General features: G+C 34.8%; 2 protein-coding genes across 2 annotated transcripts; both read right to left on the minus strand.

Annotated features, from left to right (window-relative positions):
• Positions 1–22,372: 22,372 nt before the first annotated feature.
• Positions 22,373–30,049, minus strand: LOC130047022 (cell death abnormality protein 1-like). Its single transcript, XM_056141137.1, has 5 exons — positions 29,911–30,049; positions 24,515–24,664; positions 24,093–24,207; positions 23,541–23,581; positions 22,373–23,165 (listed from the first exon to the last, which is right to left on the minus strand). Exons 1-5 carry the CDS (start codon positions 30,047–30,049, stop codon positions 22,885–22,887), a joined length of 726 nt encoding a protein of 241 aa, XP_055997112.1. The 3' UTR covers positions 22,373–22,884.
• Positions 30,050–46,357: 16,308 nt separating this feature from the next.
• LOC125682892 (cell death abnormality protein 1-like) lies at positions 46,358–63,425 on the minus strand. The gene is made up of 8 exons (XM_056141258.1): positions 63,311–63,425; positions 63,104–63,162; positions 57,068–57,208; positions 54,069–54,102; positions 53,855–53,913; positions 52,592–52,717; positions 51,499–51,613; positions 46,358–48,128 (listed from the first exon to the last, which is right to left on the minus strand). Exons 1-8 carry the CDS (start codon positions 63,412–63,414, stop codon positions 48,071–48,073), a joined length of 696 nt encoding a protein of 231 aa, XP_055997233.1. The 5' UTR covers positions 63,415–63,425; the 3' UTR covers positions 46,358–48,070.
• Between the last annotated feature and the right edge of the window lie 8,664 nt (positions 63,426–72,089).

A 72,089-nucleotide genomic window follows, 5' to 3' on the forward strand; every position in this document is an offset into this window, starting at 1 on the left:
TTTCATTTAATTGCTGTGAACTGTCACCTTCGAATGAAGTACAAAGCATTGTCATGAATTCCATGTCTTTAATTGTGAATATATGTGGGTTGAGACTGGGATATGATCAATTTGAATAGGGATGTATTACCAAAATATCTCCCCCAAAACAACCGAAATCTCCAATAAAACACCAAAAACCCCTGAGTTGAAATTGTTCGAATGCTCTGGTATTGATAATGAGTCTCTTATAAAAGTAATAGTCAAACATTCCCATCCATCTAAAAAATTAGAATGTAAGGTAACCGCATGTTTTCTGTGAAACCTATCGACTTCATCAACATCTTCGACGAGATCAGACGCATTTTCATCCTGAATAAAAACCCTATCATCAGGATGTAACTGACATTCAACTGTGTTGTTGAATGCGGGCTCGTTAATAGCAGCCTCTTCGGGATTTCTAATTTTTCTATTATATTTCACTGTAGTTTACGGTCGATGTTTATACAATAGCCACGATTGTATCCCGGCAGTTTCGTCTTCCAAACCATGTGGATTGCTGCTGGTAATTATTTAAATGTTTCTACTCTCCCCTGGAAAGGTTTCAAAATCAGTGTTGTCATGTCGATGAGATTGGTTCGGTTTCATCGTCCTATAATTTCTGCTGAAAACAGACATTGACGGTTGGGTGTGGTATACAAGAAAATTTAATTGATCGTAGTCACCAAAGCGCTTATTGGATCGTCCATATGTGTCTTGTGAATGGGATCGGGACCGAGTTACGGGTTTTCTTTTCTTAGCCCCATGTTGAAGTGATTTAGACCGTACATGTCTTCCAGATTCCACTGCTGGTGTGTTTCGTTCCGGTTCCCGTTCTGATTCACCTCGAGTATTGCCAGAATGGTCGTCTTCTGAAGGACACAAAATGATTGCAAATAATTCACTGAAATAAATTGGAGAATGAAGGTGTATCTTCATGAAAATTAAAGATAAGGAACAGTGATTAATCTCATAACTCTTAAAAGCAATACAAATGTAGATAGTTGGCCAAACACGGACCCCTGGACACACCAGAGGTGGGATCAGGTGCCTTGGAGTAGGCATCCCCTGTCGATCGGTCACACCCGCCGTGATCCTTATATCCTGATCAGGTAAACGGAGTTATCCGTATCAAAATCAGTGTGCCAAGAACAGTCTAACAATCGGTACGAAACACGTCAGACAGCGGTTGACCCAATGATAGGTAGTATTGTCAGACTGTAAAGAGTTTGCTGGTACAATTGTAATGTGAATTGGTTAGAAGAACAGCCTCTAATGAGTGAATTTATCTATGATGAATATTTGTTATCACGACCATATAATTTTCAAAATGCTGACTTTAATCGAGACTGTTGAAACCCCTTGCTTGCCTCGATTTAAAAGATTGACCATATGCTGATGACAATTGAATTATGCTGCATAAATATGGGAAGTTGACGATGGAGAAGCTGAAATCATCCCGTTTGTCATACAGCTGAGTTGTCAGTTTGCCGTTAATGTCTACTTTCAATAACATGTTTAAGTATGAAACAGAAGTGGACGACTCTTTTATTTCTAGCTCACAGGGATATATCGAATCGACATATGAATGAAAGTTATTATTGTTGATAGACAAATTGTCGTCGATATATCTAAATGTCGAATTGAAGGTCACAGCAAGAGATTTTCTCTCCTCACGTAGAAGTTTTTGAATAAATTCTGCTTCATATCAATATAAAAACAGACCAGCTAACAAAGGAGCACAATTTGTGGCCATAGGATTTCGAATATACTGTTGGAAGACCTGATCACGAAATACCACGAATATATTGTTAATGAAGATTTCTTCAACCCCCAGGGGCCATGATTTGAACAAATTTGAATCTGCATTATATCAGGAAGCTTTCATGTAAATCTCAGCTTTTCTGGCTCAGTGGTTCGTGAGAAGATTTTTAAAGATTTATCCTATATTTTTGTATGTAAAACTTTGATCCCCTATTGTGGTCCCATCCAACCCCCGGGGGCCATGATTTGAGAAAAACTTAAATCTGCACTTTGTCAGGAAGCTTTCATGAACTATCAGCTTTTGTGGCCTAGTGGTTCTTGAGAAGATTTTTAAATGACCCCACCCTATTTTTGCATTTTTATGATTATCTCCCCTTTGAAAGGGACACGGCCCTTCATTTGAAACACTTGAAAGGCTTTCACCCAAGGATGCTTTGTGGCAAGTGTGGTTGAAATTGGCCTATTGGTTCTTGCGAAGAAGATGAAAATGTGAAACGTTTACGACGACGACGACGTCGACGACGACAGACAACGGACAAATTTCCATCAGAAAAGCTCACTTGAGCCTTCTGTTCAGATGAGCTAATATGATATTGCAAACCGCACACTCAATTTTTTCTCTGTACACCTTGCTGTATACATATAATACTTTAACCAAAGGATGAGAAAATTTTGTATGCCCTTGTTTTTCTCAAGGATGCCTACTATAAAAGACTTTTTTGTAAAGACTAGTTGACAATTTGTTCTCTGTTCTAAGTAAACTTCAAAATCAGCTAGAGGTGATTGAACTACAAGTACATTCCCACATTGTATGTTCTATTGTTTCCTCCTCATTGTGACAAAAGGTACATATCTTTGAGTTCACGTTTTTTATTTTATAAAAAATATGAGTTTGTTGCTAAAATTTTATTAAGTACATGTATTCTATATTGGAACCATTGAAGTTTACTATTTTTTATTATTATGAAAAGTATTTTATGGATTATTTTCCACTCAGTATTATCTATTTCGAATAGTTCACTCCATCTTGTTTTGCCTGTTGTCACAGAGGAATTTTTGTTGAGAAGTTCATAAAAGCATTTGGAATTTCTACATTTCAGTACATTGTATATGTTTGACATAACTTTTTAAAACTTACGTTTTTAGAAGACATTTTAATCCATGTCTTTATTGCATAAATGATGCTTGCATATTCTAAAAAAATGATTTTCACAATCGGATAAGTATCACAAAAAGTTTTATAGCTAAACAAAATACAATCTTGTTCAATAATATCATTTATGTGTCTAATGTTACTGTCAAAGAGTTGTTTATTAAAAAACGTTTTCCCCACCAATATGAATCATATAATCGCTGTTATAAAATTTAGAAATTCATTTCAAAATTAAGGATTATCTCCCTCATGCATAGCTCTTATCCTTGGACGAATTTGGCTCCACTTTTTGGCACGCTGTTTTTTGGTTATATTTAGCTCTAAAACTTCATAGTTATTTCGGATTTCAAACATTTCGGTTGAGCATCATTGAAGAGACATTATTTGTCGAAATGCGCATTTGTTGCATCAAAATTGGTACCGTATAAGTTTTACATCATTATAAAATAGAGGTGTATCTGCAGTAGTATTTGATTCTGTACCAGCATTTTGTAGTTTAATTCAGGATTTGAATACATCTATCCAACAGTTGTTTTTCAAGGGTTTCAAGAGTAATTTGACATTTTCAATCGCACAAGAAATGAATGCTGTTAGTTCAAAGCCAGGTATTAAGTTATGCATTCCCCTGTTTCTAGAAATAAGTTGTCGCAACCAGAATGATTTCACTGATGCTATAAAAGATTTTAGAATAATCATCTTTAGACCCCCATCTTAATATTTCATAACAAGGACATTTGTTTTACTCTATGAGTTGAACCATTCCATACAAATGAAAAGAACATTTTTTCTAATTCTTTACAAAAAACACAAATGAGTTGGAAATAGACATAAAAATATGATTCAATAGGGGTAGAATTAATGTTTTAAAGACTGTAATCTTGCCATTGGGGTTAACCCCCCCCCCCCCATTGATTTAGAATGGATTTCATTTTTACTATTTTTGGATCATAATTTAGCTTAGGCATTTTGTGTAATTCAACATACGCATTTCAAATTAGAAAAAGACACTAGGTTCTGGTATTCACTTAAACAGACATATCTAGTAAATGATATATTCTAAAAATAGGGGTATAGCAATAGGGTATCTATGTCTGTTGAAAATGTTTAATGAAAAGGTTTTACCTTCCCTGGTACCTTTCATCGTTCTATTCCATCTCCGTTTCCTCTACATTTGAATTTTCAAGAAAAGTATACTAACATGCACATATAGTCAAGTCAAGTAATGTATATCATCGAAAGAATATCTTATTCGGCACCAGAAGTACATTTTATAAACATTGTTTATGGGCCATATGTGGAATGCTAAATCAGCATAGTAAAATATCCCGTTATATTGATGTCTCTTAATTCACGTTTTAGATTCCCGTTTAAACGTGTCTCGTTTTCATTTTCATAAATCTCTGTGTCAATCAGACAGACAAGAATCAAGGATAGGTGCGCAACTAAGGCATGCGCTTTACATTACACTTTCAAAATGTGATATGTTATTACGTATGTACATTCTACTCTGTGATTTAATCCCGTTGCGTTTCTATCGTTATTTTACCCCTTTCTTGTACACACATGCTGTAAGCTGGATATGTTTTCTTTTTATCACAACGATGGGGCAATGCATTATGATCAGCTAAATCCGTTTTACTTCTTTCATCCGTCAAAGTATTTGTGGATTTGTTGGTTTGAGAGAAGAATGGATTTTAAAGTAATCAATTGATTTTGATCAGTTACGAATGAATTAAAGTTATATCATTTTATTATAGCTCAGAATGTTTTTGCTATATAAATGTTAGATGAATAAATCTGTTATTTCTTCTGGATAACGCTAGCTGTGCAATAGTTTCTGAACAATCTCAACCTTGGGAAATAGTCTCGAAACTATTTACCGGATGCTATATTTTCCCGCGTTTTTTTTTTCTGTGACGTTAAAGTCTGATAACTCTAATTATTTATCACTCGGATCACCTCGGTCGATTCCATCTAGGCTGACGTCGATCGTAAGATTATTTCACTTCGGTATGTCTGACACAAGTAAAGTCTACTTCGGTATAATAAAACACCTATTTACTGACTATTCGGCTCGGGAAATAGTTGTTGTCTTGGGGGACAATGAACTTGCTATTGTCCGAATAGCCAGTAAATAGGTATATATTAATTTGTTTGATGAACTCAACGTAATGTTTTCCTAGTCTTAGTTATTGGAACTATTTTCCGTTGATTTTCATTGGTCTGTTTGTCCGTTGATTTAGAACAGAATCAATTGAATTGTAACGGACCGTTGAGTAACGCTGATATATTTGTGGTGTCAGAAGTGGGATAGCCAAGTAGCGCTATCCCGTTACACAGTCATAGAATGTACGAACGTATTATATTAAACAAGAATGTTGAAAGCAATACGAGCAGTAACTGACGGCAAATAAATATATTTTTAAAAAAATCATAGAATCAGGGTGAATCTGAAATAATAAACCAGTCAAGTTAGCAGAAAATATCGATTCATGAATCATTGTCATCCTATCAGTAATTTCGACTAGTAATAGCCGATGTGCATTGACCCCGGAGGTCACCAGTTCGGAAGAAAGGAAGAGAAGCACTCAGCATGTGTCAGATTTGTAAAACATGTAATAGAAAATTCAATATCAAACATGAGTGACACATTTGCGTAATCATTATCTTCTTACATTAAGAGTACTTCTTGCCATTCATCAAACGATGCAATATTTTAAAACAAAAGAAACGTGTAGTTACTCGTGTCAGTTTCCGTCTTTATTTATGACCTCGGCCTCAACAACCCGATTGTTTTCGGCACTCATCGTTCTAATGCCCTTGTATGCAAGGTGAAGTTAACGAACAGTGATCAATCTCATAACTCCTACAAGCAATACAAAATAGATAGTTGGGCAAACACGGACCCCTGGACACACCTGAGGTGGGATCAGGTGCCTAGGAGGAGTAAGCATCCCCTGTTGACCGGTCACAATGTTGAGCCCCAATGGAGATTTATACGAAACGCTCACTGTATGCATGCTCTTAAACAATATCCCATTGTTCAATTGTTGAACTGTTCTTGAAATCTTGGGGACTATATTAGGTATACCGATAGTTGATATTTATTCGATAATTGAATAGTTGAAAATACCGTCAGTTACAGCTTCTATTGCTTTGAAACCCCTGTTACATTTCGGTTAAGCATCAATGAAGAGACATTATTTGTCGAAATGCGCATCTGGTGTATCAAAATTGGTACCGTATAAAGTTTACATTATGACCCCTGGATCGAGGCCTCTGCTGGTGGACTGTTAGTCCCCGAGGGTCTCTACATCCCAATAGCTAAGTACTTCGTTACTAGCTTGAAAATACGGATGCATATTTAATTGCTGTTACAAAATTTAGAAATTCATTTCAAACTTAAGGAGTATCTCCCTCATGCATAGCTCTTATCCTTGGACGAATTTGGCTCCACTTTTTTGGCACGCTGGTTTTGGCTATATTTAGCTCTAAAACTTCATAGTTATTTCGGATTTCAAACATTTCAGTTGAGCATCACTGAAGAGACATTATTTGTCGAAATGTGCATCTGGTGCATCAAAATTGGTACCGTATAAAGTTTACATATGTACATCAACTTGCTTTTCAAAGTCTGTTTCCATTTAGAATTCATCATACATAGAACAAGATATTGTGTATCGAATCAGTTGAGAGATTTAAACAACATACAATGTATTCAGGTAATAATGGAATATTGTTTCATCAATATGGAAATTTGGCGATAAGACTAAATCATCCTATGTGTCATAAAGTTGAGTTACTAGTTTGTCGTTGATATCTATTTTCAATAAGATATGCAACACTTTAATTATTGTACTTTGTTGCTATGTAATTTGTCCGTCTCCTAAAATGTAGATATGTCACAATCTTCAAAATGAAATAAAATTAGTTTAGCAAATTACGCTTTCTCCTTCATCGAAACTACACATGCATAAAACTTACCTAAACAACCATGAATTTCATGACATGATTCAGTTGGTAAGCAGTCATATTTATTTCTACGTCCATGTCCATAATATCCATTTGGTCAGTTCTTTTCACAGGTCCATCCAAATGAATCTAGACATGCTGTTTACACATATATGCTATATATTTCATATATCCTAAAAACTTCCCCTAAACTAAAGAAAAACAATTAATATGATAAAGCTCAGGTGAGTTAAAACCAAAATAGCATATCAGAGAATTCATATGAAAATGTGTTGACACCATAGAGAAGTGCTAACACAGTGAAGATGTGTTAACACTATATTGAAGCGTTACATGAAAGGCGAGGATTACAAACACTGATGCAAGGTGAAGATAACGAACAGTGATCAATCTCATAACTCCTATAAGCAATACAAAATAGATAGTTGGGCAAACACGGACCCCTGGAAACACCAGAGGTGGGATCAGGTGCTCAGGAGGAGCAAGCATCCCCTGTTGACCGGTCACACCCGGCGGGAGCCCTATATCCTGATCAGGCAAACGGAGCTATCTGCAGTCAAAATCAGTGTGCCAAGAACGGCTTAACAATCAGTATGAAACATGTCAGACAGCATTTGACAAAATGATAGGTTGTATTGACCAAGTAGAGCGTTATAACGACCACAAAACTTACGAAATGTTGACTTCAATCGAGACTGATCAACTTTTTTGTCAGTAGCTTGCCTTGAATTGAAAACTGATTATACGCAGAACAAGCTATTAAGTATCGAATCAGTTGAGAGATATAAACACCATATGCAGGTGCTAATGGAATATTGTTACATAAATATGAGAAGTTGACGATGGAGAAGCTGAAATCATTCCGTTTGTTATACAGTTGAGTTATCAGTTTGCCTTTAATGCCTACTTTCAATAAAACATCTAAGTATGAAGCAGAAGTGGACTACTCTGTGGTGATTGATTGATTGATTTGTTGTTTTCCGCCACACTCAACAATTTTTCAGTTATATGGTGGCGCCCAGTTTTTATTGGTGGAAGAGAGAACCCAGATACAATATACCTGGGAAGAGATTATGTGGTGTCTTTTAGTTCAAGCTCACAGGGATATATCGAATCGACATATGCATGAAAGTTATTATTATTAATAGACAAAACGTCGTCGATATATCAAAATGTCGAATTGAATGCCACAGCAAGATATTTTTTCTTCTCGCGTGGAAGTTTTTTAATAGATTCTGCTTCATATGAATATATAAACAGGTCAGCTAACAACGGAGCACAATTCGTGCCCATAGAAATTCCAACAGGGTGTTGGAAAACTTGATCACGAAAGACCATGAAGATATTGTCAATGAGGAACTCTAGCATATTTTTTATTTCATCTTCAGAGGACTTGTGCGTGGAATCGGCAATTTAATGTTACACGTGTAACACAAAGAACAATGTATTTAAGTTACTCAAATTTAAAAGAAAATCTTAAATAAAAATACGCATCCTTCCTTTGATACAAAGGATAATCGTTCACGTTTTAAAAACTATATCTATCTATATATATATATATATATATATATATATATATATAGTAATGTGTTAAATTGCTATACAACTTTTTAGAAAATGTTGATGACGTATCAGCCCTAACTAAAACTCAAGATGTAAGACAGCGAATTTCAGAAAATCCCCTTCTACGGGCACAATTACACATAGAATTTCAACCGCTGTAATGATAACGAATACGTACGTTCACATCTGCCTGAAACATTTCTGTAATCATAACAACATCTCAGCTTCCCTGTCAATCTTGTATATGAAAAGACATTTTATTATTAATGTGTCATGAAACCGGTATATATTATCACTATTTCTAAAATGTCTTGGTGTATCTACGTGAATGTAATTAGAATACAATTATAATATCACATGTCTTTTACAAAATATTTTACAATGCTACTTACTCATCATAACAATAACCGTGTAATGTTGTAATTGCTGCAAGGATGAAAAATCGTATTATGCACAAATAAAAATAAAATATCTTTAAAAACTTCTTCACATTCATTTTCATAGAAAAAACTGTCAAAATATTTCCCAAGTAATGTTTCCCCTTCCTTTTTACAAATATTTCCTTTCATGTAATATGAAAATAAAGTATTTTCTGATGTCAGTTCATAAATCAGTACTCTCACAAAGTACCCCCAAAGTATCTCAGCTGATGAATCTATCACTTCCTGAACGGGTGGCATTGAGCTCGATTTGTTGCAGTGTTAGATCTAAACATTCGGGTGTAACCGGTCGACAGGTGGTGCCTACTCCTCCTAGGCACATAATTCCATCCATGGTGTTTGTCCATCTCTTTATTTTGTTTTGCTTATAGGGGTTATAAGATTGATCACGTGCACTATTCGTTATCTTCACCTTTCATATAGAGTCTTTCTCTTAATTAAACAAAAAGAGACTTGTAATGAATTCCATTGCAAGCTGAACGCCACACGAGCTTGATATATTGTAATTGGCGATATTTCCCAGAGTGAGTATCAATTTTTCAGGACGTTTTTTCACGTTTACCTTAAAGGTACGTCAACAAGCGATTAGGTCCACATGTACATCATATTCGCTCAAAAACCTTATTTTTTCCCTTTGAAAGTTCAAATAGGAAGTCAAGGGAAGTACATACATGAAATCGTTTATACCAGATTGTAGACTGAAGTCTGTAATTATGAATGTTGCTCATGAAAGGTGAATATAACGAACAGTGATCAATTTCATAACCCCTATAAGCAATATAAGTAGAGTTGGACAGATACGGACTCCCAGCTATACCAGAGGCGGGATCAGGTGTCTAGGAGGAGTAAGCATCCCCAGTCGACCGGTCACAACCGCCGTGAGCTCTATATCTTGATCAGGTAAACAGAACTATCCGTAGTCAAAATCAGTATGTCAAGAACGGTCTAACAATCGGCATGAAACACGTCAGATTCAAAGACTCATCAAAGATTCAACAATATTATTGTCAACGATAAGGAATTCCAAACAAGCAGACCTGCACTCTAGTCAAAGCTTAAATAGAATGGCAAAGAATGCAACACTAATACTGCCGAATCATATAGTGTCTCAGAAGAAAATAACACAAAGGAAGTAGACTTCATCGGTATACACAGCCTAAATATCATATCAAACAAATTACGGCTAAAAAATATTGAGCTATTTTGCAAACGTTGTGAAATAGACAATCAGAAATTAAAATGGTCAGATATTGATTTCTGTTAGCTGAAAGAAAATTGCATTCAAGTCATCCCAATCTTATGTTACATGTACGGCTAAAGATTTTACAAAAATGTAATCAAAGATGTATTTAAATGCATGTCAAATAGGAACATAATGTCTTGTTTTAAAGGCCTACGTTACAGTATGTATGAATAATCAATGGTATGCTTAAAAAATATTGAACCCACGGGCAATAACTCCGTTTTCATCCAAGATGAAATATATTCCCTTTATTTGACACAGATATTTTGTATATTTTTGTAAAAAAAAAAAAAAAAAACAACAATAAAACAGTTACATAAAATTTGTATAAATACTACTATATCGTTACAACCAGTTTTTGATGATGAATTTCATGGAAAATTATAACTTTCTGACGTTGATATATGATTCAGTTCATAGTATCGCATCTCTAAATAATGCGATGACCTATATATTTTATTTGATAGTGTATGTGGAGATATCTTCAATAAAATTGCTTCATAAGAATTATAGCATGGGAAATAATTCCATGTTTAGACAAAGATGTGTCATTTCACCGTAAACTAAACACTCTAAATCATTCACGATAAAAATGCAAAGAACTCAACACTACCCATCACATGCTCTAGGTGGCTTGTACTAATCCAGAAAAGTCACCTCTTACATTTGACGACTATCATATATTTAATTTATTGTAATATGATTTTGAATCCTTTTTCGACAGTTTTTGTCCCTTCCTTCCTTAGCAACTCGTTACGGGACTCCAAGTACCCAGTGGTTTGATATAAATCCTTATTACATGGTGTGTCCAGAAGTTCGTGTTTGCCCAACTCTCTATTTGGTATTGCTTATAGGAGTTATGAGATTGAACACTGTTCATTATCTTCACATTTCCTTTATACTATTAACTTGGTAAGTTGGGAACTGTGTCTCTCCATTGCTACATCATGGGAATGCATCCTCTTTGATTGTAGAAATATTAGAGAAAAATAAAAAATAATCATGATGTGTACTGAGAAATAAGTTATTGTCAAAAACTTGCCTAAAGTGTAGTTCAAAATCAGCATTTCACAAATGTTATGGATGATATAATGATATTTACCAATACAATCTATCATTGGGTTAAATGCTGTCTGATATATTTCAAACAGATTAAATCCGTTATTTACACACTTATACGGTGGATATGACCGGTTGACAGAGGATGCTTACTCCTCATATGCATTTGGTCCCACCTTGGCATGTCCAGGGATCCGCGTTTGCCCTACTCGTGATGTATTTTGATAGGAGAGTGTACAGTATATATAAGATCAAGAAAGATTATAAACAACCGTTTGACAAGCAGAGTACCATACATACAGCTAGTGATAGTAGATAAGGACAAAATATTGAGATACAAGGGTCCATGTCTACCCAAATCTCTAATTTGTATTCCTTGTAGGAGTTATGAGATTGATCAATATATTCCTGAAGAGCTTGATCTCTGACTAAGTATCATACTTTTTATAAAGTGCTGAATATTTGTATCAGGTATGGGATGTCCATTTATGGAAGATTATGACTGGAAATGTTTCTATCTACACTTATATTCTAGTAACAAACATCAACATTGACGGCCAATTTGAATCCAAGATGGCACAGTCGACTGAATAGGTGTTTATGAGCTGAAGTTGAGAATACTACATGGAAGGTGAAGATGAGGAAAAGTTATCAATCTATGATCTCTTATAAGGAATGCAATATGCAACATTGAGCAAACATGGACCCCTGGGCATACCGGAAGTTGGATCGGGTACCTTTGTCTTGATCAAGTGGATATTGTAATCCGTAGTCAAAACCCATGTGCCAAGAGCGTCTTAACAATCTGTATGAAACACGTCAGACAGCATTTAACCCAATGATAGGTTGTATAGGCAGTGTTGGTTTCTTTATAGAATAGCCATAGCGTAATTTTGTATGTGGACTCGGTTACAACTCTCATAATCGTGTCCATGCATAAGATAAATATAAACGTCTAGGCAATATTATTGAATAGGTATGTTGTAATCTTCTTTTAATCACTTGATCTGGTCATTTCCAAACTAGAATTGAGCTCTCGCAAAATATAACCATTCCACAGTATTCTTAAAACTAGAACTTTTCAAAAATCTTACCGGCTATAGCATGATGAATGTTCTCGAACATCTGAGTAACAGAAATTAAAAAGATAAAACAGTTGTATAACACAACTGGGACCAAACATCATTATGTATTGCACGTCTTATTCCTTGCAAATGACGACAAAACAAATCAAATTATCAAATAATCACTGTTATTCATTTCTGAAGTATAGTTTCATTGAATAGTCAAAGTTCAAGTCATACATATAAATGATGTGACAAACTTTGCCCTTTTCACGCTGTTAATATCTAGTATGTCCATTGAAGTTTGGAGTATATTTAAAACACTGACACAATCCTTCTGCGTTCAAGGAAATACTTCTTTATAAGGATTAATTGTTAATTTTACAGATTAAGTCTTTACAATTGGTTCACAAAGACAATAATGTTACTTCAATTGTTATACATACGTGTACCTTTCATTTCATATTTTGAGCTAATTCGTGTACCTTGTTACCGGAACTGGATTAAAATCAACGTTATATCCATTCTATGAAACTAACATGTAAGTGCCTATCGATTCAACAAAAATATAACTGTAATTTATCTCATACTTGTGATTTCATTGTTTTCTCGAAAATGGTAAACTAGCTAAAGATTCTCGAAATTCAACTAAGCGGGTTTGCTAAATTTTGAAGTAAACTATTTTGATGAAAATGTGACAATAAGGAATAGTGATCAATCTCAGCAGAAGGCAAATGGACTCCTGGAGGTGAGAGCAGATGACTAGGAAGATTAAACAACCCCTTTTCATTGTTTACTGACGTCTTGAACCCTATCTTCACCTTTCATCTGAAACTGTTTTTTATTTCTTTTAACGCCTAATTCTGCACAAAGTATTCAATCTCCATTAAGTAAATGTAAACTACGTAATAAAATAAACTACTTTTGATAATGATTTTACTTCTTCTCAGTGCTATAAATGCAGGCAGACTACCTACAAGTAGGTTGATGTTAGAGGGGTTTTAAAAGTCTCGTATGAATTCAGCATTTTGCAAATTCTTTGGTCGTTATAATGATCTGATTTCAAATTACAACATTCGTTACTTCGAATGCTGTCTGACGTGTTTTACACTAATTATTAAACAGTGTTCTACATATTGCTTTTAACTACATATTACTTCGTTCAAGTTACCAGGATGTAAAGTGCGAAATGTGCGACCGGCCAAGATAGAATATCTACCCTCCCCAGGCAACCTACCCCACGTTTGTATGTAGAAGGGTTCGTGTTTGTCCTAGTCTTAATTTTGTATTCTTATTGGATTTATGAAATTGATCACCGTTTGTTATTTTCAACTTTCCATCTAGCTAAGCTAATTTCTGTCAATGGGAAAGATTACTGATGCTATGGGTGATCTATCCTCAGTACTTATTTTGCTTATGTTATATAAGATTCGTTTATCAATAAGAGGTTTCAATACTGTGACTATCCGTATTTACAGTCCGGTCCTTTTTCGTGTAAATAGTATTAATTTCTGTTGTTTTCTCTAAATGAAAAATCTGCGAGCGAGATTTTACACAATATACAACCACTTAAAGTTTATTCAAGCTACAGAACTTACTAACACAAGCATATACATGTACTCTGAGAATTAATTTAAATGACACAAACATATATACACTTATCTTTACATTTGTGTTGATATAATGTATTCAAGCATTTACTTCTACAGTTGTACAGTGCATTTTCAGATACGAATAATTCAAATATCCTAATGGATGTAACTTTTCAATATTTTCTGTAAACATAAACAAAACAGCAATAAATACGGAGTGAAATTTATTCTACTAGAATAGAATAGAGAAAACAAGCTTTGAAACCAGACATCTTCTGGGAGATTCTGTTTTATGATGGAGTACTTTCTTGCAGTATATGAATGGTGAAGATAACAAACAGTGATCAATCTCATAACTCCTATAATCAATACAAAATAGAAAGTTGGACAAACACGGACCCCTAGACACACCAGAGGTGGATTCAGGTACCTAGGAGGAGTGAGCATCCCTTTTTGTCCAGTCACACGCTCCGTGAGCCCTATATCCTGATCAGGTAAACTGAGTTATCCGTAGTCAAAAGTAGTGTCCCAAGAACGACCTAACATTCGGTATGAAACGTGTCAGACAGTATTTGACCCAATGATAGGTTGTATTGATGAACGTTATAACGACAATGCAATATCTGAAATGCTTAGTTCAGTCGAGACTGTAGAAACCCCTGTACCATCAACGTGTTTGTCAGTACCTTGCCTCGATTTAAAAGATATCCTTACGCAGAACAAGCTCTTGCGTATCGAATCAGTTGAGAGACATAAACACCATATCGAGGTGATAATGCAATATTGCTACATAAATATTGGAAGTTGATGGAGAAGCTGAAATCATCGCTAGAAATCTATATTCGAGTACAATAGTCTAACCATAATAAAGATAGTGAAGTCTTAAAATACTCCAAAAAATTAACACAATGCCACAATTTTATTGAATTTTGAACACAATGGAAAGGTGGTAACACAATAGGGAAGTGTTGATGTATTAGTAAAGTGTTAACGTGATGAAGAAGTGTTAAGACAGAAGTGGAGAGTTGATACATTCAAAATATGTTCGATATTTGTTCACACATTGTTGTGAACACAATATGGCACCAAGACACCTGGTCCCTGACATCTGGTATATCTAAGGAGCCGCATTTGCCCAACTTTCCATTTTGTATTCCTTATAGGAGTTACGAGATTGATCACTGTTCGTTATCTTCACCTTTCATAGAAATGTTGGGACGATGGAGAGGTGTTAACACAGTGTAAAAGTTCATGTTTTGGCGGAATGTTTAACACAAGGAAAGAACAGGTTTAGAACAATGTTGAAGAGTTAAATAATGTAGAAATGTTATCATATTAACTGTTAGTGTGATAGAAGAGTGTTCATATAATGGAGAAATATAGAGGAGAACTATTAACACAATGGAAAATATTAACACAAATCCAAAGAAACCACAATGTGTTATCATAATAGATAGGTGGTAAGAGTTTAGCTAAGTTTCAACACAATTAAAAAGTATTATGGAAGTTAGCTCCTGAGCTTTTGAGTACAACTGCGCAGGATGGTGGAAATATATTACACATCTATTGATGAACCCTATCCAGTTGAAAAATTGGGTGTCAATTCAAAGTTTGAAAGGGTTTGACAGGGACTACATTTTGTGGCGGAAAGATTCATTAATCAAAAAGTTCAATTCTGAATGATATTACAGTTTCTCTTCCATCCAATGTATCGTTTATTTTTATACTCCTATACTCCTATACTTCCCAAAGAATTTATATTACTCCATATCTCAGGTGCAAACGTCTTTAAGTTATAGTAAAGTGTTAACGCAATAGAGTGTTTATACAACATAGAAATGTTAAGTTATAGAAAAGTGTTAATACGAATCAAAGGTGGTAACGCAATAGAGAAGTATTAAAGCAATAAGTGATGTGGTAACACAATACGGATTGTGTGTTGTTTAACGTCCCTCAAGAGAAATGTTCACTGAAGTGGAGACGTCACCATTGCCGGTACTGAAAAGTTATGCCTATGCTCGGCGTTTACATCCTCTGAGCAGTTAGGAATCTTTATCGTGCCACACCTGCTTTGACACGGGTGCTTGGTGTTTGGGATCTCATCTTTAAGGACTGGCCCATTCAGTTGCCTCTTCCGACAAACAAGGGGTACTGAGGACGTTTTCTAACATGAATCCCCACGACACCACAATACAGAAGTTTTCACAGGATAGAGATGTGTTAGCATTATTGAGAAGTTGATGGATACCATTCCTTTCCTTTTTGGCCTAGCTTTATATGACATTTAATTATAAACGCCTATCATTTGAATGCTCTTAGTTTCATCACACTATCATTACTAAAGACCTTCAGCATCTTTATACATTTAAAGCATTGATATATGAAACAAATCTATATCAAGAAAACATTCTTTTGATACGGATGATAATGATATTATGCTTTATGTTTTATTCATTCAGACTATACGTCTATGCTTACATGCAAGGTGAATATAACGAACAGTGATCAATCTCATAACTCCTATAAGCAATACAAATAGATAGTTGGCCAAACACGGACCCCTGGACACACCAGAGGTGGGATCAGGTGCCTAGGAGGAGTAAGCATCCACTGTTGACCGGTCACACCCGCCGTGAACCCTATATCCTGATCAGGTAAACGGAGCTATCCGCAGTCAAAATGTGATCATCGCGATGTCGGTTTGCAGGACTTGTTGAAGAAATGTACATGTATCAACATTAAACATTATGATGTTATAATCCAGATTTCAATAGATCATTATTACATGCTGACATATAAAATCTCACCCAATTTGATTACAACGAATAACACGTGAATAACTTCCTGAAATAATGCTATAATTAAAAACAAATTACTTCCCTGTGGATTTTCTGCGTTAGATTATGTTGGAGTATGAAATATGTCATGAAACTAGTACTGAGTATATGTTGTGATAATTCATTCAATACTTTGATTTCTCTGTTCGAATTACTTTTGACTAATACACAGATATTAGATTTATTCATTGATCATTGCAATGCTGTAACGTGTCAATTAGAATTCTCAATTGAATGTGCTTCAAATAATAAATAAATAAAGACTGTTATATTACTTTAAAATATAAAAATATGAAAGAGCAGAGTGTCTATATGAACCTACTTCTATACACTTACAAGTCATCACAAATGTATTGTATAGAAATATATTCTGAGCAATACATAGTCGTACATTTCATAAGTATTTCCTTGAAAATACGGATGTATATTTAATTGTTGTTATAAAATTTAGAAATTCATTTCAAAATTAAGGATTACCTCCCTTACGCATAGCTCTTATCCTTAAACTACTTTGACTCCACTTTTTTTGGCACACTGATTTTCCCTAAAATATAGCTCTAAAACTTCATTGTTATTTCGGATTTCAAGCATTTCGGTTGAGTATCACTGAAGATACATTATTTGTCGAAATGCGTATCTGGTGCATCAAAATTGGTACCGTATAAGTTTTACATATAATAAGTAAATGTATTTTCTGGCTAGAGTACATCCATACTGTAGTGTTACAAGTTTTCAAGTATAGTATTCCTATAATGTTGTATGTAGTACTTCCAAATTGTCTTAGTTAATAGATTGATCGTTTCCAAATGAATTCGAAGACTTTCAGTATCAGTCTTAATAAACCAAATTATATAAGACCGAATTCCTCATTGCAAGAAAAGAAGTGTAAAGAATTACCTTCATTTGGACATTTAAATCCTAGTTAGTGACACAAAAGTTGAATTTTTCGTCTCTTACACTGTAGTCGGTGGTGTTCCACAGTTTGTGTTTGCTCTACTGTTACATTTGTATTTTGTATTCTTACATGTATGTGATTTATGGGGTTCATCACTGTTAGTTATTTTCACTTTTTCAAGTGATATATTATTACTTGGTGACTGGAAAATTGAAACTGTTCTTATAATATCAGAAATGCAAGTAAACTTATCTCGATCAAGGTTGTATAAAGAATTTGGATGGGACATATATTCGTATCAAGCACTCAAAGGAAAATTCATAAATTAATGGTTTTCAAAGTGATTAAAGAAAATTTACCAACATATCTTTATCATATGCTTTAACTCCTACTTCGTAGCCCTATAACCGTATAAATAATTGACATTCCTGTAATAGATCTAACATTCTATAAAATAAAAACCGTCTCCTACGTCCAAAGTTCTTACCATCAAAAATTACGTTATGGAATAAAATACATGAGTATGTAATTTCAATTAGTATATTTATATTCTAAAAACAGTATTTAAAAAAACAATTTTGTAGAAATAGTAATGGCATGAATCTTTATCGATTAAGAAAAGAATACTTGAGTATGCAAAATTCAATTAGTATATCTATATTTTGAAATACCTAATAAGGAAACACTTTCGTCGGGAAAAAATAATGACCTGAATCATCATGGTTAAGAAAACGTATCATGCATTGTTAATTAAGCAATAATGTTAGTGATTTCATTTAAACTTTTATACCATCATGGGTCAAGAAAACTTATTATTATGCATTATACATTGAAAACATTTCTCGCTCTGGCCTTCAATTAGAGATTTAGATATATCGATGGCGTTTTGTCTATTAACAATAATAGCTTTCATTCATATGATTTGATATATCCCTGTGAGCTCGAAATAAAGGACACCACAGAGTCGTCCACTTCTGCTGCATGTTTAGATATTTTATTGAAAGTAGACATTAACGGCAAACTGACAACTCAACTGTATGACAAACGGAATGATTTCAGATTCTCCATCGTCAACTTTTCATAGTTATGTAGCAATATTCCATTATCACCTGTATATGGTGTTTATATATCTCAACTGATTCGATATGCAAGAGCTTGTTCTGCGTATACTCAGTTTTTAAATCGAGGTAAGTTACTGACAAACAAGATGCTGATAAATGGGATTCAACAGTCTCCTTTTACGTCAGCATTTTGCAAATTCGATGGTCATTATAACGATCTAGTTCGTCAATACACCCTATCATTGGGTCAAATGCTATCTGACGTGTTTCATGCCGATTGATAAGCCTGAAAGTGTCAATGAATTTACTCGAAATTTTCTTCTTGGCACACTGATTTTGACTGCGAATAACTTCGTTTACCTGATCAGGATATAGCGCTCACGGCAGGTGTGACCGGTCGACAGGGGATGCTTACTCCTGCTAGGCACCTGATCCCACCTCTGGTGTGTCCAGGGGTCCGTGTTTGCCCAACTATCTATTTTGTATTGCTTGTAGGAGTTATGAGATTGATCACTGTTCGATATATTCACCTTTCACCAGTCTTATATATGAACCAACATATATCAATTGTAATGAACCCTCATTTATTTTCTGCATGTTCTAAACATAATGTACAAAGAAGGAATGCGATTCTTTAGAATATGGTTAGACCTTAAACATGCCTCTTTCGATAGAATCACTATTCATCATTCAATAAATTTTCAGCTTGCAGGTCATGGTTTGCTACATTATAAATATATTTAGGGTGATCCCAAAACTGGATGCCACAAGATAACTGAAAAATTGTTAGATGTGGCGGAAAACAGTAACTAATTAAATAATAAATAAATAAATCCAATATACTTTTGAGCTATTTTCATAATGGTGTACTATAAGTTGCGCATTCAGATATACATATACTGTTGAAAGAATCTGTACATGCTATAGAAAGCAACTGGAAATAAGAGGTGAAGATGACAAACATGATCAATATCATGATTCCTTTAATGAATACAAATTAGAGAGACAAACATGATCCCTGTAGGTACCAGAGGTGGAATCATGTACCCAGGGGGAGTAAGCATCCCCCGTCAACTGGTCACACCGGCCATGAACCCTATATTTTGTTAGGTAAACGGAGTTATCCGTAATCAGAATTAGTATGCTAAGAACGCTCTAACATTTGGTTTTCGCCCATCTGATCTACTTCTGACCAACGCCCTTAGATTCACTCAGACACAGGGGTATCAAATGACTCTTCAATGTGCACATATCTACAAGTCAAAATTAGTGGTTACCTTTATTCAGCTGTCAATTGTCATAGATGATTGTGGCAAACCAACAACTCGACTTTATGACAACCTTTATCTTCTTCATCCTATGTTTATATCGCAATATTCCATTATTACCAGCAAGCTCTGAGAAAGCTACTAACAAAAACCTTGATGCTACACAGCTTTCAACAATCTCATTGGAAACAAACATTTCGCAAATTCTATGGTCATTCTAATTCTGTAATTTGCAAACACAATCTTCCATTAGGTATCTAACGTATTTCATACTAATCTGTACACCTTTCTTTACACACCGAGTTTGCCTACTGACTACTCCATATATAGGGCGAATGTGACTGGTCCACAGGAAATTTTTACTCTTCCTAGGCACCACCAAATTCGCGAAGAGACGTAAAACAAACATCCTGATTATGACTACAGGTGTTTCCAAAGGTCTTTGTATGCCCTAGTCCTAAAGTCCTATTTTTGGCATTTATGAGACACTCTTCGTTATCATCGATTTTTCACTGAATAAGTTTTCTCTTCTTCCAAATAAATCAACATGTTAAAATTCTATATTTATTTATATACATGTACATATAAAACAAGTATTCTATAATTGTTCAAGGAACTAGAAAAAAATACATTTCTTCTGTAACTAAATATGTATCTCTTTTAAAAGAGGTCACTTCTCTATAGAGGACATTGCTGGTTCCCACAGGCGACACTTCAATACAGGTGTGATTTAAATACAATCCAAAATAGAAAGTCGATATCACACATGTACAGTCACAATAATTATATGAAAAAGGATATGCAATTATATAAATAATTCGAACATATTCACAAAAAACAAGCAATTTCTGGATACTTGACATACATTGTTAATAACATCATGAAGTACTAATACGTTCCTAGCCATTTGCTTAAAATATTGTTGTCATTTACTATCAAGCTTTTCACTATTTCAACAATACTGCGTATCAGATTGTAATTCCATTCAATTAATTTTAAATAGGTTGTGATTTGGTTTCTATGATTAGCGACATACACCTTCATGAATTATCTTCACCTTTCACAAATAACTCAGATAATTCTGTTCTTTGCATTTCATTAACAAATATCCATTCGTATAAATCTAGAGTCGACATCACCAATATGTGTAAAGTGGCACAAAGTTTGACATATTCATAACACTGAAGACCGATACCGATTCTTTACCATGCCAACGCCTATCGCATAGTCGCATCTGAAAGACATGCAACTTCTTATGTCAGTCCACTGGCAACATGACAATCACAACATATGGTAAACCGATCCCAGTAACTCAGTACTTAGATCATTAGCTTTGTGACCGGAAGGTTGATATTGTCAGGTCATTGTTTAAGCCTTCCTTAGGTCACGGCCCCATCAAACCTAATACATAAAATAGAAAGTGCCTGTTTCTTTTTGTTTGATATCCCGTCGAGAATATTTCTCTCAAATTGAGGCGTCACCAGCTGTAGGAGAAGTACCACAAATTTATGGTAAAACCGGTTTCATTGATATCTATGAAAATATTTGCACGTGCGATCAAAGGCTCACGGCGGGTGTGACCGGTCAACAGGGGATGCTTACTCCTCCTAGGCACCTGATCCCACCTCTGGTGTGTCCAGGGTCCGTGTTTGCCCAACTATCTATTTTGTATTGCTTGTAGGAGTTATGAGATTGATCACTGTTCGTTATCTTCACCTTGCATCAAATGAAGTAATACGCTATTTTTTGGAACGATAGTACCATATAGCGAGACAAATAAACTGACAGACAAGAAAGCTAACATTGAATTAAATGTTTACATTTACGGCTGAAATGTGCATCTTCCAATGAATAAAAATACAAAATGAATGTTCATTAAATTTACTTTTTTCACGAGTGAATTCATTAATTAGTTATTCCTTAATACGGAACAAATTACGAGTCCAGAATTACGACGACTTACATATGTAGCAGTTTCTTACTGGCCATGTTATAGCCTCGAAATGAGGGAAATAAAGATTTGGCACCGTCTGTTGGTACCAGTTATAAAAGGAAAACAACACAATGGACCGTTTCCCAGTTTGACGTTTCACCCAGAACTATGGTTCTAGAGTTATTCTTCGGGAAGTCTTGCTTTGTATTTAGACTTCCCAGTACTTGTATCTTACAACGATTTGTCCTAATTAGTATTTATGATTTTAAATTCTCTCAAATTCTATTTCATTAATTTCTAAAATACCTCGTTTTTTTAATTTAATATGATTCCACGTTATTGTTGTCATTTACAAACCAATATCGAATTTGTATGCACCTTATTGAAAGAATAGATTCTGAATTGTTTTGCAGTGGACTGATATCTAAACTTTTATATTACTTTCGTTTGATTTTCTTGAATTGTCACCTTCGAATCAAGTATAAAGTTTTGACATACAAAATGGTGTGATGGATTCCATTTTTTATATTGGATATACATTGTGATTGAGACTAGAGTGTCATCAAAATTCATTGAATGACCCCCCCCCCCCCAAAGCAACCAAACTTCTATACCAAACACTAGAATCTCTGTCTTCAAATTGTTCAAATCATCTGGTATTAGGAATGGGTTTTCTTAAAAAGTGAAAGTCAAGCAATCTTATCTAAGTACTAGAATATAAAATAAGAACATGTTTTCTCTGAAGCTCATTCACTTGAACAACATTTTCAGCAAGGTCAGACGCATTTTCGTCATGAAGGATGCACCTGGGATTCAACAATGTTGCTAAATACGGGTTCGCAAATAGCAGTCTCCTCGGGTTTCTGATGTTCCTTTTATATACTGTACGAACGACGTTTATACAATGACCGCAGTTTTAGCTCTGCGATAATTTCGTCTTCCTAATCATGTAAATTGTTGCTGATAACTATTGACATATTGCTACTCTTCCTCAGAAAGGTTTCAGTGCTTTCATATCGATATTATGGTTTCAGTTTTATCTTGCTATAATTGCTACTGAAAGCAGACACTGACGGCTGATTGTGATGTCCAAGAAAGTCTAAGTGGTCGTAGTTTTCAGAATGCCTATTGAATCGTCCATATGTGTCTTGTGAATGGGATTTTGAACGAGTTACAGGTTTTGTTTTCTTAGCTTCAAGTCGAAGTGATTTAGAGCGTACATGTCTTCCAGATTCCACTGATGGTGTCTTACATTCCCGTTGCCGTTGTGACTCACCTAGACTATTGCCAGAATGTTCATCCTCTGAAACACACAAACTCACTGGATTCATGGAAATATAATTGACAATGAAGGCGTATATTCATAGGAAAATTTTATTTTCTTTGAAATGTTAGATTACACTGCGACTATTTTCAAAATTATAATGTAGGGATTATGTTCTCCAACAGTTGCAATCATTAAAGGATAAAGATATGACAAAGCACATCCTTTACTGTGGGCTTAATTTGGTTGAGTATTATAGTGTATATATATACATATTTCTAATTAGAAAAGATGTGTAGCTTCTGGTATCCACAGACGTATTCAGAAAATGGTATATTCTAAAAATAGGGGTAGAACAAAAGGTGCATGCATTTATGTCTGTTGAAAATGCTTACTTGTGAAAAAAAAGTTTACCTTTCATGGTAACTTTCATCGTTTTATTCGATCTTCGTTTCCTGCACATTTCAAATTGAAAAAGAAATTTGCTAACATGTACAAATCGTCAACTAATATATATTACATTCAGATCCGATATTTATAGTAAATTGTTTAAGGGCCATATGTAGAACGCTCAATCCAGCATAGTAAAATAAACTGTTATGATAATTCCTGATAATACACGTTTAGATTCAACTTTAAACAGCCACAAGTCAATACCTGTCTTAATCATACTGACAAGGATTAACGACAGGTGCGCGACATAATTATGCGCTCTACAATTCTTTAAAAATCCTAAAATGAGGAAATTCGAAATCATAATAAAATAGTATACCTTTTTAAATGTTTATATACATGTACACACTGAGTTGTATATTTAACCCTGCTACACTGTACCCTTGGATATCCTTGTGTATGTCATATACTGTTATTTCTGTTTTGAAGAGGCTATGAATAGATGGTTTCTTCCGCTGGAAATTCATTATTGTATTTCTTTGAATTAATTGTAAATAAATGAGTTTTACTTACCAGCTCCACATTAAATATATAAAAAACCAAACTGCCGAAGTTCCAATGATTGATCCCACGACCACGAAAGCTAAATGTTTTGTCTTGTTTTCCTGATTCCGATTATTCACATCGACTGTATGTTTTGAAAAACATAACATCTTACATATGTATATTTTCTTTTAATATTTGTCTTTCGATGTAAACATTTCAGACATGATCTTGATAATTTTCTATTTCAAATTGCAGATCTACATACATCGTTTGTATTATACATGTATGCTGCAGTACTTTCATTCATTCTATTCAAAATCTCATCACATATCAATTAATTATAGTAAAATTTACTAGGAGTTTAAGTGTCATACAGCACTTTGTCTGTATATTTTTATTGATATCAAATCATAAATTCATATTAGTTTCAAAAATTGTGATATGCATACCACTATCTTTAAGCTTGCAACCGGAAATATTATCACACCAATGCGTACCACTGCTACAGTTACACTTTTCAAGACAATTAATGCCGAAGAATCCAAAAGGACAGGGCTCACTGCAGTTTTCTCCAAAAAATCCAGTCATATGAATACAGGCTGAAAACCAATACAGAAATTCCTATATCTGTTATTCATTTTACCAGTTGTGTTATGATAGGAAACCTTTGTCAATGTCTTTTACTTTACATTTAGTAGGAGGAATATAATGTACATGTATATCAAGATATTGTCTTTAATTTCAGGAGAACGCTTTTGTAAAATTTTAATGCAGTCTTATATTCATATCTCCAGATATGATTAAAAAGATATAGAAAGAAAATATTGATTACGGTTTTATTTGCAGAACAAAACATTGATATATACATGTACGTGATACGAAACATGCCTGTATTTATTTGTGTGTGACATTTAAAGTAACAATGCAACAAAACCAGTGACAAAATGATCTCAGTACATCATTACACAAGGAAACTAATGACACACATATACAATATGCATAAATATTAAAGTAAACTATGTTGGATTGATTGATTGATGTTTTCCGCACACTCAACAATTTTTTCAGTTACAGTACACGACACGAGTTTTATACACCCCACCGTGGAAAGACCACGGAGGGAAATCCACGGAGATACACCGTGTCCTCCGTGTTCCACGGTGTGTGTTATTTGCGAATACACACAGCTGCTAAGAGCTTTGTTCTGGCCACGGGCGCCTTGCGGGAGATGTGAAAATGTGCCGCATGTCAAATAATCAAGATAAGGGTGGAATTTTAAGAAAAGAAAAAATGTCAATATTTTCCCCCCGATACTTATATTGTTTTTCAGCATATTGAGCCGATTCCAACGATACCAAACACTATATATTATGTTTTTAAGAAAACCTGGTTTTGACTTTTTTTCTTTTAGTCTTCTTTCTTCATTAAAATATTCTAAAAATTCTATGTTTAAATAATGCGTACTTGCAGGCAATTCCTGTTTTGAATGCTAATAAGTATATTCAGTAAATGAAAAACATACATGTACAACATGTGATAGGGATATTTAATAATTACCGATGTGCTCTCTCTCTCTTTCTCTCTCTCTCTCTCTCTCTCTCTCTCTCTCTCTCTCTCTCTCTCTCTGTGTGACAAATGCGCTGTTTAACATAATTACCTCCATCATATTGTGTTGATATGCATCTTGACAAATATAACTTTATCCAATATAGAAATTAGAGCATTGTCGATGATTAACAAATTGGAATTAATTTATTACGTAATTAATAGAAGCAAAAATACAAACCATCGAATGATTTATTTTTAAAATCCCGAGTTAATTACATTTGACCGAGACTTATGTTCGATGTACTTTGATAGAGGTTTTCATAAAAAAAAATGTTCATCGGGAGTGTCTGGATAATGCAATGATTTTTGTATAATAAGTATATACCATGCAAATTCCTAGGGTCTTTGTCACAGTATAATTAAATTACGGTTAGCTAGTTTGGGTTTTGACTTCTCATGAAAAGTGTGAAATATATTGGGTCGGCACGATATCAGATCTAGTCTAAGATCACGGGTATCTTACGCCGACCCAATATATTTCACACTTTCCGCAAGAAGCTAAGCGCTTCTGTTGATTTCAAATACACGGATTAGCTGACTCCCATTGTTCTACTGAGGCGAAAACCCCTTCGAATTTGCATGGAATGTACAAGTTATACACAGGTCATTGTTATAGTCATACATCATAGTACCGCTAACCCGACAAACATTTTTTTTTATTTTGAATAAGTTATTGAATGACGAAGTATGACCAAACTGCAGATTGAACTTTATAGAGCCCCGTGCTAACATTACTTATATTTTTCAATGTATCAGAAGGGGTATGTTGCCGGTTAAGTTGTGTAAATTTCTTGACAAGCAATAAAATAACAACAAAAATGGTGCTTAAATTGTCCGATTACGGAAACCTTTCAAGTTTTCAAAATACACCCTCTCCGATTCTACGTGCTTGTAATCAATATTTAAGGATGTAAATCCTCGGTGTCAAATGCAACTAGTTCATGAAAAAAAAAACTAATATAAATATAAACAGAAATGACTTAACGATTATTTGCTTTTATTCATATACGCTATCGATTATTAAAATCTTTAATTTAATCTTTAGATGCATTAGATAATAAAAGTAAGAGAGAGAGAGAGAGCATTGGTAATCATAAAAAATAGGTTTTTTTTTTTTTTTTTTTTCATCTTCGTTAGCCGAGATTATTCGTGCACGAAGGCACAGTTGACTCAAAACCCATTGCTAGCGGAGATTAGATGAATTTTACCCCCGTATTATGTTATAACTGCCCAAAACCTAGTACGTTTGTTTTACAACTTTCATTCAGAAGACGCGCAAGTTATTGAGTTACTGAATAAACGAGAAAACGTCTGCATTTTTATTTCAATCGTTGTCAACTCTTTACTTTGTGATATTTCAAGACTACATGTACTCAATTCAATTTATTGGATCTCATCACCATTATGCAATGGTATAGAAAAATGTAAAGACAAAAAGCTGTTATATATACATTTAGTAAATAATACATGTGTGTAATAAAGTATTTATCAAGTTAGAAAAAAACCTTTAAAAAACGTGTTATTATTAATGTGAAGTATGGGCATTCTAATGAAATTTTCCTAATGAAAGTACGGAGTTTTCTAAAGGTTTGTTTAAAAGTAAAGATAGTTTTAATATTTATTTGTTTAAGTGATAAAAATTTTATTCTTTGCTCACATTGCTTCACAGTTGAGTACATAATGAAATTCATATCCAATGTAAACATGTACATGTATATAGCTGACCTTAATCATATGTTCCTAATTACAATGAAAACCTTACGTAAAAATAAACTATTGCTTATGGTACACATTTCTTTGAACTGCTGTTTATCAAATTGAAATTACTGGCATGTGATTGTCGTTGTTCATGACCCTTCTTTTATTTGGTGAAATTGTGATGCACGTGCCGTGAAACAATGTACCGACGAGTGGTAGGAATAACACAGGTGTTTATATACAGGATGTCGAGAATTTGGGCGTTTCATAAAAAGGTGTGAACGTCTCCAGCGTAAGATAAAGTGTCATAAACTTAGACCTATACTATGTACTTAAGGTCAGTTAGCAGCAAAGATTCTGTATCATTCCAACACCCAGGAGAGAAAGGGCATCGCATCAAATGTACGTTGTAGCAGTACTTTTATTGAGCATACATATGTTAACCACCCGTATATTATAGGTTTAGGGTAGAGGTAGTGATAGGGCTGAGCAATCATTGCCTGATAGATCAATTTTGTATTGGCGTCGATACCCAACAATTTGACAAAGTTAAGTCTTCATTACGACCGTACTACGATGATTCTACTCAAAGGCGCTCTTGACACGCTTTCAATACAAACTCAGATCTGACAGCGGCCGATTTTACGACATTTATACTGCGTTACCTTCACGACATACAAGATCATATTACAATGTAACATATAACTAGAAGACTGTTCGACGATATCAGTATGCTGTTGCCGATCATAGAACGCTTGTAGTTTGTTATGAACATAGAAGGATCGTAGTGGGAACGTGGTAGAATTTTAGTTAAAATGAATAAGTTAACGACTGCACTGTGTTTTGTTCTACGACCATACCTTTCTATCGCGTTCTTAATACAAATTTATCTCGCTTCTTGCTTGCCATGGTCTCGTTATGCTTGTTTTAACATGTACAACATATGCATGGTGATATAGTAGATATTTGCTATCATGAAGATCTTATCCCTATCATACTACTCTTTTTAGTCAATCCACGGGCTGGTTAATTATGATACGAAACATTTTGAGCCATCGCTTGCGTCCAGAGGATTCTGGGATGTAAAATAGAAGTAATACATTCCAGATAACTTCGTGGTCAGTGAAATATGAACCTATAAATACTCTAAGCACGTCCCTGTTGTGGGTCATTAACATTAATTTACTACTAGAACGCTATAAGCTTTATGAAGATTTTTACCAATGGAAGGCATGTGTTTACATTTCATATGTAACACCCTTTTCACAAATATTTAAGTTTCGAGTTTTTCATTCTTTAAAACTGGATTAATTGTATGATTACATTAGTTCTTTTTAGATCCCAGTATATCCAGATATTTACGTATCGGTGCAATCAGATTAAGTAATGACAAGGAAATACGAATCTGGAAATTTAAGTTTTTTACTTCTTGGGCAAACGCAGTAGCTTATGGTGCTTTCATCGATGTCCGCTACTTGAGCGTTTTCTCGTCGTTTTGCAGCTGGCCAGTGAACGTCTCTGTCAATTAATATTGTATGAATATCAATTGTTAGGACGTTCTTTACACACTGATTTTGACTGGATTACTTTGATTACCTAATTGACATAAAGAGCTCACGGCGGATGACCTCGGATGAGTAAGCATCCCCTGTCAATCTGTCGCATCCGCCGTGATCTATGTATTTCAATCAGGTAATCCCAAGGTATCCGTGTTTGCCCAACTGTTAAATTCATATTCCTTATTGGAATTATGAGATTAATCGTTGCGTGTTGTCTTCAACTTTCCGTACTCTGTTTCGTTTTGTGAAAACAACAAACCCGCTGAAGATTGCCATATCGTTACAATATGTAAGTTGGATTGGTAATTTGACAAGAATACTACTGTTTATAGCAATGTGTTGTCAGTGCTACATTTATGTAAGAATGCTGATTCCCATCACTAGAAAAGATTCTGATCCTTATGTTAATTTATCCAGGGTACTTGTCCAGTCGGGATCCGGGCTAGAATAGGTCCTGAATACCCCCTGATTGTCATAAAAGGCGACTAAATAGTGCGGTCCTTCGGATGAGATTGCAAAAACCGAGGTCCCATGTTCCAACAGGTGTCGCACGATAAAGATCCCTCCCCTCAAAGGCCGTTAGCGCCGAGCATAGATTTAAATTGTGGAGCCATTCACTGTCTATGGTGACGTCTCCATATCAATGAAATATTCTCGAGAGAGACGTTAAACAATATGTAATCAATCAATCAAATTAAGGTACTTATTTTGTTTAGCTTGATTATTATTTGTTTATCAATAACAGTATCATGATCGTATCTGCACCATTGTTAGCCATCACAGAGTGGTGCATTCTCAGTATAAGATTAATTAATACCTGTAAAGTATTCTCTAAATGCAAGTGTATATTTTTGTTTGGAGTTTTCCCAAATAAAGAAAAATGTAAAGTTCTCACAATCTTGGAAGTTTCAAGTGAAGTCAAATGAATTTAGCACCATGTGCTTTTTCGTTCATTCAAATTACTAACGAATAAAACTTACCTAAACAACCAAGAACTTTGTGACATGATTCAGTTGGCAAACAGTCACATATCGTTTTACATCCATGTCCATAATATCCATCTGGGCAGGTTGTATTACAGTCCACTCCAAATGATCCTAGACACGCTGTACAAATCATTAAGATATGTTAATGCAAAAAAACTTTTTTTCTATTTCATCTGCTAAACTCAATCAATAATGATATAAATGTAACGTAGGCAAATTTTCTTAGTGAAAAATACATCGAACAAATAGCAATCGCAGATCGTAGAAACATCATGAACTTCCCGTATTTATGTAGCAATATACCATTATTACCTGTATCAAAGGTGAAGTTAATGAACAGTTATAAATCTCATAACTCCTATAAGCAATACCAAATAGAGAGTTAGGCAAACACGGACCCCTGGATATACCAAAGGTGGGATCATATGGTGTTTAAATCTCTCAATTGATTCGATACACAAGAGTTTGTTCTGCGTATGGTTAGTTTTTAAATCGAAGTAGGTTACTGACAAACAAGTTGATGGTGCAGTGGTTTCAACAGTCAATATTTCACAAATGCTATGGTCGTTATAGCGATCTAGTTTGCCAATACCTAGCATTGGCTCAAATGCTGTGTGACGTATTATGAAATTAATTGCTGTTCGCTGTTTTCGCCTTTCATACCGATTGTTAGACCTTTCTTGGCATACTGATTTCGACTACGTATACCTCGGTTTACCTGATCAAGATGTAGGACTCGAGGCAGGTGCGCCAGGTCGACAGGGGATAGCTACTCCTCCTAGGCACCTGATCACACCTCTGGTGTGTTCAGGGGTCCGTGTTTGCCCAACTCTCTATTTTGTATTGCTTATAGGAGTTATGAAATTGATCACTGTTCGTTACCTTCACCCTTCATGAATATCTGCCTTCACATATTATACCTCCGTTCAGTCAGTTTTCTTGGCACTGATGAACATGTTGAAATCACAGGAGGTATCTAGATAGCCTATTTCGATGTGAAGAGAAATATGCCGTGTTATTTAATGATTTTAAAGTTATCGTACAAATATATGGGTGCAGGCGTAAATAAGGCGTCCACAGGACATTACAACAGGTGGACAGTAGGCGACAACCAGCGTCCTCGATGTCTTTACTACAATATTTATTCGGTTGTTCTCGTGTCAACCAAACACGTCAACCGATTTACGTCATAGTGTACCGTAATATTTCAACACACGGCTACGGAGTCCATTGTCTTATTGATACAACATAAATCAATATATGTATATAGATATTCATACAAATATGTATACGAAAAAAATATATAACAATATGGACCTTCTAGTGTTTGTAAATGAAATTTATTGACACAAACAGAATTACAGTAGATGTAATTAGCACAAATACAAGGGAGTCACTAATAAAAGAAGTAATTATTTATTAGTATCATTGATATACTGCAAATAAACTGTAAAAGAATGTTACCGAAATACTTTACACTAGTACCTCATTGTTTCACTTATATTTATCATTTAAATTTCATCAGCAAATACTCAAAACCATAACATTTATAACAAAATCAGAAATAATGTAAAACTTATACGGTACCAATTTGGATGCACCAGATGTGCATTTCGACAAATAATATATCTTCAGTGATGCTCAACCGCAATGTTTGAAATCCGAAATAACGATAACATTGCTAGAACTATTTTAGGGGAAAACAGAGTACCAGAAGGTGGAGTCAAATTCGTCTAAGGATAAGAGCTATAGATAAAGGGGAAAACGATTCTGAGATACTGATTGAAATAGATGTAAATATATCAATGATACTAGTTCCTGCAGTCAAACTTGATGCATACATTCTGAGATACTGATTGAAATAGATGTAAATATATCAATGATACTAGTTCCTGCAGTCAAACTTGATGCATACATTCTGAGATACTGATTGAAATAGATGTAAATATATCAATGATACTAGTTCCTGCAGTCAAACTTGATGCATACATTCTGAGATACTGATTGAAATAGATGTAAATATATCAATGATACTAGTTCCTGCAGTCAAACTTGATGCATACATTCTGAGATACTGATTGAAATAGATGTAAATATATCAATGATACTAGTTCCTGCAGTCAAACTTGATGCATACATTCTGAGATACTGATTGAAATAGATGTAAATATATCAATGATACTAGTTCCTGCAGTCAAACTTGATGCATACATTCTGAGATACTGATTGAAATAGATGTAAATATATCAATGATACTAGTTCCTGCAGTCAAACTTGATGCATACATTCTGAGATACTGATTGAAATAGATGTAAATATATCAATGATACTAGTTCCTGCAGTCAAACTTGATGCATACATTCTGAGATACTGATTGAAATAGATGTAAATATATCAATGATACTAGTTCCTGCAGTACGATTCTGAGATACTGATTGAAATAGATGTAAATATATCAATGATACTAGTTCCTGCAGTCAAACTTGATGCATACATTCTGAGATACTGATTGAAATAGATGTAAATATATCAATGATACTAGTTCCTGCAGTACGATTCTGAGATACTGATTGAAATAGATGTAAATATATCAATGATACTCGTTCCTGCAGTACGATTCTGAGATACTGATTGAAATAGATGTAAATATATCAATGATACTAGTTCCTGCAGTCAAACTTGATGCATACATTCTGAGATACTGATTGAAATAGATGTAAATATATCAATGATACTAGTTCCTGCAGTCAAACTTGATGCATACATTCTGAGATACTGATTGAAATAGATGTAAATATATCAATGATACTAGTTCCTGCAGTCAAACTTGATGCATACATTCTGAGATACTGATTGAAATAGATGTAAATATATCAATGATACTAGTTCCTGCAGTCAAACTTGATGCATACATTCTGAGATACTGATTGAAATAGATGTAAATATATCAATGATACTAGTTCCTGCAGTCAAACTTGATGCATACATTCTGAGATACTGATTGAAATAGATGTAAATATATCAATGATACTAGTTCCTGCAGTCAAACTTGATGCATACATTCTGAGATACTGATTGAAATAGATGTAAATATATCAATGATACTAGTTCCTGCAGTCAAACTTGATGCATACATTCTGAGATACTGATTGAAATAGATGTAAATATATCAATGATACTAGTTCCTGCAGTCAAACTTGATGCATACATTCTGAGATACTGATTGAAATAGATGTAAATATATCAATGATACTAGTTCCTGCAGTCAAACTTGATGCATACATTCTGAGATACTGATTGAAATAGATGTAAATATATCAATGATACTAGTTCCTGCAGTCAAACTTGATGCATACATTCTGAGATACTGATTGAAATAGATGTAAATATATCAATGATACTAGTTCCTGCAGTCAAACTTGATGCATACATTCTGAGATACTGATTGAAATAGATGTAAATATATCAATGATACTAGTTCCTGCAGTCAAACTTGATGCATACATTCTGAGATACTGATTGAAATAGATGTAAATATATCAATGATACTAGTTCCTGCAGTCAAACTTGATGCATACATTCTGAGATACTGATTGAAATAGATGTAAATATATCAATGATACTAGTTCCTGCAGTCAAACTTGATGCATACATTCTGAGATACTGATTGAAATAGATGTAAATATATCAATGATACTAGTTCCTGCAGTCAAACTTGATGCATACATTCTGAGATACTGATTGAAATAGATGTAAATATATCAATGATACTAGTTCCTGCAGTCAAACTTGATGCATACATTCTGAGATACTGATTGAAATAGATGTAAATATATCAATGATACTAGTTCCTGCAGTCAAACTTGATGCATACATTCTGAGATACTGATTGAAATAGATGTAAATATATCAATGATACTAGTTCCTGCAGTCAAACTTGATGCATACATTCTGAGATACTGATTGAAATAGATGTAAATATATCAATGATACTAGTTCCTGCAGTCAAACTTGATGCATACATTCTGAGATACTGATTGAAATAGATGTAAATATATCAATGATACTAGTTCCTGCAGTCAAACTTGATGCATACATTCTGAGATACTGATTGAAATAGATGTAAATATATCAATGATACTAGTTCCTGCAGTCAAACTTGATGCATACATTCTGAGATACTGATTGAAATAGATGTAAATATATCAATGATACTAGTTCCTGCAGTCAAACTTGATGCATACATTCTGAGATACTGATTGAAATAGATGTAAATATATCAATGATACTAGTTCCTGCAGTCAAACTTGATGCATACATTCTGAGATACTGATTGAAATAGATGTAAATATATCAATGATACTAGTTCCTGCAGTCAAACTTGATGCATACATTCTGAGATACTGATTGAAATAGATGTAAATATATCAATGATACTAGTTCCTGCAGTCAAACTTGATGCATACATTCTGAGATACTGATTGAAATAGATGTAAATATATCAATGATACTAGTTCCTGCAGTCAAACTTGATGCATACATTTTTTGAAATTATTATCCTGTATATTATGTAAAATATTGCTAAGAATTATTAAAGTATATTGTAAGAACGGAACTCAATTTTAAACCAAACTATCATACTTAATTAAGTTTGGGTGTTTGTAGAATGGAGGAAGTGTCTGATAATAGAAAAAGGTTTCCCTGATGCATTTTATGTAAGAAGGAACTAAACTTAATGACAGGAAGAAATTTGAAAGTGTTGAAATAAGCAAGTTTTCATGGTGGATGCCAAACCACAGATGTATTGTACGATAAATCAACTCATATTTAGAACATGTATGTTCATATGATACCTGTATATTCATGTTACATGTATTGTTCAGGTCTTATGCTTTCTTTACATTTACAAAGCCTTAGAAATCAGTACCTGGCAACACGCTTTTTTAATTCAACCGAAATGTTAATGCACCGTGAAATTAACAACTTAATCGATAAATTCTTATTTCTACCTATGTGAAAATTAGGTTATATTGGCAATTCCACCAGACTTTGTTTGCACACAAACCAAATATATACGAGGAAGTTCTATTAGCTGTACTAAGATAAAACTTTTTATAAATGAATTCATTTCATAAATGGTATGAGTTATAATGATAATAAGGCAGTTTGAAATACAGAGATATATACCATTGTAATAACTGATCCGGATAGGAAAATAAAGAAATTGAATAATAAATGGAACATATTTTACTTGATGATAAAATCACAAGAACATTTCTCTTAACCTGATGTGAAATAAATTATCTTCATATGATTAACTTCAATGTTCATGTGTTATTCTCTACATATACCGTTACTTTCATAACCGATTCCCTTCCCACTCCACACACACACACACACACACACACACACACACACACACACACACACACACATATATATATATATATATATATATATATATATATATAATACATCATAAATGTAGCTCCCAAAAACATGTAAAACACAAAATTTTATACAGCAATTACAATTCATGTGCAAAAATTAAATTTAGAAACATCGGATAAAAAATATTTACTCTCCCTCTCCAAAATTGTACATGCAGTAACATATCTCTGAAATAACAACACCACTGTTCGAAGCCCGGCTGTTATTGTTTTTCGGGTGTTTACTTGTACATGTGGGATAATAATCGAAATCATTTGAGTTGATATCAAATAGTCCGTATTAATTTTGATACACCCTGTAGGTCGGGTCTACGTGAATTTAGCGGCTAGACGGTACAAGTTAATTTGCATGCACTACGTCACACTCGGTACTCCCTGTGATCGAACCCATTCATTACACTTTTTCCAACCGAACCAGCAACGTGGGTCTTGTATTAGAGGCGGAAACCAAGCATGTGGCCGAAGTTTTTTCACCCCTTTTTGGATTTATTCCCTACACATAGCTTTTTGACAATTTTTTCCTGCATTAGGAATGCCACCTAAAAAACGAGCAACGACCCAGAGATCCCCGGCTAGGGGGGTCGGGATGAAACGTAATCGTCGGACAACAGCTCAATTCCGGGAACGAAGTCCAAATCACACGGTCACACCTTGGACGGATCGACTAGCCCCTGCAGAGGGGCATTCACAGCCCCCTGAGGAGGTCCCTCGATTCCCAATCGATAATACATGTACACCGGATAACCCGGGTGAGTCTTGCAATTTTTTGTTGAACCAAGCGGCATATTTACCCTTGACTTTACCTTGTCAAATTACATCTACATGCGATGATATCGGCAGTCATGTCCCGCTTAAACTCAAGCAAAAAATATGGGAGGGGGATTTATTGATCTGTCTGTCCTACTCAAATCTGCTACGGAATTGGAGAAAATTGAGTCCCACAGGGATTTACAACTTTTCAATGGCAAGCTGTGCGTAGTCAAGCGCCAACTTAACTCCTGTTTGAGCATAGAAAAGTGGACATCAGCCTTCATGATTTACATGAGCATTGTACTTCAACATAGTCAAACGGCCCAAGAAATGCTTAAGTACATGCGAGATATAAGGCTTGCAGCTAATCGTTCACAAAATTGGCAAAAGTATGACGACCAATTCCGACTCCGTAAGGCCTCCAACCCTGCTATGTCTTGGGGCAAAATTCACAGCGAATTCTGGTTGATGTACATAAACAACCAATCAAATTTCTCTCATCCCTAGAAGGTGTCAAGCGGTTTATAGGTGTCTCAATATATCAAGACTTCCTATATCTTTCGTGCTTTAACATCAGTATGTCGGTCGCCTTTTTTTTTTTAATCATGTCTTATTTTTGGGGGGGATTTTTACGGTTTGCGCAGTCAGTAAGTTTTGTCATCGTCGATTCCACAAGTTTCTCAAAACCAGCTAGGTCAAGCGTTCGTATTTTCACATAGGTCCAAGACCAACCAAACCGGCAAACCCCTAGTTTGTCAAATTATCTGCCCAACACTACTAATTAAGGCATATTTATAGCCCCCCTCCCATTACTTATATATTGCTCTTTTCATGCGGATGGCAATCCTACGACACGTTTTCAGTACCTAGAAGATATGCCCATAGTTGCATGATAAAAATTCATGGCTAACCAGGTTGGAGGTTTGTACATTGGACACAACCATGCCATCAAGGCTACTGAGATTGAGTTGTTCCGAACAGATGGCACTCGTCTGTATGTCGGTCCTGGGAAATCAATTATTTCTCAACAATATCAGCGGCCTTGGAATTTTTTTTTTTTTTTTTTTTTTCTTCAAATGTCAAGGTTTTTCTTACCCGCCGCACAAGTAATTTATCATTTCGTGCTTGTTGCTGTTTGTCAATTGTGCGCTTACTGTAATTTTTGTGCAACTCCAGTTTCAAGTACTGTGGTTTGGTTAAATGACTTATTCTTATTCATGTAATTCTTTATTGTATTTTGAGTTTCACTCAGTTTTTAATCCTACAAGTTTTTTGGGGGGACATTGTTCCCGAACTGGGGAGTCGGTAATGGTATGTGATGACTGTTTCTGCTCCAAAACCTGGTTGTTTCCCCCACGTGCTTCTAAAGCAGGGGGCAATTTACAATACTAAAAGTCGTACAAGTTAAAACAAGTAAACTAATAGTGGGACCACCACCGGGTACGGTTGGGCCCACATCCACCTCACTTCAGTGAGGGGATGATACAGTCTGATGCATGTTTGGGGCTTATGTCCAACATGATAATGTACATACCAGGTAGCACTGCAGGAGACAGGGTGAGAAGGGCGGGTCTCGCTTACATCCTTAGAACGCTGGTGTCCGTTCAGGTCTGGGCACTGAATGTTTTACTCGGGCCCCCCAGTGTACCCCTTACAAGTTAAGTTAAACTGGCTCACTAGGCGACTCCCCAGTTACCCCACAAAATTTTCACATGCGGCCGATATTGTCCATTTCAGTATATTCCGAATGTGTCATTGCTGTTATATGAATAAATTGGTAAACGTTGCTTGTGTCTGTTATTCACTGCAATGAGTCATGGACTGTTATTACAGCCAGTTTTTTTAATTTTATCTATCAGGCGGATTCTTTAATTAATAACATGAAAATCGGCAAACTTATAAACGATTGTTGATTGAAGTGATCAATATGCAACATGGCTACATGTAATTTTAAAACGCATATACGATTGTTTGAAATCTCTTCAGTGGTGCTCAAGCTGAAATATTGGAAATCCGAAATAGTAATAAACTTGTTAGAACTTAAAAAACAATCTGAGACTAACGTTAGTGTCGAACCCTGCTTCCTCGATTAAAAAAATAATCATACGCAGAACAAGTTCATGCGTTTTGAATCAGTTGGGATGAATTCACATTATATGCATGTGGTAATGGAATATTGCTACATAATTATGGGAAGTTGACGATGGAGAAGCTAAAATCACTCGGATCCCGTTTATTATAAAGTTGAGTTGGTAGTTGAAACACGTAGACGGCTTGTAAATCCGTCTTATTGCAGTTTTGATTCATTTATCTACATTGCTAAAATGTCAAACAAAAAAAACAAGAAATAGCAATACATAACTTGCCTTTGATGCAGTTCATGTCTTAAAAACTACATGTATTTACACACTTGTTAAATTGCTATACAAGTTTGTACAAAATGCTGTCGACTAATCACTTCTAAAACTATAGACGCAATAGAGCAATATCCTACTACAAATAGACACGAAATCCCAACTGCTCTAATAATAACGATTACGTAAAAACAACGAATACGTACGTTCACAGCGCCCTGAAACATTTCTGTAATCCGTGCAACATTTCGTCTTTCCTGTAATACTTATATACGAAAAGACATTTTATTATTACCATGTCAAATGTCTTGGTGAATCTATATGTATCTACATAAAATACAGTTATATATTTTTTCTACAATAAGAATATCTAAATGCTACTTACGGATCGGGACAATGGAAGCCGTGGTTTAGATTCGCTGAAAGGCTGACAATTCCTTTTAAGCTTAAATAAAAATACCATGTCTTTAAAAAATTCATTACATACATTTTCAAAGAAATTAGTAATCATAAGCTTTTTCTGAGCAATATTTCCTCGTTCTCTAGAGAAATATTTCCTTTCATATAATATGACATCAAAGTAGCATCTGGTTTGAGTTTATAAACCAGGACTCTCGTGGTGCAGTACTCTCACAATATCTTGGTTAATGGACATACCATTTCCTCATAGTTCATAAAACAGGAAAATCATGGTGCAGTACTCCAAAAGTATCTCACCCACGGATCAATCCCTTCCTGAACAGGTGATAGTGAGCTCGACTCTTCGCAAAGTCAGATTTTAAAATTCATGTCATCTCCATCTCTGCATTAAAGAAGGGACATGCAATATATATCTTTCGTTACAGTAAAACCTTAAAAACCAAGTCATATCATTGGAACTGAAAGCTTTGATACATTGTACTCTGTATTTGACGATATTCCAAATTACAACCTTCCGTCAACAAATGTTTAATTCTACATCATGTTTAGATTCGATGGTGCAGGGGTTTCAACAGTCTCGTTTCAAGTCAGCATTTTGTAAACCCTATTGTCGTTATAACGATCTACTTTGCCAATACAACCTATCTCGATTTAAAAAAAAAACTTACCATACGCAGAACAAGATATTGAGTATCAAAAACACCATATGATCCCACCTCTGGTAAATCCAGGGGTCCGTGTTTGCCCAACTCTCTATTTTGTATTGCTTATAGGAGTTATGAGATTGATAACGATTCGTTATCTTCATCTTTGATTTTAAAGAATGAACAAGTATTCATTGTTTACAATTTTACAAATGAGTACAATTTTATTGACCTCAATATCATGTATACGATAAGGCAACGTGAATAAATTAATTAGCCCGTGCAACATTTCATACAAAGCAAATTACGAAGACTTAGCAGTTTGTTATTGATCATTTTATAGCCTGAAAATTACAAAACATTGATAATATTTGGCATTTCGAATGGTACATTTATCGGTAATTGTTATATAACGGAAATATTCATATCTAGTGATCAGTCATTCAAAAACTTACTTTGTTAAACACCACTCTGATTCCACGCACAAGTACTCTGAAGTTGAAATAAAAATATGCTAGAGTTCCTCATTGACAATATCTTCGTGGTCTTTGGTGATCAGGTCTTCCAACAGTCTGTTGGAATTCCCATGGGCACGAATTGTGTTCCTTTGTTAGCTGACCTGTTTTTATATTCATATGAAGCAGAATTTATTCAAAAACTTCTACGTGAGAAGAAAAAATCTCTCGCTGTGACCTTCAATTCGACTTTTAGATATATCAACGATGTTTTGTCTATTAACAATGATAGCTTTCATTCATATGTCGATTTGATATATCCCTGTGAGCTCGAAATAAAGGACACCACAGAGTCGTCCACTTCTGCTTCATACTTAGATGTTTTATTGAAAGTAGACATCAACGGCAAACTGACAACTCAACTGTATGACAAACGGGATGATTTCAGCTTCTCCATCTTCAATTTCCCACATTTATGTAGCAATATTCCATTATCGCCTGCATATGGTATTTATATATCTCAACTGATTCGATATGCAAGAGCTTGTTCTGGGTATAGTCAGTTTTTAAATCGAGGTAAGCTACTGACAAACAAGTTGATGGTACAGGGATTTCAACAGTCTCGATTGAAGTCAGCATTTCGCAAATTCTATGGTCGTTATAACGATCTAGTTCGTCAATACAACCTCGCATTTGGGTCAAATGCTGTCTGACGTGTTTCATACCGATTGTTAAGCCGTTCTTGGCACACTGATTTGACTGCGGATAACCCCATTTACCTGATCATGATATGGGGCTCACGGCGGGTGTGACCGGTCAACAGGGGATGCTTACTCCTCTTAGGCACCTGATCCCACCTCTGGTGTGTCCAGGAGTCCGTGTTTGCCCAAATATCTATTTTGTATTGCTTGTAGGAGTTATGAGATTGATCACTGTTCGTTATCTTCACCTTGCATGAAAAACAAAGTCAATGCTGTTACAAACTTTGTATAAAATTCTTTTATCACTTCTGGTTTACTAAATACAGAAGGATAGATGGTACGTACTTTTGTTTTGATATGTGTAATGCAGAATGCTCATGCTTTTAACCCATTCTGACAACGTATCAAGTTCTTTTCATATTTGTCCCATCGTCTGGCATAATCTTCGACAGAATTAATAATAGAGACGAAGTTTTGTCGCCAATTGAACGACCGATGTTCTCTGTATTTGGGACCTTTAAGAATAATTGATTTACGGTCCTCATTTTCAACTTTATCAATATCACCAGTAATGACATGTCCAGCTGGACTATAGTTGAAAGAAGATGAAGAACAATAATACGTTGGTGGATTACATATAAAATAGTATATGTCTAGGTACTGCAAAGTTTGTTTATAATTAAAAAGTTTGGATGCAATAGTAGAGAGATAGTTGTAGGAAATACAGGGTGTAGACTTGAACTTAACATGAGTTGGAATACACTACTGAAATACTCTATGACGAAGAATGTTGCTTAAGTTGACAGCATATATTCCTTTGTCTGTAAATTTGAGCTTAAGGAACTGACGGCATGATTTGGAAGGAATTTCGTCCATGACCCGTGCCGGTTTAACGAGTCTGTGATAGGCAACATCCATAATCATAAGTTTCAGCCTATATTCAGGTGATGAAAATTCTATGTATAAGCTACCTGTAGCTTCTTCAAATAACGTATGTAAAACTATCAATGGAACAGAGTAAAATTTTGTACGAATATGATGTGGACCTAATTGTCGTGACACCATTTATACTTGGTCCTTTGTATCCATATGGAAATGCAGTGGCTAGTGTAATGATCCAATGATCTTCTCGTTCTCTACGAAAAGGGGTGTTTAATGTTTGATTGTTTGTGTGGTGATAATGTTTTTCCAAAATTCTTACCCTCATGAACAGGTTGAATGCGGTCCGGTGCATTAAAATGGTTGCAAAGAAGTTGGTTAGCTCCATTAATCATTTAATCGATTGATTGATTGGTGATTCCCGCCACAATCAACAAAATTTCATTTATATGGTGGCCGACTCCCTATGTTTATGTAGCAATATTCCATTATTACCTGCATATCGGTATGGTGTTTATGTCTCTCAACCCAGAATGCTCTGAGTAAAGCTAAAAACAAAAACAATGATGCTACAGGGCTTTAAACAATACCATTTAAAACAAACATTTCGCAAATTCTATGGTTATTCTAATTATCTAATTTGCACACACAATATTCCATTAGGTCTCTAACGTAATTCACACTAATCTTTAAACCTTTCTTTACACATCGAGTTTGCCTACATATTACTCCGTATATATCGCTAATGTGACAGGTCCACAGGTAATGGTTACTCATCCTAGGCAAAAAAACAAATTTGCGAAAAGAGGTAAAACAAACATCCTGATAATGTCTACGGATTACCCGTTTTATAGAGCTCACAACGGTCTTTCCAATGGTCTTCGTTGCCATAGTCTTAATGTTATATTCTTTTTGGCATTTATGAGACAGAACGCGATTCGATACCATTGACTTTTTTCACTGAATAAATTGAAATGATTTCTCTTCTTCCAAATACATCAACATGATAAAATTCTACTTTTATTGGTATACATATGAAGAAAAAGTATTCTATAATTGTTCCCGGACCCAGAAAAAAAACATACATTCCTTAGCGAAACGTGAATATATATTCAAAGAGGCCACTTCTCTATAGAGGTCGCTATATGTACGACTCGTGCCCACACTATACTTAAATACAAGTTTGACAATATAAATACAATCCAAAAAGTCGATATCACACATGTACAGTCACAATAATTATATGAAAAAGGATATTCAGTTGTATAGATATTATTAACATACTGACAAACAATAAGCACTTTCTGGATATTTGACGTACATCTTTGATAACGTTTTGAAGTCTTACATGTAATTGATTCTTAGTCATTTGTTTAAAATACTGTTGTAATTTGGTATGAAGAGCATCAGATTCCCATTCCATTCAATTAATTTCAAAAAGGTTATGATTTGGTTTCTATGACTAGCTACATATATTTATAACCCAGAGACATTCTGTTCTTGGCATACCATTCAATCAAAACTATTTCATTCGTATAAATCCAGAGTTAAAGTCACCAATCTATGTAAAGTGACACAATGTTTAATCTATACATAACATGAGACCGTCGCGATACTTCTTTACTGTACCTACGCCTATCATAGTAATATCCGAAAAACATGCAATTTCTCCATATAATGTCAGCCCATTGGCAACATGAGAGTTAGAACATATGATAAACCGATCACGGTTTTAGACGCAGTACTTAGAACGTTCGCTTTGTGACCGGAAGGTTAATATTGTCAGGTCGTTTGTTTGAGTCTCCCTTATGCCACGCCCCCATCAAAGGACAAGGGACGTTATTGGCTATATACCGCCGAGAATTTCTTTATTTTTTCAACTTTCATACCATGCTTAATTACTTGTTTTATTTACTCATCTAGGACGTAATCATTATCCCACTTACATGAAAATGACGTAATATTTTATTATGACGTCATGATTGTGCGCTAAAGTTGGGTCGTTTAGCGGAATCTGTTGATTTTTGATAAGATATGAATAAACTTTATTAAAAACAAACACTTTTGCATGCAACAACCAGATTTATATTTTGCATGTTTGATTATCCATTAATAATCTTCTTTCATTATCAATATGGTGTCGGTTGTTGGCTGCAAACAATATGAATTTTGAAAAAGACTGAATGCGGAAATCGGCAGTTTTCCAGTATGAATCTGTGTTATATAGTATTTTCCTTGGAAAGGAAATATTGCGGTGATGCAAAGTGCGACATTGTAGAGAAAATCCACGGAGATACACTGTGTCCTCCGTGTGGGTAGGTCGCTACAAGCTACAAGGCTAAATCCTTAACTTTCAAGCTTTTAAATTACACACTCTCCAATTCTACGTGCTTGTAATCAATATTTAAGGATGTAAATCCTCGGTGTCAAATACAACTAGTTCATGAAAAAAAAGACTAATATCAATATAAACAGAAATAACTTTACGATTATTTGCTTTTATTCATATACGCTATCGATTATTAAAATCTTTAATTTAATCTTTAGATGCATAAGATAATGAAAGCAACACACCACACACACACACACACACACACACAGAGAGAGAGAGAGAGAGAGAGAGAGAGAGAGAGAGAGAGAGAGAGAGAGAGAGAATCTTGAAAGGACAATATCTTTCTGATTAATTATCCACCCCCTTTCATTATGATATATTTTTTTTTTATTTCCCATGTTGCTTTCTTTACATGTTAAATTTTTCGGCTCGTCCGGGTTAGGACTAATGAATTAGTCCCCCCCCCCCCCTCTAAAACGATGTTACGTGCTTAGCTGTCTATCTCTTTCTCAGTCAAAAATAAAATAAATACATGCTATATATACTGCAACATCATTGGATTTACTGGATAATTCTTCGATTTCACCTTCATAATATATTTTAATGCAATCGGACTATCTAGGCATTTTTTTCCATCTTCGCTAGCCAAGATTATTTGTACACAAAGGCACAGTTGACCCAAAACCCATTGCTAGTGGAAATGAGATGAATTTTACCCCCGTATTATGTTATAACTGACCAAAACCTAGTACGTTTGTTTTACAACTTTCATTCAGAAGACGCGCAAGTGTGTGAGTCACTGAATAAACGAGAAAACGTCTGCATTTTTATTTCAATCGTTGTCAACTCTATACTTTGTGATATTTCAAGACTACAGTACATGTACTGAATTCAATTTATTGGATCTCATCACCATTATGCAGTGGTATACAAAAATATAAAGACAAAAAGCTGTTTGATATACATTTAGTAAATAATACATGCGTGTAATAAAGTATTTATCAATTTAGGGGGAAAAACGTGTTATTATGAATGTGAAGTATGGGCATTCTAGGTAGGGGACCACATTTTATTTTATTATTTTCTTAATGAAAGTTTTCTAAAGGTTTGTTTAAAAGGAAAGATATTTTTAATTTTTATTTGTTTAGGTGACAAAAATTTGATTCTTTGCTCACATTGCTTCACAGATGAATACATAATGAAATTCATTTCCAATGTAAACATGTACATGTATATAGCTGACCTTAATCACCTATTCCTAATTACACTGAAACCCTTATGTTAAAATTAAACCATTGCTTATGGTACACATTTCTATGAACTCCTATTTATCAATTTGAAATTACTGGCATGTGATTGTCGTTGTTCATGACCCTTCTTTTATTTGGTGAAATTGTGCTGCACGTGCCATGAAACAATGTATCGACGAGTGGTAGGAATAACACAGGTGTTTATATACAGGATGTCGAGAATTTGGGCGTTTCATAAAAAGGTGTGAACGTCTGCAGGGAAGTCTACATACGGATATATGTGTACCGAAAACACCAACGTATCATTAAACAACAATTATATTTTACATATAAATCGCATCTTTTTCATGTACATTGAATCTGTAGGTTAATGACATTATGATACCATTCAATCAAAACTTGAAATAAATTTATACGTAAGCTGATGTAATCTCGTTGTAGATGAGTATATATATATAACTTTTAGAAAGATATTTCATGAGATTCAGAGGAATGAATATCCCAACGTTGATGACGTTGTACCGAAAAAGCGATCGTCTGAAGACGGCGTCAGAGTTAACAATGCAATATTTGAACGCTGTTTTCGCAAATTCAACAAAAAAGAAATGGTACATGTTATATATGAATGAAACGAGAAAATTGTCGCTTTTCTACCTGCAAAATATTGTTAGTTTTTGAAGCGCGGCCATATTTGGCCAATAACGTCCCTTGTCCTTTCAGGCATGAAATAGAAAGTGCTATTTTCTTTTTGTTTGATGTCCCGTCGAGAATATTACACTCATATTGAGACGTCACCAGCTGTAGGATAATTAACACAAATTCAAACTTATGCTTAGCGATCAGGACCGTACCAATTATGTTAATTTTATGTGTTAACGCCTGTCGCGACATGGGACCTCCGTATCTAAGGTCATATCCGAAATACCCAAGATTTTCAATTTAATCATTACCTGTATTTATGTATTTGATTTGATCGATCATGTCATGAGGGAGAATTGGATTTACCACCTCCCAGTTACAAAGCGAACATTTTACCACTGAACTACAACAGCCGGTCCAATATGACTGGTAACGGGGGACAAAAGTAAAAACGGTTTCATTGATATCTATGAGAAGGCTCGCTCAAACATGTGCATGCTTGATGAAATTAATTGAAGCGCCGTTTTTTGAACGATAGAACCATATAGTACAACAAACAAACTGACAGACAAGACATCTGAATTTATATTAAATGTTTACATTTATGATTGAAATGTGCATTTTCCAATGAATCAAACTAAAAAAGAATGTTCATTCTAAAAGTATGAGTTTTTCAGGTTATAAAGAAGCCTGACACAAGCAGCCACAGCTCGTGTATCATGTTGAACATGCCTCATTATGATGTTATAGGGGATGATCCTCTATCTCAACTTTATTTGACCAGAGAAGGGAGAAGCTGTTCAGGAAATACTCACAAGATACAGATGGAATTAGCGGGGAGTATACCCATTACACTGGCCTCTCTTCTTATCATTCCAAAATTACAATTTATTTTTTTTCCTAAATTACCTTTTTTTATTATTTAATTTGATTCCACATTATATATGTTGTTTACAAAATCAGTACCGGAATTGTATGCACCTTATCGTACAAATATATTTTGAATTGTATTTGGGTGGGCTGATATCCAAACTTTTATTGCTTTCATTTATTTTTTTTAATTGTCATCTTCGAATCAAGTACAAAGTTTTGATATAAACAATGGTGTGATGGATTCTATGTTATATATATATATATATATATATTGGGGTTGAAACTGTAGTGTCATCAAACTTAATAGGCAGGAATGACCAAACTCCCCTCCCCCCAAAAACAAATGAAATCCCCAACGAAACACCATAATCCCTGTGTTGAAATTGTCCAAATTATTTTTATTCGGAATAACTTTCTTATCAAAATAATAGTCAAGCTATCCCATCCATCTAAGTATTTGAAAGTAAAATGATAACATTTTCTCTGAAACCCATTCATTTGATCAACGTCTTCAACTAGATCAGACGCATATTTGTCATCAATAGAAAGCTTATCATCATGGTGCCCTGGGCGTTCAACAATGTTGCTGAACGCAGGTTCGCCAATAGCAGCCTCTTCGGGGTTTCTGATTGTCCTCTTATAAAACTGTAAGACCGATGATTATACAATGACTGTGGTTTTAACCCGGCAATAATTTCATCTTACTAATCATGTAAATTGTTGCTGATAACTATTGACATATTGCTACTCTCCCTCGAAAAGGTTTCAGTATCAGTGCTGCCATATCGATGAGATGGTTTCAGCTTTATCTTGCTATAATTCCGACTGAAAGTAGACACTGACAGTTAGGTGTGATGTCCAAGAAAGTCTAAGTGATTGTAGTCATCAGAACGCCTATTTAATCGTCCATATGTGTCTTGTGACAGAGATCGTGACCGAGTTACGGGTTTTGTTTTCTTAGCCCCATGTTGAAGTGATTTAGATCGTACATTTCTTCCAGATTGCACTACTGGTGTGTTTCGTTCCGGTTGCCGTTGTGATTCACCTAGACTAATGCCAGAGTGTCCCTCCTCTGAAACACACAAAATCACTGGAAATAATTCACTTAAATATAATGGAGAATGAAGGTATATATTCATACGAGAATATAATTGTTTACACATTTTAAATTCCCTGCGATTATTTTTAAAACTCTAAGATAGGGGTTATGTTTTCCAACAATCACATTCAGTAGAAAATGAATGCGATGGCAAATCACGGCCTTTACTGTGTGCTTACGTTAGTGAAAGTAATTATAAAAAGATATATAGCTTCTAGTATTCATTTAAACATACATATCTAGAAAATGATATATTCTAAAATTAGGGGAAGAACAATACGGTATCTATGTCTGTTGGAAATGTTTACTTATGAAAACGTTTTACCTTCCATGGTAACTTTCATCCTTCTATTCGATCTCCGTTTCCTGCACATTTCAAATTTCAAAGGAAAAATTACTAACATGTACAAGTAGGCAAGCAATGTATATCATCGAAAAAAATATTTTATTCGGCACCAGAAGTACATTTTACGAAACAATGTGTATTGGCCATATGTAGAATGTTGAATTAAGCATTGTAGATTAAGCCTTTATACAAATGCCTGTTAATAACGTTTTAAATTCAAGGTTAAACTTGTCTTGTTTTCATTTTCATAATTACCTGTGTTTGTCAGACTGACAAGGATTAACGATAAGTGCGCGATTAAAGCACTCGCTTTACATTACACCTTCAAATTACCTTTAATTCTTAAAGCCTTCAAAAGTGAGAACATTCAAAATCATTATCAAATATGATACTTTTCTCTAATGTTTATATATCAGTTTTAGAGAGCCTATGCGAGGTGAAGATAACGAACAGTGATCAAACTCATAACTCCTACAAGCAATACAAAATAGATAGTTGGGCAAACACGGACCCCTGGACACACCAGAGGTGGGATCAGGTGCCTAGGAGGAGTAAGCATCCCCTGATGACCGGTCACACCCGCCGTGAACCCCATATCATGATCAGGTAAACGGAGTTATCCTCAGTCAAAATCATTGTGCCAAGAACGGCTTAACAATCGGTATGAAACACGTCAGACAGCATTTGACCCAACGCGAGGTTGTATTGACGAACTAGATCGTTATAACGACCAAAGAATTTGCAAAATGCTGACTTCAATCGAGACTGTTGAAATCCCTGTACTATCAACTTGTTTGTCAGTAGCTTACCTCGATTAAAAAACTGACTATACTCAGAACAAGCTCTTGCATATCGAATCAGTTGAGATATATAAACACCATATGCAGGTGATAATGGAATATTGCTACATAAATGTGGGAAGTTGACGATGGAGAAGCTGAAATCATCTCGTTTGTCATACGGTTGAGTTGTCAGTTTGCCGTTAATGTTTACTTTCAATAAAATATCTAAGTATGAAGCAGAAGTGGACGACTCTGTGGTGTCCTTTATTTCGAGCTCACAGGGATATATCAAATCGACATATGAATGAAAGCTATCATTGTTAATAGACAAAACGTCGTCGATATATCTAAAAGTCGAATTGAAGGTCACAGCGAGAGATTTTTTCTTCTCACGTAGAAGTTTTTGAATAAATTCTGCTTCATATGAATATAGAAACAGGTCAGTTAACAAAGGAGCACAATTCGTGCCCATGGGAATTCCAACAGACTGTTGGAAGACCTGATCACCAAATACCATGAAGATATTGTCAATGAGGAACTCTAGCATATTTTTTATTTCAACTTCAGAGTACTTGTGCGTGGAATCAGAGTGGTGTTTAACAAAGTAAGTTTTTGAATGACTGATCACTAGATATGAATATTTCCGTTTTCCGTTTTTGTTGAAGAAGCAACTGTCTATGATGTCAAAAAGTCTAGTCTTTAATTTATCGTGAGGAATGGTCGTGTATAGTGTTGAAAAGTCATAGGTTTTAATGCTATTGATTTTGGATAAATTTTGTGATTTCAAGTTTACTAAAAGTTCTTTAGACCTTTTTAGAATCCACATTTGATTAACACCACTTCTGGCATATGTAGTCGCACAGTAAGTTTGAAGTTTCTCCTTCACAGCTGTTAACATTTTCGTGAGGAACAAAGATAGGGGCTTGGTAGAGCACTTACTGGATCCAGCAATGTATCTTTGTTTGTAAGGGTTTTTATGTAGTTTAGGAATCCAGTATAGGTACGGTAACTCATATTCATTCGACCCATTGACTGGAATATTAAATGTGTCTAAAACTGAAACATGCAAGTTCGTTTAAAATACAGTTGTAAGATTGAGCCTTACAAACAAAGACAATGTTGTTACTAGCTTTGTCAGCTGGAACCAAAACATATTCCTCATGTTATTTTTTTTATTTCAACTTCAGAGTACTTGTGCGTGGAATCAGAGTGGTGTTTAACAAAGTAAGTTTTTGAATGACTGATCACTAGATATGAATATTTCCGTTTTCCGTTTTTGTTGAAGAAGCAACTGTCTATGATGTCAAAAAGTCTAGTCTTTAATTTATCGTGAGGAATGGTCGTGTATAGTGTTGAAAAGTCATAGGTTTCAATGCTATTGATTTGGGAACAATTCTGTGATTTCAAGTTTACTAAAAGTTCTTTAGACTTTTTTAGAATCCACATTTGATTAACACCACTTCTGGCACATGTAGTCGCACAGTAAGTTTGAAGTTTCTCCTTCACAGCTGTTAACATTTTCGTGAGGAGCAAAGATAGGGGCTTGGTAGAGCACTTACTGGATCCAGCAATGTATCTTTGTTTGTAAGGGTTTTTATGTAGTTTAGGAATCCAGTATAGGTACGGTAACTCATATTCATTCGACCCATTGACTGAAATATTAAATGTGTCTAAAACTGAAGCATGGTTTTGAAGAATTTCATCTTTTGAAAGGGCAGTTGGAGTATAAGTATGATTACCAAAAGTGGAATTCATGCCAAGTTCGTTTAAAATACATTTGTAATAATGAGCCTGACAAACAAAGACAATGTTGTTACTAGCTTTGTCAACTGGAACCAAAACATATTCCTCATGTAACCTATCTAATTCTTTTATCATTTCTGTATCTGGTGTAATCAAAACATGCAATATCTATAATATTTGAATTTACATTTACTGACAAACTAATGCCATAACTTAAATATCAGTTCTTGATATGATGGGAACTCAATATTCACTGCTTTATAGGCGCACCATCAGGAGTACGAACTTCGAAACCATTATCGGCTTTTATTTTTAGAAATATTCTTATTTGCAATGTCTTTTTAAATTTGATTTATATGCAAGCAAACTATCAATAATATTTACTTCTTTATTTGATAACAAAAACGTATTGATAGATTATAATGCACTAACAAGTTATTCATTGAATTATTGTTTCCAACTCGCTCTTCGTTGGTTGTAAGGCTATTTTGAGGCAAATGATTTAGGTCTAGGTCAGCATTCGACTAGAAAGGCAATGGTTGTGTCTCCAATTTGACATGAGGACCTCCAATTATTGCTTAAATCACTGCATAAATTACGGTTGGTCTCTTTATATTTTATACTAGCCGGCATGTGTGATGCCGGTGTGATGTTACAGCTGAATAGCTCCGTTCTAGTGTTCTCTTGCATTTTGAAAGCGAGTAAAAATAGCTGCATTATACCATTGACGACTTATTTCTATGCCGATTTTGATGCAGTTTTTTTCTGCTCAACTCAGCAAAGAATATCGTTTTTAAATACAATTAATTACGATTGCATTACATAGGCCCTTTAGATTTATTGTAAAGAAGTGGCGTATACTTACCAGCTGCACACTAAATACATTAAAAACCAAGCTGCTGAAGTTCCAACGATTGATCCCACGACCCCGAAAGCTAAATGTTTTGTCCTGTTTTCCTGAGTCCGATTATTCACATCTACTGTATGTTTTGAAAAACAAAGCGTATCACATGTGTATTTTTATGATTCCCATTTCGGATAAATTTTTAATAATTTTCTCATACGAGTTGTAGGATTTAGATCTGCATGTTTTCTGTTGTCGTATATGACACAGTAATATCATTTATTGTATAAAAAAAATATCATATATCAAATGAATATCGTAAAATCTACTAGACTTCTGAATGTGGTAGATCACTCCTACTGTATAATTTTATTGATATCAAATCATGCTGGATTTATCCTACTTTCAAAAAGTGTGATATGCATACCGTTAAGTTTAATTTTGCAACCGGAAACACTGTCACACCAATGCGTATCAGGGCTACAGTTACACTTTTCATGACATTTATGACCAAAGAATCGAAAAGAACAGGGTTCACTGCAGTTTTCTCCAAACGATCAGAAATTATTTCTATTAATTATATTCGTTATAGTAAACCACACACCGGATTCCTATATCTTCATCAGCTAAACGGAGTAATACATAGTCAAAATCAGTCTGCTAAGAGCATTGACAGAACTATATCATTATAACGACCCTAAAATTTGCAAAATGCTGACTTCAAACGAGATTGTTGAAACCCTTGTTACATCACCTTTTTTGTCAGTAGCCTGCCTCGATTTAAAATTGATTATACGCAGAAAAAGTTCTTAGTATCGAATCAGTTAATATAAACACCACTGACAGGTGATAATGGAATATTGCTACATAAATATGGCAAAGTGACGATAAAGTTAAATCATCATACGAGTCATAAATGTGAGTTATTAGTTTGCTGTTGATATCTATTTGCAAAATGATATGCGAGACTTTAATTACTGTGCTTTGTATCTATGGATTTTTTCTGTCTTCTAAAAATGTAGAGGTGTCACGATTTTCAAGTTTAAAGTGAAATGAAATGAATTTAGCAAAATGCGTTTTCCCTTCATCGAAACTACACAAGAATAACACTTACCTGAACAGCCATGAATTTTGTGGCATGATTCAGTTGGCAAACAGTCACATTTCTTTTTACATGCATGTCCATAATATCCATCAGGGCAGATGTTTTTACAGGCCACTCCAAATGATCCTAGACATGCTATTTGCAAATAATCAATATGTTTTATATATCTTAATACATGATTGTACAGGCTTTATATATGTTATCCCTTAATTTCAAGCAAAAACTATTAGTGTAATAAAGCTCAGATGAGTTTAAAACAAAATAACACATCAGAGAATTCATATGGACATGTGTTGACACTATATAGAACTGCTAACACAGTGAGGAAGTGTTAACACAATACAAATGTAAAACCAATAAAGAACATGTTACAATATTAGGAAAGATTTAATGCATTTAAATAGTTCCAACACAATAAACAAGTGTTCGCACAATAGCGAGACATATTAAGACAATAACTACCTGCAAACGTAATAAACGGAATAGAGACTTTCTTATAATAATGGAGACGTTCACATATACTTTTCTTTTAATTTTTGGTTGAGATTTTTATATCGTTTGAAGCGTGGATGCGTTGTGAACATTTTTGGTATCGGCTTTATTGCACAGTTTTGATTCTATACAATATGTATCAATGTATTTAACTTACTCAAAGTCAACAGAAAATCTTAAATAACAAAACACAACCTTCCTTTGATTCAACATACTTGTATGTAAAAGTTCTACGGTACCAATTTTGATGCACAAGATGCGCATTTCGACAAATAATGTCTCTTCAGTGATGATCAACCGAAATGTTTGAAATCCGAAATAACAATGAAATTTTAGAGTTATTATAGCCAAAAACAGCATGCCAAAAAAGTGGAGTCAAATTCGTCTAAGGATAAGAGCTATGCATGAGGGAGATAATCCTTAATTTTGAAATGAATTTCTAAATTTTATAACAGCAATTAAATATACATCCGTATTTTGAAGCTAGTAACGAAGTACTTAGCTATTGGGCTGTAGAGACCCTCGGGGACTAACAGTCCACCAGCAGAGGCTTCGACCCAGGGGACATAATGTAAAACTTATACGGTACAAATTTTGATGCACCAGATGCGCATTTCGACAAATAGTGTATATAGTAATGTGTTAAATTGCTAAACAACTTTTTAGAAAATGTTGTTGACCTAAAACTCAAGATGTAATACAGCGAATTTCAGAAAATCTCCTACTACAGGTACAATTACACATAAAAACTCAACCGTTGTAATAACAACGAATACGTACGTTCACATCTTCCTGAAACATTTCTGTAACCAGAGCAACATATCGGCTTCTCTGTCAATCTTGTATATGAAAAGATATTTTATTAGTAATGTGTCATGAAATAGGTATATATTATCACAATTCCTAAAATGGCTTGGTGTATCTACATGTATTTGATTAGAATACAATTATAATATCACGTGTCTTTTACAAAATATATTACAATGTTACTTACTCATCATAACAATAGCCGTACCATGTTCTATATGCTGCAAGGATGAAAAATGCTTATATGCACAAATAAAAATACAATGTCTTTAAAAACTTTTTCACATACATTTTCATAGAAAAAACTGTCAAAATATTTCCCGAGTAATGTTTCCCGGTGCTTTTTACAAATATTTCCTTTCGTGTAATATGAAAATAATGTATTTTCTGGTGTCAGTTCGTAAATCAGTACTCTCGCATAGTACCTATAAAGTATTTCAGCTGATCGATCTATTACTTCCGGAACATGCAGTGAGCTCGATTTTTTCCAGTGTCAGATCTAAACATTCGGGTGTAACCGGTCGACAGGAGATACCTACTCCTCTTAGACACCTGATGCCACCTATGGTGTGTCTAGGGACCCGTGTTTGTCCATCTCTTTATTTTGTATTGCTTATAGGAGTTATGAGATTGATCACGTGCACTATACGTTATCTTCACCTTCCATTTCGATTTTTGCTCTGCATTAGACAAAAAGAGACTTGTAATACATTTAATGGTAAGTTGGAAAACTAAGATCACGCCACAGGAGCTGAAAGCTATGATATATCGTACTTGTTTAGTTTTTCAGGACGTTTTTCCACTTTTACCTTAAAGGTACGTCAACAAGTACATCATATGTCCCTAATGTCTACATTATGTACATCATATTCGCTCATTTTTTTTTTTATTTGTTCTTTAGGTAGTCAAGGGAACTACATACACGAAATCGTCAATACCAGATCATAGACTGAAGTCTGTGATTATAAATGTTGCTCATGAAATGTGAATATAACGAACAGTGATCAATCTCATAAGTCATATAAACAATACAAAATAAAGGAATGAGCAGATACGGACCCCTGGATATACCAGAAGCGGGATCAGGTGCTTAGGAGGAGTAAGCATCCCCAATCGACCGGTCAAACCGCCGTGAGTCTTATATCTTGATTAGGTAAATGGAGCTATCCGTAGTCAAAATCAGTGTGCAAAGATATGCCTAACAATCGGCATGAAACACGTCAGATTCAAAGACTCATCAAAGATTCAACATATATCCCTGGTAGTGTCCAGAGGTCCGTGTTTGCCCAACTATCTATTTTGTATTGTTTGTAGGAGTTATGAGATTGATCACTGTTCGTTATCTTCACCTTTCATCTGAAAGGGAAACAAGTATTTATACAATATTAATGATACGTAATTCTAAACAAGTTTAGACCTGCACTCCTGTCAATACTGAAATAACTTAAACAGAAGGGCAAAGGATGGAACACTAAAACTGTCGAACCATTAAGTGTCTCAGAAAAAAAAAATAACATAAAGGAAATATACACCATCGGTATACACAGCCCAAATATCATATCAAATACAATGCGGCTATAAAACTATACTACTTTGCTTATATGGTGAAACAGACAATTAGAAATTAAAATGGTCAGAAAACAGCATTCATGTTATTCCAATCTTATGTTACATGTACGTACTAACGATTTTACAAAGTCAAAGATTTATTCAAATTTATGCCAGATAGGAACATAATGTCTTGTTTTAAAGGTCTACGTTTATAGTATATATGAATAATCAATGGTATGCTTCAAGATATTGAACCCAATGCAATAACTCGGTTTTCATCCAAGATGCAATATATTCCCTTTATTTGACACAGGTATTTTCTATATTTTTGTAAAAGAAACAGTTAAATTTATATAAATACTATTATATCGTTACAACCAGTTTTTGATGATGATTTTCATGGAAAATTATAATTTTCTGACGTTCATTTATGATTCAGTTCATAGTATTGCATCTTTAAAAAATGCAATGACATACATATTTTATTTGATAATGTATGTGGAGTTATCTTCAATAAAATTGCTTCATAAGAATTAGAGCATGGGGAAAAATAACATTTTTAGACATCGTAAACTAAACACTCTAAATCATTAATTCACGGTACAATGCTAAAGTACTCAACTCTACCCATCACATGATCTAAGTGGCTTGTACTAATCCAGAAACGTTAGCTCTTACATTTGACGACTCTCATATATTTAATTGATTGTAATATGATTTTGAATCCTTTTTGGACAGTTTTTTCCCTTCCCTCCTTAGCAACTCGTTACTGGACTAAAAGTATCTAGCGCTTTGATATAAATCATTACCATCCAATCGTCCAGTCTAAAGTACATCTCAAACATGAATGTTTTTGAAGATTCATTTCAATGAGACAGACATGATCTAATCTACTGTAAAGCGCATCTCCCGTAAAAACTGAATAACAGTACTAATTGATGACCAGATTGCTGCAGTTCCATGCTTACAAAACTGTTTGCAGTTTTTGGTCAAACTTTCTTGGCTTGTATCCCCATTGAAACGTTTCCGTACCTCGTTAATAGGTTTTATTTCCTTGTTAATACTTTTCGTATCCCCATTGATACATTGTATGGGGAGAACAGAACCAAAAAAATACACATACACCTGGGTCTCTGTGGTACTCATCCCAATGGCAATACCAGTGATTTTACTATACATAAAATATCATCATAATGAATGTCGTTGAATTCACAAAAGTTAATTAGATTTGATCAACCAGATATCATTGCGTGAAAAAACTTTCTTAATTGCATTTACATATCATTACCGAGACGAATGTCAATTATTCACATTCATAGTGTGTTTTGGAAAAAATAATCATAAGGTATCGTATATGTATATTTTGTTTTTAGATTTCCCTTTTCCGTGCAAACATTTCAGATATGTTCTTAATACTTTTCTTTCTACTGTTGTAGGCTTTAGATAGGCATGCTCTATCCTGTCTTATATCTTATAGTAATTCCATTGATTCTATATAAAAAATTCATCATATATCAAATAAATATCGTAAAATTTACTAGACGTCTGAATGTCACAGAACACTCCCACTGTATAATTTTATTGATATCAAATCATGCTGGATTTATCTTACTTTCAAAAATGTGATATGCATACCGTTAACTTTAATCTTGCAACCGGAAATATTGTCACACCAATGCGTATCACTGCTACAGTTACACTTTTCTTTACATCTATAGCCAAAGAATCCAAAAGAACAGGGCTGACTGCAGTTTTCTCCAAACGATCCTATGCAGTCTGAAAATCAATACAAAAACTATTCTTATTAATTGTATTTATCATAGTAAACCATTTACAACGCCTTTCACGTAGATATATTATTTTTGCCACATCAATAGGAATATTGAGCATTTCAAGATATTGTCGAGAAGAACAACATTCCAGGAGAGTAGTTTTGAAGTAAAAAATCTTATCAAGTCTTATATTTATATCTCCATATATAATCATTAATACTTAAAAAGAAAAGATTGCTTGCAGTTTTATTTGCAGATACAAATATTTACCCGAAACATTTCTGTATTTTTTTCTGTGACTTCTAAAGCACAGAAGGAACTTTAACATTCACGGTGATATTATCAGTAAAATGTATTTAAACGATTTATTTAAACCCCTTTTCAATAGTATTTGAATTTATGATATTTTAATAATATAATAATCCACTAATTGTATCATTTCCCAACAGCTCATTTCATAGGGCTTACGGCGGGTGTGACCTTTCGATAGATGATGCTTACTCCTCCTAAGCACATGATCCCACCTCTGGTGTGCCCAGGGGTCCGTGTTTGCCCAATTATCCATATTGTATTGTTTATAGGAGTTATGAGATTGATCACTGTTCGTTATCTTCAACTTTCAGCTTCTACTTGAGAAGAAAAAGTTGCTGCCTGTAGCCTTCAACTCGACAGTTAGATATATTGACATTTTATCTCTTAAACATAACCATTTTCACTCACATGCCGTTTCAATATAGCCCTGTGAACGGTGAGATAAAAGACTCCACAAGTCCTCCACATCTGCTTCGTCCTTATTGTAATGGTAAACTAACAACTCAGACATATACAAACTCCTTGAAGCAATGCAAAATAGAAATTCGAAAAAACACGGTCCACTGGACACAACAGAGATGGGGTCAGGTGCCTAGGAGGAGTAAGCATCCCCTGTAGACAAGTCAAACCCTCCCAGAGCCCCAATGTTTTCATCAGGTAATTTGACTAATCCGTAGTCAAAATCAGTGTGCCAAGAAGAACGGCCTATCAATCGGTAGGAAACACGTCAGACAGCTGTTAACTCAATGATATGTAGTATTGACAAACTGTAAAGAGTTGACTGTTAAAATTTTAATGTGAATTGTTTAGAAGTACATCCTCTAATGAGTGAATCTATTTATGATGGAAGTCAATAATTTTGAGCAATCTAATCATGTTATGTGTGCTACTATCCTTACCAAAATATAAGTCCTCTGGCACACAGTTACTGCAAATTTGCAGCGTATTTGCGGCAAGTTTGCCACAACTAGTTGCAGCACATTTGCCGCAAGTATACTTTTCGTATACACATTTTTCCTCTGGCACACAGTTTGCAGCAAACTTGCGGTACACAATTGCTGTACACTTCTGGCACACAGTGTGCGGCATATTTGCCGCAAGTATACTTTTCGTATGCAAATTTTTCCTCTGGCACAATGTTTGCGGCAAACTTGCGGCACGCTCTTGCTGCAGACTTCTGGCACACAGTTTGTAGCAAACTTGCGACACACTTCTAGCACTGTCTGCTCGAAATTAAGTGATCCTATACAAACTGTCATTACATCAACACAACAACAATTTCAATTAATATAATTTCAAGAACAATGACATATCAAGCAATTAACATATTCAAAAATGCTAATTAAAAAAAATATTCAAAAACAGAAATGACCGGATTTTTATAAAATATATAAACAGTATAAACATACTGGAACAATGACAAATTAAATATTAACAACAACAAAAAAAGAAAGAAAAAGAGAAGCATTTTTAAAATGTTATGTGTATATCTTCAATGTTTTTATAACATCTATAATGTACAGGGTCTGGAAAATGTTAAGTAAACGCTGAGTTGGTTACATAAAGTACCATGCTTAAAAAATAATTAAGTTCAACTTCACCATGCACATGTGAATTTTTCAAAGAATGCCTGATCACTTCCGAAAAGAAACATGCACATGGCACCATATAGAACTGCTAACACAGCTATATGGGACTAAGCACATAGGTTTCATTTATGTGTTAGTTTGCTTGTTTGTTCATTTACTTATCTAGAGAGGGGGGGCAGCGCAATGAGTTAAACAAACAAAAATATTGAGAAATAATGAGGACGGGTTGGTGTTTCTCAAGATTCTCACGAGTGTCCAAACAGCCGTAATCAAATATAATATGAGGTCATTAACAAATATGCGGTGCACAAGACCTAACAACTTCTTCTTCAATAGAAGGACTTTACAACAAAAGACAAAACGATTTATTGTCGGACTTCTCATTTCTCTCTCTCTCTCTCTCTCTCTCTCTCTCTCTCTCTCTCTCTCTCTCTCTCTCTCTCTCTCTCTCTCTCCCTCTCGGTCTCTCTCTGGAAGATTGGACGAAAATAAATTTCATGTAGACAACAATGACAACACCACCACACGCCACAACCATCAAAAACAAATACAATTCTTTCAATAGTAACAAAACTACTACCAACCAAAACAATAATAACAAATACTGTGATCATAATAACTCTTTTATAAAATATACAACAGAAAAAGTAGAAGACGAAGTCGAAGATTCAAATGCGTGTAAGGTAAAAAAAAAAAAAAACTTTTGTGGTCATAGTTGGACAACAGAAGAAAAAGAAGAACAGAGAGAGGAGAAGGTGTTTAAAAAATGGGCCAGTTTGTATGTAAATCATGTTTTGAAATAGTTGCAGCAAAGGGGACGACAATTTGGGGTTTGAGATTATCCCCGAATCGTCGCCGGTGTTACATAAAGAACCCCGAATCGTCGACGGCGACGATTTGGGACGGGCAACGATTTGGGGTGTAACAAACGTGTAGTTACTCACGTCAGTTTCCATCTTTCTAAATGACCTCAGCCTCAGCAACCCGACTATGTTCGGCAATCATCGTTCTAATGCCCTTGTATACGATTGCGGTTTATAAGAAACGCTCATTGTTGGTATGCTTTCAAACAATATTCCCTTGTTTATTTTGCTGAATTTTTCTTGAGATCTTGGGGATTATATTACATGTAGTTATACCGATAGGTGATATTTAGTGCATAATTCAATAGATGAAAAAACACCGTCAGTTACAGCTTGTATTGCTTTGAAACCCCTGTCTCAACAACTTGATTTTCAGTAGCCTGCCTCGATATAAAATTGATCATACACAGAACAATCTCTTGCGTATCGAATCACTTAAGGAATTTAAACACCATATGCAGGTAATAATGGAATATTGTTTCATAAATATGGGAAGTTGGTGATACTACTAAATCATCCTACGTGTCATAAAGTTGAGTTATTAGTTTGCCGTTCATATATATTTTCAATAAGATATGCAAGACTTTAATTACTGTATTTTGTTTTTATGGAATTATTGCGTCTCCAAAAATGTAGACAATCTTCAAGTTGAAAGTGAAATAAAATGATTTACGGAAACTATGCTTTTTCCTTCATCGAAACTAGACATGAATAAAACTTACTTAAAGGACACATCTCGTGTTTTCAAAGTATACAGAATTATATGCATTGTGTCTTCCTTATGCTTATAGAAATTAATTGTAATAATTCGTTCGCTGAAGTATTGCGATAATTAGCCACAATACGGACTTAAATCTAAGCCCCGATTTCAAAAAGCCTAGTTAATTAGATAGATAGTCACGTGGTACAGTGACGTCATATGCAACCTTGGTCGATCAACTTGTTGTAAAAGTAGTGTTAGATATTTTTAAAAATTCGGGTTTTAGGGGCCTAATTTATTTACCATGGATAACATTTATTTCGATGTTGACAAATCCCCGAGTCTTATATCTTTTTAGCCACCAGTGCATACAAATAGCGACCCAAATGTAGCGAGAAAATCGACTATGAAATCTGCATAAATTTGCGAGTAAATAATGTTTACATGGGATCACTGTCTAAACACAATTTGGTAATGCCATTTCTGTAAACAACTGTAATTAGCGTTGTTGCTTTTCTAAAATAAACAGTGCAATTATTAAATTTATTTTTGGAGAAGTTAGATAGAGCTAGGCCTAAATTATGATACGATTATGTATCATTGACAACTAGGCCTACTGTCACGGGTGTATTTCGAAAATAATAATAATAATAATCAAACTTATTGTGAAAATCACAATACTTTTAAATTATTTTATTAAAGCAATTTTATTAGGCCTAATCATTAATTTTTGTTATCTACACGTTGTTACTTAGGAAGTGGGAGCGCGGCGTGCTGTTGTTGTAAACACGTACGCGTTCCTTAAAAAAAATGAGAACATTATAATTCAATTCAAAGTCGGAAAATATTATATTTTATTATTCATAATTGAAAGTTCAATTATCTTTTATCTTTAAATTTCTTTTTTAAAACTACCAGTTGGTAGACACTGCTAGCAAAGTTCTGCCTATATGTTGTTACAAGGTGAAGGTCAGTTGGTGCGAGTGTGTATTGAATTCGAGAGCAGAACGGAAAGCATATGCCGTAGGTCTATATGTAACAGTGCGTAGCTTCAATAGAACCATTTTCTCGCAGTTTATCTGCGTCTTTGTCTAAGTGCTTGTTTGAAAAAGTACAGGGACAAATTCTACTGGGGGTTTTTATGGCAAAGTCGTTGTGCCGACAAAAAATATCTTCCTTCGAAATCCTCTCTACTGACAGCAAGTACACCCTTAAATGGCACAAAACACCCCAATGCAGTGTTATTTACAAGCTGTTAATGTGATAATTGTTTGTTTGTCAATTAAATCTAATCTGTTTATAAAATGGCTATCAACTGTTTTCAAATCTTCTCGCTCGAGGTCGCATATGACGTCACAGATAATGGCGCGTAAAATATCGAAGAAAATATGCATATCGCAAGATTTGGATTTCATCGCTTTCAAACTCGAAAACTACGCAAACTGTTTCATTTAAAACACATGTAAAGTAGTTTTAAGCATGAAATGAATTAATTTTGCTGAAAAAAAATAAAAAGTTTAAAAACATGCGATGTGTCCTTTAAACAACTGCGTATTTTGTCATATGAATCAGACAAACAGTCACATTTATCTCTACATCCATGTCCACAATATCCATCCGGGCAGGTTATATTACAGTTCCAACCAAATGAACCTAGACATGCTGTTTACACATCAATAATATATTTTAGATATCTTAATACATAATAACTTTATATAGTTCATCCCCTAAACTCAGGCAAAAACTATTAATGTAATAAAGCTGAGGTGAGTTTAAAACAAAATAATACATCAGAGAATTCATATGGAAATGTGTGGACAACATAGAGAAGTGCTAACACAGTGGAGAAGTGCTAACACAGTGGAGAAGTGCGAACACAGTGGAGAAGTGCGAACACAGTGGAGAAGTGTTAACACAATACTGAAGCTTTACATGTAACACAAACCACAAGTGTAAAACCAATAGAGAAAATGGTACAACAATAATTTCAACACAATGGACAAGTGTTACCACAATAGAGATAAGTATTAAGACAATAACTAAGTGCAAACGTAATAAACGGAATAGAGACGTTTTTAGAATAATGGAGACGTTCACGTACACTTTTCTTTTAATTTTTGCGTTGTAAACATTTTTTGTTATCGGTTTTATTGCACAATTTTGACCGTATACAATATGTTTTTAAATTACTCAAATTCAAAAGAAAATCTGAAATAACAAAACGAAACCTTCCTTGAATACAATGAATAATCATTCCCGTTTTCAAAAACTACATACAATGTATATATAGTAATGTGTTAAATTGCTATACAACATTTTAGAAAATATTGATGACGATTCAACCCTAAAACCCAAGATGTAATACAGCGAATTTCAGAACATCTACTAAATATCCAATTACACATAAAACTGTTGTAATAACATCGAATACGTACATTCACATCTTCCTGAAACATTTCTGTAATCAGAGCAGCATCTCGGCTTCCCTGTCAATCTTGTATATGAAAAGACATTGTATTATTAACGTGTCATGAAACTAGTGTATATTATCCTAAAATGTTTTGTTGTATCTACATGTATTTGATTAGAATACAATTATGATATCACGTGTCTTTTACAAAATATATTAAAATAATACTTACTCATCATAACAATCGCCATGTTCTGTTGTATTGGCTGCAAGGATGAAAAATCCTCTTATGCACAAATAAAAATACCATGTCTTTAAAAACTTCTTCACATACATTTTAATAGAAAATAACTGGCAAAATATTTCCAGAGTAAGGTTTCCCGGTGCTTTTTACAAATATTTCCTTTTATGTAATATGAAAATGAAGTACTTTCTGGTGTCAGTTCATAAATCAGTACTCTCGTGTAATACCCCCCAAAGTATCTCAGCTGATGGATCTATCACGTCCTGAACAGGTGGCTGTTAACTCGATGTTTTGCAATGTCAGACCTAAATATTCGGGTGTAACCGGTCGACAGGTGGTGCCTACTCTTCCTAGGCACATAATCCCACCTCTGATGTGTCCAGGGACCCGTGTTTGTCCATCTATTTATTTTGTATTGCTTACAGGAGCTGAAAGTTATGATATGCTGTAATTGGCTGTATTTCCCAGTGTGAGTTTTTCAGGACGTTTTTCACTTTTACCTGAAAGGAACGCCAACAAGCGATGAGGTCCACATGTACATCATGTTCACTCCATTGTTTTTAATTTGTTCCTTTGAAAGTTTACATAGGAAGTCAGGGGAAGTACATACATGAAATATTTAATAACAAATTGCAGGCTGAATTATGTAATTATGAATGTTGCTCATGAAAGGTGAAGAAAACGAACAGTGATCGATCTCATAACTTCTATAAGCAAAATAAAATAGAGTGTTGGGCAAACACGGGCCCCTGGATAAACCAGAGGCGGGATAAGGTGCATAGGAGTAGTGAGCTTCCCTGTCGACTGGTCACACCCTCCGTGAGTCCTACATGTATATCTTGATCAGGTAAACGGAGCAATCCGTATTCAAAATCAGTGTGCCAAGAACGGCCTAAAACTCGGCATGAAACACGTCAACTCTAAAGACTCATAAAAAATTCAACAGATATCTGAAATGGAAAAAGGTATATATATAATATTGTCAATGATAATGCATTCCAACCAAGGAAATTTGCACAATTGTCAAATGGGAAATAACTTAAATAGAAGGGCAATGATGCAAAAATAATACTGCCTAACCATTAAGTGTCACAGAAGAAACTAACATAAAGCAAGTAGACTGCATTGGTATACACAACCCAAATACAATATCAAATAAAATAGGCCTATACAATAACATGTTATTTTGCATACGTTGTGGAACAGACAATCAGAAATTAAAATGGTCAGATATTGATCTCTGTTAACTGAAAGAAAATAACATTCAAGTCATTTCAATATCATGTTACATTTACGTGAAAGGCGAATTACATGTACGTTAAAGTGACGATAATGAACAGCTAGCAATTTCATAACTCCTACAAGCAATACAGAATAGATAGTTGGCCAAACACGGACCCCTGGACACACCAGAGGTGGGATCGGGTGCCTATGAGGATTTAGCATCCCCTGTCGAAAGATACGTCTAAAGATTTTGAAAAGTCAAAGATTTATTTGAATTTATGAATGATACCATTGATTGATTGAATATTGTTTAACGTCCCTCTCGAAAACATTTCACTCATATGGAGACGTCGCTATTGCCGGTAAAGGGCTGCAAAAGTAAGGCCTATGCTCGGCGCTTACGGCCTTTGAGCAGGAAGGGATCTTTATTGTGCCACAACTGCTGTGACAGGGGCCTCGGTTTTTGCGGTGTCATCCGAAGGACCGCCCTATTTATTCGCCTCTTACGACAACTAAGGTGTACTGAGGACCTTTTCTAACACGGATCCTCACGGGACTGCCTGATAGCAACATAATGTCTTGTTTTAAAGGCATATATTACAGTATATATGAATAATCAATGGTTCCCTTCAAAATATTGAACCCAAGGATAATAACTGTTTTCATCCAAGAGGCAATATATTCCCTTTATTTGACACAGATATTTTTGTGAAAGAAACACTGACATGAAATTGATATGAATACACCTATATCGTTACAACCAGTTTTTGTGAAATTTTGATGATGCTTTTCATGGAAAGTTGTAACTTTCTGACGTTGAAATATATGATTCAGTTCATAGTATCGCAGCTTTACAAAATGCGATGACCTATATATTTCATTTGATAATGTACAGTATCTGGAGTTACTCTCAATACAAAATGCTTCATAAGAATTACAGCATGGGAAATAATTCCATCTTTATACACAAATATATCATGACATCGTAAACTAAACACTCTAAATCCTTAATACATGGTAAAATGCCAAAGTACTTTATTCATCACATGATCTAAGTGGCTTGTACTTATCCAGAAACGTTCGCTTTTACATTTGACCACTATCATATATTTAATTTATTGTAATATAATTTTGAATCCTTTTTCAACAGGTTTTTCTCCTTCCCTCCTTAGCAACTTGTTACGGGACTCAAAGTATCGAGTGGTTTGATAGAAATCATTACCACCCAATCGTCCAGTCTAAAGTACCATTACGGCAATTTACTTCTACTTATATTTTCTTAAAGAGAAGAAACAAGTAAAACAAGTTTAAACTTTATTTGGCAAGCATTAGCTGTGGCATTCAACGAGAATTTGTGGGGTGCCATTAACAACCCAGACAAATGCAACATTAATAACAAAAATGTAACATCAAACAACAAGTTCAAAATTGACCACTCCGGGTCAACCCTGGATGGTTACTTAATTAGAATATGTTAAATACACTCAATATTTAGCTGAATTACACAATGAGTTATGATAAAAGTACTCATTTTGACAACATTCACAGTTTCAAAAATCACAATTTAATTGCACAGAGCAGTTTCAAATTCACTGAAAACACAATATATATCGAACCACTTTGAGTTAATTTTGATTATGGAGTTGGAAGTTGTGAAAGTAATCCTTTGACAACAGTCACAGTTTGACAAGATTCAGTCACAGTTCAATTACACAGATTTTTCAAAATCACTGGTTAAATAACAATACATATGGAATCAGTTAACTCGGTGTGCGCAAACTTCACTTGGCTGCGAACAGGTCAACCAACTTCGCAGTCACCCCACCAAGGGGAACCACCATTCAACTGACCCACGACGAACCTCGCCCAATTTCCTTAAACCTTAGAATACACTGTGCCAAATTTCACATAAAACCCATATCCTGGTAAATTTCTTAGGGAGATATCAATAAAATTAATGTAATCAATCAGACCCCTCACCGGTAGCATGTACTTCACTGTTTAAAGTCAGCATTTCGCAAATCCTATGCTCATTATAACCAACTAGTTTACCTATCATTGCATCAGATGCTGTCTGACGTGTTTGATACCGATTGATACACCGTTCTTGTCACACTGATTTTGACTACGGATAATGTCGTTTACCTGATGAAGCTATAGGGCTCACAGCGGGTGTGGCCGGTCGCGAGGGTATTCTTACTCCTCCTCCCACCTCTGGTATATTCAGGGGTCCGGGTTTGCGCAACTATCTATTTTGTATTGATTATAAGAGCTATGAAATTGATCACGGTTCGTTATCTTCACCTTTCCTTTACAGTATTAACTTGGTAAGTTGGGAACGGTACCTCTCCATTGCTTAATCATGGGGCGTGCATCCACTTTGATTGTAGAAATATTAGAGAAAATCAAAAATAATCATGAGGAAATTACTGTCACGGGGTTGCCAACAGTGTCGTTTAAAATTAGCAATTATTCACAGGTGTTATGGTCGTTATCATTATGCATTTTACCAATACAATTTATCATTGGGTCAAACAGTCCAACATAAAAAAAAAATACCCATTTCGTAGATAACGAAAAGATCACTGGATCTGTACCCTAGGTACTGCATTTCCATACGGATGCAATGATAATGTGTACGATGTGGGGAATTTAACTAGTCCACAAGGAAATGATGTGAATGTGATGAGGCTCTTTCCGAAAATTCGAAGACGGAAACGCAGCCATGGACATCGTTCATATAGAAGACCAAGTCAACAGAAAATTAGGTCCACAACATATTCACACAAAAATTTCTAATCTGTTCGTTATCTTCACCTTTCTGTTCGATTGAAAGTTTTACATACGTTATTTCAGGAAGTCACAGCTAGTTTATACTTGGATTTTTCAAATCCTGAATATCGACTGAACTCTATGATTATTCACAGATGTTTTAAACCACCACGGGTCATGTATGATATTCCGTCCAAATCGTGCCGCCAGTTCCTTAAGCTCAAAGTTCAAACAAAGGAATATATGCCGTCAACATAAGCAACACTCTTCGTAATAAAAAAGTTCAGTCGTATATTCCAACTTATTTCAAATTCAAGTCTACATCCAGTATTTCCCACAAATATACTTCAACTATTGCATCCAAACTTTTCAATTATAAACCAGTTTTGCAGTACCTAGATATAAATCATCTTATACTTAATTCACCTACGTGTTCTTGTTCTTCGACTTCTTTCAACTATAGTCCTGCTGGACAAGTCATTACTAGTGATGTTTATACGTGTATTGTTGAAAATGAGGACCTCAAATCACTTATTCTAAAAGGTTCTAAATACAGAGAACCTCGTACTTTCAATTAGCGACAGAAATTCATCTCTATTATGAATTTTGTCAAGGATTATGCTAGACAATGGGCTAAATATGAAAAAGAAGAACATTATACTTTGTCAGAATGGATTAAAGGTGTATGAGGAATATCAAGATCCTGCATCAGACAGATTAAAACAAAAGTACCTACCATCTATCCTTCTGTGTTTAGTAAACCGGAAGTACTAAAAGAATTAGACAGTTTACATGAGGAATATGTTTTGGTTCCACATGGCAAAACTTGTAACAACATTGTCTTTGTTTGTAAGACTCATTATTACAACCGCATTTTAAAGGAATTTGGCATTACTTCCACGTTTAGTAATCAAACCTATACTCCAACTGCCCTTTCAGAAGACGAAATTCTTCAAATTTATGCTTCAGTTTTATACACATTTAATATCCCAATCAATAGGTCGGATAAATATATGTGTTACCGTACCTATGCTGGATTCCTAAACTTCATAAAATCCCTTACAAACAAATATACATTGCTGGATCAAGTAAATGTTATACTAAGCCCCTAGCTTTGCTCCTCACGAAAATATTATTAGCTGTGAAGGAGAAACTTCAAACATACTGTGCGGCTACATATGCCAGAAGTGGTGTAAATCAAATGTGGATTATAAAACATTCTAAATAACGTTTAGTAAACTTGAAATCAAAACACTATTTTTCAAATCGACAACATCAAAACGTATGACGTTTCAACTCTTTACACGACCATTCCTGAGGTTAAATTAAAGAATGGTCTTTTTGACATCATAGACAGTTGCTTCTTCAACAAAAATGGAAAACGCACATATTCCTTTCTTGTGAGCAATTATTCAAAATATTGCTTTGTTCAACGCCACTCTGATACCACGTGCAAGTACTCTGAAGTTAAAATAAAAAATATGCTGGAGTTCCTCCTTGACAATAACTTGGTGGTCTTTGGTGATCAGGTCTTCCAATAGTCTGATGGAATTCCCATGGGCTTGAATTCTGCTCCTTTGTTAGCTGACTTGTTTTTATATTGCTATAGAGCAGAATTTATTCAAAAACTTCTACGTGTGGAGAAAAAAAATTCTTACTGTGGCCTTCATTTGGACATTTAGATATATCGGCGACGTAATATATATTAACAATGATAATTTTCATCCATATGTTGATTAAATACATCGCAATGAACTCGAAATAAAAGACACCACAGAGTCGTCCAATTCTGCTTCATAATAAGATATTTTATTGAAAGTAGATGTTAACGGCAAACTGAAATCTCAACTTTATGACATACGGGATGATTGCAACTTCTCCATCGTCAACTTCCCATATTTATGTAGCATTATTCCATTAACGCCTGCATATGATGTTTAAATCTCTTAACTGATTCGAAATGCGAGATTTTGTTTTGCGTATGGTCAGTTGCTAAATCGAGGCAAGCTACTGACAAACAAGTTGATGGTGCAGGGATTCTAACAGTCTCGTTTTAAGTCAGCATTTCGCAAATTCTGTGGTCGTTATAACGATCTAGTTTGCCAATACAACCTCTCATTGGGTCAAACTCTTTCTGACGTTATTCATGCCGATTGTTAGACTGTTCTGGTACACTGTTTTTGACGACGGATAACTCCGTTTATCTTATCACAATATAGGGTTCACGACGGGTATGACCGGTCGGCATGGGAAGGATTATTTCTCTTCAGCACCTGATCCTACTTCTGGTGCGTCCAGGGGTCTGTGTTTATCCAACTCTCTATCTTTTATTGCTCATATTGGTTATGAGATTAATCACTGTTCCTTACCTTCACTTTTCATTAGTATGTCAAATGATAGTGGATTAAATATATAGAATTTTAAATCAACAGTAAATATAGCAGCTAAACCGATCCTGTTTAAGGCAGAGGGCAGAGAACAGGAAAGGTCGTTGTCTTTAAAACCATAAACCATATCACCCGTGCAAATATTCGATATTCATACATGTGTTAATTGATCTTGATCAATTGATTGATATTTTCCGCCACAGTCAACAATTTTTCAGTTATCTAGTGGCGCCCATTTTTTATTGGTGGAAGAGATAATCCAGATACAATGTACCTGGGAAGAGAGCACCGACCTTCCGAAAGTAAACTGGGAAACCTTCTCACTTACCGGTGCGAGCGAGATTCGAAACAGCTCAGTCCAGAGGTGAGAGGTTGTGTGATTTTGAGCGCGATGCTCCAACCACTCAGCCACAGAAGTCCCCGATCTTGATCAATAGAAAGGCAGAAATGAAAACGGCAAATCATGTAGATAGAGATATGAATTATTACACGAAACTATATGGCATATGAAAGGTGAAGATAACGAACAGCGATCAATCTCATAACCCACACAAGCAATACAAAATAGATAGTTGGGTAAACACGGACCCTGGACACACCAGAGGTGGGATCAGGTGCCTAGGAGGAGTAAACTACCTCTGTCGACCGGTCACACCCGCCGTGAGCCCTACATCATGTTCAGGTAAACTTATATCTGTATAAAAAAATCACCTTCTTGGAGCAAATCACTCTGCTAGCGATTTCTCATTCCACCTCTTCATGAGCAATACAAACAAGTACATTTGCTATACAGCTTCCTTAAAAAATATAAAGTCTTTGGTGAATGTTAGCAGTTATACATTCTGTACAGAAATCTCGTTTTTTTTCTAATTCTTAGATATATCTTGTCCTTTTGTCTCAATAATTTTAGTAAAATCAGGTTTCTCTTCACATTATTCACTCTTTGTTCTAAGGACATTATTTCAAAACTTAATACCACTTTAACTGCCATGGGAAACAGCAAACTCGTGATCGAGTTATTACCATACCAGAATAAATTTTCGAATACAAGTTGAACTTTACTTTACACATTGGGCTCATTGGTGGGGTTTTTGAAATCCCCGGTCATTTATTCCCACCCATGATAGAATCAAACTAAAAGCCCTAACGACCTTATCGGTCAGCTGAACAAGTTAAACAAGTTGATGGTGCGGGGGTTCCAACAGTCTCGTTTAAAGTCATCATTTCGCAAATTCTATAGTCGTTATAACGATGTAGTTTGCCAATACAACCTATCATTGGGTCAACTGCTGTCTGACGTGGTTCATGCAGATTGTTAGGCGTTCTTGGCGCACTGATTTTGACTATGAATAACTACATTTACCTGATCAATATATAGGGCTCACGGCGGGTGTGACCAGTCGACAGGGGATGTTTACTCCTCCTAGGCACCTGATCCCACCTTTGGTATATCCAGGGGTCCGTGCTTGTCTAACTCTACTTTGTATTGCTTATAGGAATTATGAGATTGATCACTGTTCGTTATCTTCATATTTCATTTAAAAGTATATACCACTAGCCCGAAGGCCTATGAAATGTATTATAATGTTTCCGTTCTGTGTCTAAAGGCTAATTGTTTATATTTAGCAGAAGCATAAAATACGATGTGTTCTTCAAGATAAAAAACCAAAAGGTCCCAATCTAGTATTTGTACAGTGTAGTGATGAAAGACTTCACACAGTATGATATATCCTACAACAACACTATATGACTCTTATGGGTCCACCCTTGTTGGCGAAATTCACAATTTTTGTATATCCTTTCTGGTTTTCCTAAATATGCCTTCAGGTTTGATGAAGAATCAGCAAAACTAAAGAAGTTTTTCAAATGATAAAGACATTCAATCACTAAGACCATTCTGGCACCAAATCCTGGGATAATGAAATTTACAATTTTGGTAAATGGCTACCTCTCCTTCAAAGTATCCATGGAGTTTCGATTTAGTGTCAATGATGTTAAAAAGGATATAATCTAAATATTTTACGCATAAACACTATATACCAAGTTTGGTCCCGCTCTGCAGTTAGAAAACATCTTCTCAGGAGATCATGAAATTTACATATTTTGTAGAGGCCTACCAGCTCTACGTCACTATGCAATACATTTTTCTTGAAAATGTGGGATTGTAGAGTAGAATCTTAATTTTTGAAAATTCAATATTTGCCCACCCGTAGGCCCAAGGAGTGGATAAGTCCTGAAAATTATTGCTTATGTAACCCTTGTCCTTAAGATGCTTCATACTAAATTTCAAACGAATTGGAAGGGCACTTATCAAAACTTGAAGAAGTTAAAAAGGTTAAATTGTTACGCATGACGGATGTCACTGATCATTTGCAATAGGTCAC

This window comes from Ostrea edulis, chromosome 6 (genome assembly GCF_947568905.1).
Source record: "Ostrea edulis chromosome 6, xbOstEdul1.1, whole genome shotgun sequence".
In the NCBI taxonomy this organism is placed as follows: Eukaryota; Metazoa; Mollusca; class Bivalvia; order Ostreida; family Ostreidae; genus Ostrea; species Ostrea edulis.

Excerpts from the sequence above, each read along its gene's own strand:
- LOC130047022 (XM_056141137.1), bottom strand. The coding sequence starts at position 30,049 with ATGATTTGTACAGCGTGTCTAGGATCATTTGGAGTGGACTGTAATACA. Across the intron at positions 24,208-24,514 it reads TTGCAAGCTTAAAGATAGTG|TCGATGTGAATAATCGGAAT; the intron begins GTATGCATATCA and ends CAAAACATACAG. Across the intron at positions 23,166-23,540 it reads GATGAAAGTTACCATGAAAG|AGGATGAACATTCTGGCAAT; the intron begins GTAAACTTTTTT and ends TGTGTGTTTCAG.
- LOC125682892 (XM_056141258.1), bottom strand. The coding sequence starts at position 63,414 with ATGTATGTGAAGAAGTTTTTAAAGACATGGTATTTTTATTTGTGCATA. Across the intron at positions 53,914-54,068 it reads TACGGCTATTGTTATGATGA|ATTGACAGAGAAGCCGATAT; the intron begins GTAAGTAACATT and ends TTCATATACAAG. Across the intron at positions 52,718-53,854 it reads TGTTTCAGGAAGATGTGAAC|CATGTCTAGGATCATTTGGA; the intron begins GTACGTATTCGT and ends ATTTGCAAATAG.